The sequence below is a fragment of the Myotis nattereri genome, assembly GCF_964212035.1.
Source record: "Myotis nattereri genome assembly, chromosome: 7".
NCBI classification, from domain to species: domain Eukaryota; kingdom Metazoa; phylum Chordata; class Mammalia; order Chiroptera; family Vespertilionidae; genus Myotis; species Myotis nattereri.
Genome location: NC_138082.1, coordinates 51,166,939 through 51,227,886, shown reverse-complemented (window position 1 = coordinate 51,227,886; position 60,948 = coordinate 51,166,939). Strand labels below are relative to the sequence as shown.

The 60,948-nt window shown below is 37.4% G+C and overlaps 1 protein-coding gene across 1 annotated transcript; it reads right to left on the bottom strand.

The window, feature by feature from the left end:
* Positions 1-508: 508 nt before the first annotated feature.
* Positions 509-44,737, bottom strand: SLC38A11 (solute carrier family 38 member 11; the record flags this gene model as incomplete). Its single annotated transcript, XM_081096342.1, has 12 exons — positions 509-802; positions 10,926-11,057; positions 14,232-14,344; positions 17,983-18,144; positions 18,822-18,892; positions 32,395-32,474; positions 35,022-35,128; positions 38,999-39,064; positions 39,934-40,068; positions 42,256-42,330; positions 44,058-44,175; positions 44,699-44,737. 12 exons carry the CDS (start codon positions 44,735-44,737, stop codon positions 509-511), a joined length of 1,392 nt encoding a protein of 463 aa, XP_080952468.1.
* Between the last annotated feature and the right edge of the window lie 16,211 nt (positions 44,738-60,948).

The window sequence follows — 60,948 nt, the reverse complement described above, 5'->3', positions numbered from 1 at the left end:
CTCTGAACGAGGGATGCTGCTGAAATTATAATGAGAGCTTCCCTTTGCTTTCAGAATATTTACTCTCTAACAGTTTCCCTTCTCTTCCCTTCGATACCATAGACGAAAATTGTGGGGGTTTTTTTGTTTGTTTTTCATAAAGGACACACATAAAAAAATTATACCAACAATCACCCACTTATTTGAAAGCAGAGTATGTTGGCTCACATATTAAATAACAGAATAATGCTTTGAGAGGATGACAGCAAATGTCAAAGGCTTCACTTTCCTTCTGAAATTAAGATGAGAGCAGCGGTTGGTAAAACAAGACATTTATTTTGTCCCAGCTTAAGAAAAAGTGGATTTGATTCTTCTTTTTACATTTCCTATTGAGCTAAAGAATAAGGAAAGCCAAGTCTTAATAAATGCCAAGGTAATAATTTTATAATATAGATACTAAAACATGTGTGAATGCCATGATGTGGTTAAGAAGTCTATGAAAATATACATATTTTTTAAAGCAGTCAACTCATTGAAAGGTACTGATGTTTAAAACTGAAAGTTGAGTTGTCAGTTGAAAATGAGAAACTGAGATGTTTGTGAGAGAGAAATTGTCAGGAAAGCAGTAGAACATTTCCTGGCCGTGCGTGCAGTCCTGCAGATTTGTCACGGCCATGACGAACCCCACGACCATCACCACAGCACCAATGGGGAGCATGACACAGGACATAATCTTGTCGGAGTGTGTCCTCGGTTCCTCAGACAGTTTCAGATAACATGCTGATGGAATGATAAAAATTAGGGGAGCTGCACAAAGCACACCCTGCGCATTGAAAATGAGAAACGAGATAATGTTATCGGATGGAACATTCCTTGGACAGTTTTTAAAAACGTTTACAAAATGCATTTGTCACTGCACATGTTAAAAGTTAGGTAGGTTTGGTAAACTCAAACAAAGGAAAGAAAAAAAAAATCCCCAAATAAATTGAGAAATAGGGTTTTTCTTTTTTGGTGGCATATTTACAAATGAGAGAGTGAAATAAGAGTAAAAAAATATACATACAGTAGATTAAAATATAAATCAGTAACATAAAATTATATTAAATAAGATTAAATAAAAATTTTAAGACTAGAAAAATAATCAGAAAATAAAAATGATGGTAAAACTGACTTCTGGAAAACTTGAAATTTTTCATATTTTCATTATATCATCATAATACCTTATACAAATTATTTCGTATCTACTGTGCCATTTAAATCTAAGAGATCTATTTGTCATTGTGTTCGAGAGGGAACTATTGAGATTCATGTTGGGCATATCATCTTTCCTTTTTTACTTGAGTTTGTATAAAAGTAAGTGCCTATTTGAGAAAGAATAACTATAGCCCTAAGGGCACTCAACATGAAATTGTATTTCTAAATCATCTTTCAAGTAAAGTGAAACACATTAATTACCCTAGAAAATTGACAGTAGAACCTAAATGACTGTGACTCATTTGCCCTCCCCCACACTAGCTTATGGATAAGTCTAACCGGAGGGGAAATGTCGGTTTGAAAATTATGAGTAGTGTTTGTCTAGCATACAAATACCAAGAGTGTTTGACTTCAAAGGAAAAGAGACTTTCCCCTGGAGGAGGCCAAATTTGCACGGGAGACAGATTAATAGCAGGCAGACAGCTCTGGTTTAGGGGAGGGGTATTGGGATGGTGGAGGGATTAAGCAAAAAAGAAAAGAAGTGAGAGAACTCATGGACAAGGGCGGGGGGGGGGGGAAGGGAAGAGGGAGGGTGGAAGGGAGGTGCAAGAATGCATAGAGGGGATAAATGGTGATGGGGAAAAAATAAAACAAAAAATATAATGTTGCCCAGCTGCGGTGGCTCAGTGGTTGAGCATCAACCTATGAACCAGGAGGTCACTAGTTCCATTCCTGGTTAAGGCACATGCCCAGATTGCAGGCTTGATCCCCAGTGGTGGAGGTGCAGGAGGCAGCTGAGCAATGATTCTTTCTCAACATTGATGTTTCTATCTCTCTCTCCCTTTTCCGTCCTCTCTGAAATCAATAAAATATATTTAAAAATAAAATAAAAATATGTTAAACTTTAAGTCATTTTAATAGATTTACTAATTCTATTAAATGTTAATTACTATATATTAAACAAAATATGATACATATTAATTAAATATAATTATATAACAAACAATATTCTCTTAAGCCATAAAACACAAGTTGTTCTTTTATAACATATACTCAATAGCAAATATGACATTGGTTTAAGATTAAAATCAAGTTTCCATAAAATTCATGTTTTGCTATATTTGAAAAAGTTATGAAATTTGTAAATGTACAGAAACATAGAAAGATGAATACTAGTATAATGAAACCTTATACACCTATAACCTATGATCTAAAAGCTTTTTGACGACACAGTATTTGGGTAATTTTAAGTTTAAATATTTTTCTAAAAAATTTTGAGCCCTAGACAGTTTGGCTCAGTGGATAGAGTGACAGCCTGTGGACTAAAGGGTCCCATATTCAATTCAGGTGAAGGGCACATGCCAGGGTTGCAGGCTCGATCCCCGGTAGGGGGTGTGCAGGAGGCAGCCATTCAATGGTTCTCTGTCATCATTGATGTTTCTAATTCTCTCTCCCTCTCCCTTCCTTTCTGAAATCAATAAAAATATATTTTAAAAAAAGATTTGAAAGCTTTTTGACACAACTGTAGTTATTTGGTACAATCATAGAAAACTGATTTTGAAGTTGGATTATGTAAAACAACATTTTATACCCTAAAAATAGGTTTAAAGAAAATATTTTCTTCATATCACCATTTACTAAAATTACTGGGTTTTATAATAAGTACCATCCGCATACCAGAAATATTACAACTATGATTCCCAAAATATATTTAATTTTTTAACAAAAACAAAAAATGTACAGAAGAATGAAAATTAAGGAGGACAGGTTATAAAATCAGACTAGCCAGGCAGCATCTAAAAATCTGCGGATGAACAGGATTGACCACATTTCATGGAAAATATTTCTACAGTCAGAGATATAAGAATGACAAACTACTAAGAGGTACCAAATTGTATTCTAATTTAAAATATATGGACAATATAATTTTGCCATACAAATGGATACCTATAAAGGTACACACTATACACATGATTAGTTTTCATACAGAACTGAACGAATTATGGATTTCTTGAGCTCTATAGTGACATTTGAAACTGACATTGTGTTTTAAATTATGGGAAATCCTGGATGACTTAGTCTGTGTTAATAATAACTATTTCTCAATATCTTGGAAATAATTTTTGAAAACAACAAGAAGACAATTAACACACACACACACACACACACACACATATATATATGTATGTATCTGGAGAAAGTCTTTTCTCTTTATAGGAACAAGCTATAATTCATCTGGAATTGGGACTGTGGAAGTGCCATCAGGGTGAACACTGCCACCAACTGCTGCTAAGAAGCTGTTGTCAGTTAGCATTCTGGGACTGTTCCAAATCTAACTTGCTGGGCAGTGAAAAGCATAGGTGTTCTGTTTATATTATAATTCTTAAGCACTGAAAAAGTAGCAATCCTATCTAATAAAAGACAAAAAGGGTACTTGACCGTACCTTCACTACGCTTCCCATTGGCTAATCAGCACCATATGCAAATTAACTGTCATCAAAAGATGGCGGCTAATTTGCATACTGAAGGCCGGTCTGGCCAGTGCCAGATGCCATCCGGCCCCGTGTGCTGCCCTGGGCGGCCAGGTTTAGGCGGTGCGATCGCGTCACCTAAGCCTTGCTCCAGCCAGGACCCCACTGTGCTGCCTAAGCCCTGTGCGCCTAAGCCCCGCCCCCAGCCAGGACCCCCGTGTGCTGCCTAAGCCCTGCTGCCAGCTGGGACCCCACGGCAATCCCAGAGCAGGCAAATGCAGGGGGGGGGGGGGGCAGGTGGGCCTGCTCCTGGGATCCCAGAGCAGGAAAGTTCCCTTACAGGCAGCACCCAGCAGGGTCTGCCCCCAGTCTCTGCAGTTATCCGGTGATCCATGAGCAGGAAAGCGCAGCCTGTAGGCAGCACCCCAACCTGGCCAGAGCTCAAGGGAGAGAAAAACACGCAGTGGAGGCCAGGAGCCTGAGAGATCAACACAGAGGGGTGCCTACTCCAAGCCTTCACGGTGTGGCTGGGGGCAGGCCCCCAGCAGACACACATACACACACACAGCGCCTGCTCTGAGCCTCCAATGCGGCTGGGGGAAGGCCCCAGCAGACACATACACACACACACACAGGACGCCTGCTCCGAGCCTCTGCTGCCAGACTGTGGCCGTCAGTAGGACATCCACTGAGGGCTCCCGGACTGTGAGAGGGACAGGCTGGGCTGAGGGAACCCCACCCCCCAGTGCACGAATTTCGTGCACCGGGCCTCTAGTTAGACTATATAGCTGATGTTTGTACTGGAAGAAGTCCAGTTGGGCATCTTGTCTAGGCAGCTGTTACTTTATTAACATATGAAAGCCCAGTTTTGCTACAGGTCGTTGTGAGGACCCAAGATCAAGTGTAAAATGATCGAGCAGTCCCAGCTGCTGTACTTCTCATAAAGAAGTGCAACTTATTTAATCTATTTAATATGGCCAAGATTCAGAATACACCACTGGGTTTGGAATAATTTTTTGAAATTGCTTGATAGGACATAAAAATACCATAATTGTTTCTTTTCTTTTCTTTTTTAAAAAATATATTTTATTGATTTTTTACAGAGAGGAAGGGAGAGAGATAGAGAGTTAGAAACATCGATGAGAAAGAAACATCGATCAGCTGCCTCCTGCACATCCCCCACTGGGGAAGTGCCTGCAACCCAGGTACATGCCCTTGACCGGAATCGAACCTGGGACCTTTCAGTCCGCAGGCCGACGCTCTATCCACTGAGCCAAACCGGTTTCGGCCATAATTGTTTCTTAAAGAGATAATAAAATATAGCCTTATTTATAAAGCCAGGACAGAATTTCCTTTGATAATAACAGTGTTGATGCCAGGGCATTTTGCAGTCTGCTGTAGGGAAACAACAGAAGGTGTTAAAGATTTTTATTGGCAGTACAGATGGGAAAAGTATCTGAATTCTACTACCTGAATAGAAACCTCTCAAATGATGAAATGAAGCTGAAAACTAAATAAAAGAATGCTTTTAAATTTATACTTTCAACTCATGAAATGCATTCCTATATCTTAAGAACAAACTCTGGCTGGGGAGGGCTTTGATAGCTTGGACCATGTCCTGCTCACCCTCGTGACTGGCGCTCTACATCTGGGCACTGGCTTACTTTTTCCCTCCCACTGTAAGCTGCACACAATGCTTCTTGAGCTGGTTACTCTGGCCACAGGCACCAGCTGCTTCATCTTTTCTGTTTGTGCTGCTGCTGCAAGTGGGAACCCCTAGGGCCCAATTAACACAGATGCCTCTTTTCTCCAATGGCAGCATCAGTGTGAGATGCTACCAACAATGGGACTTATATTTATTTTATTTGCTTCTAAAATGAATCCTTTAAAACCAAGGATGAGTTTGCTTTGGAAAAACTTGTCATTGTTGTCTATTGCCATGAAAACTATGAAATTACAGGGAAGCTAAGTTCTAGATGAGGTTTTGCTTTTTATTAAACAAATAATATAACACTGAATAATTTATCCAATTTTTTATTATCCTGAGTAACAGCATTTCAATAACTTTACAAATTGAAGGTCTGATTCTATTATACATCTCATCTGTGAAGATCATCATTCTACTTAGTGATGATTCAGAAGCCAAAATAGAAAATAATTCCTAAAGTATTACAATTATTAACTAAGATAAAGTCTATTAGTTAAAAATTATTAGTTTAGATGAAAAGCTTTTAGTAGCATTTTATTTCATCTCATGGTATTCATTTTAAACCATTATTAAAATCTATCCTATATATTATGAATTACTCTTACTGGTAAACTCAATGAATCGATTTTTAACTTTAAAAATGAATAGAGAAATGAACATATTTATTTTACATAATTTAGAGCCCATACTTTGGAAACCTCAGACTAGCATAATGATTAAAAATGTGGGCTTTAGGTCTGGAAACCTGTGTTCAAGTGTTGTAAACACAGTGACTTATTTAATCACTTTGCGCCTCAGTTTCTTCATCTGTAACATTAATGCAGATGAAGGAAAATAGTGCATGCAAAATGCATGGTACAGAGTAAGTATACAATACATATTAGCTCACATTGTTGTTCTGAAGTGGAACACAGATGCTTTCATTACGTTTAGTGATATATGATCCAGCCTGCATTAGTTACTGACCGAAATGATGCCTGATGTGACTCTATTAAACATGACAAATTTCCACGCCAAAGGGAGTTGAGTGAAGGCCTAAATATGTCATTGTGTGTACCAAAAGACTTTTCATTGTCCAGAAATGCTTATGGACAGTCTAAAATATGCTCAGGTGGTCTGGAAGAGAAAGGAGATCTTAGATTTTATTAACATACCAAGTGCTTTAAAACGAGTATAACGGTTTATTGGATAATAACAGAAAATTTAGCACTCTTCTTTAGTTGTTGTTGTTGTTGTTGTTGTTTTTTAATGAATGTCTATATAACCAAGTTTTTAAAAATCTAAGGAACTACAAGCATGTTTTAAATTTTTTAAAAAAGTAGTCCCCTACAGCCAGCTCAGATCTTGACTTTATAACGGATACTCACTGAATATTTTTCTCTGATTACAAAACCAGAATTCTGTCTGAACCACAAAATAATTTCAACATAAGTACAATAGAGAATATTTAATGGATTGAATACTTACTATTTGTTGTGCAAGTGTCAGGGAGATTAGCAATTAATAGAAAGTAATGGTCAAATTTACAAAAATAAATCATTCCTGAAGAGTAAATAATATGTGTATGGCTTGGTGAACTTAAAGGGTATAAAAAATTGTTAGGCTATCAAGATGTGGTGAGTGGTCAGGCAGTTGATAAACATATTTTCTCTCATATCAAAATCCTACTATATTAAAAAAAGGGAACTCAAAACAGGTCATGAAATAAGAAATAACAGAGCTGGTAATTATTATGTTGATCCTCTCCTCAGCCTAGTTGAGTGATTACTATTACTGTCATCACCAACAATTTTTCAAAAATTGTTATTTATTGATTAATTTTAGAGAGAGAGAAACATCAATTTATTGTTCCACTTATTTACGCATTCACTGGTTGATTCTTGTATGTGCCCTGACCAGGGATTAAACCCACAATGCCGGTATATCAGAGAAGGATGCTCTAAACAACTGAGCTTCTTGGCTAGGGCACCAAAATTTTTTTGTAACACTTAATTTCCTGGTGTTACACTCATCAATGTCCCTTATTTCCAGGAGCACTTTTAGAAATAGTTCCTAAACTGTGGTCCCCAAGGAGCAATTACTCATGTAGTAATTTGAGCACTGTGATCTTAGCACTGTGCCAGACACGTGGAGGATGGAGAAGGCAGCTAAATTCATTCTTGTCTTCAAAGAGCTTATAATTTGATAGGGAAGAAATGCTTATGGACAGTCTAAACAGTACATGATAAAAGGTAACATACAAGTTAGTACATTAAGATAGCAGTTATCCATTTACATAAATCAAGATTGGAACATAAAATGATTTGGGGTGCTAGGAAATTTGGTTGGTCAGATACATGCAAAAAAAATGAAACTAGATCACCAATTTACACCATACACACACAAAAATCTCAAAATGGCTAAAGGACTTAAATGTAAGTCGGGAAACCATAAAAATCCTACAAGACTACATAGACAGCAAAATAGCAGACATATGTCGTAGCAATATCTTTACTAACACAGTTCCTAGAGCAATGGAGACTAAGGAGAAAATAAACAAAGGGGACTACATCAAAATAAAAAGCTTCTGCACAGCAAAAGAAATCATCAACAAAACAACAAGAAAGCCCACTGCATGGGAGAACATATTTGCCAATGCCATTTCAGATAAGAGTTTAATCTTCAAAATTTTCAGAGAACTCATACAACTTAACAAAAGAAAGATAAATGATCCAATCAAAAAATGGGCAAAGGACCTAAGTAGACACTTTTCGAAAGAGGACATACAGAAGGCCGAGAGACATATAAAAACATGCTCAAAGTCACTAATCATCCGAGAGATGCAAGTCAAAACGACAATGAGATACCATCTCACACCTGTCACAATGGCTATCATCAACAAATCAACAAGTGCTGGCAAGGATGTGGAGAAAAAGGAACCCTCGTGCACTGCTGGTGGGAATGCAGACTGGTGTAGCCACTGTGGAGAACAGTGTGAGTTTCCTCAAAAAACTAAAAATGGAACTCCCATTTGACCCAGTGATCCCACTTCTAGGACTATATCCCAAGTAACCAGAAACACCAATCAGAAAGGATATATGCACGCCTATGTTCATAGCAGCACACTTTACAATAGCTAAGATTTGGAAACAGCCTAAGTGCCCATCAGCAGATGAGTGGATTAAAAAACTATGGTACATCTACACAATGTAATATTACACCGCTATAAAAAAGAAGGAACTTTTACCATTTGCAACAGCATGGTTGGAACTGGAGAGCATTATGTTAAGTGAAATAAGCCAGTTGGAGATATAAATATCACATGATCTCACTCATATGTGGGATATAATGATCAACATAATTTGGTGAACATGAATAGATCCAGAGACAAATGGTAGGGGAGGGGGTCGGTTAGAGAGCAACCAAAGGACTTGTATGCATGCATATTAGCATAACCAATGGACACAGACACTGGGGCAGTGGGGGCTTGCCCAGGGTGGGAATGGTTGTGGTGGGGATCAATTGGGGAAAAAGGAGACATATGTAAAACTTAAAACACAATAAAAAATAAAATAAAATAAAGAAAATAAAATAAATGATTTGGGGTGAACCTACTAGGCTTTGGCCTATACAAAATGAGGAAGTAGGTACAGGTTACTTCGAATTTTGCCCATTTCTCCCATGAGATTTCTTTCTATTGCTGGTCAAATAGATGGCTCCCCAGTCCTCTGTGGTTTGGGAAGCTATTTACTCCCTACTTTCCACATACTCTGCTACAAGAAATTCATATAGTATGTTCCTGACTGAATCTCCCACTGCCTTTGTCTGGAACTTCAAATGCAAATGGCATCTGGAAGGAACAGTGTCTTGGACACGGACAATAATACCTTCACCTATCCCTCAACTCTCAATGGAGTGAGTAAATAATGACTTGGGATCCCACCTGTAAAAGTCAGCCCTCCATAATTAATGACTAATAAATATTAAGTGCTGTGATTCTGAGGCATTATTCATGTGTCACCAAATGACATCATTATCCTAGTTCCACAATGTAGAACCAAGGAGTCATTCTACCTCTTTGTCCCCCTAACTGAATTGAATCCATCACCAAATCCTGTCAATTTTTTTCTCAAAAACGTCATTGGGAGTTCATCTACTTCCCTCTGTCTTCTTTATTGCCTATATAGCAACTGAACTTTCATGTTTATCTGTGAGGTTGTAAGCTCCATGAAAGCATAAATCTTTCCTGATTTCCTCCCATTGTTATATTATTATTGTGTGGCACACAATGATTGTTCAATATATACCTGTTTAATGAATAAATGAGAAGCTACACTAAACCTTAAATCTGTGTACAGATTTGTACAGAAATGAAAGGGAAATAATAATTATAAGAAAGAATAAACATAAGCTAAAGAATAAAATAACTAATATGACTTGTAGGCCAAAAATAAGATGGACTAGAAATGAGGATAGATTTTGTGTAAATGGTAAATAACTTTCCATGGAAGGCATAGGAAACAGAGTTTATGGGAAAGTGGAGATATTTTAAGCAGGATGGTGATAAATTGGAAGGAAAAGTTAAATATGTAGTAGTTGAAGCAAAAAAGCCAGTATTAATTCAGATGTGATATGATGAGGACCCAGATTTGGAAGGTAGCAATAGGTTTTACAAGAGAAAGTTTCAGAGAGAGAAAAAATGTTTTAAAGAAAAAGAACTTGGGTCATTGTCAGTGAATGTGGGGCATGGATATCACTTTCTTCATGTATTTTAATGAATTTCTCTAGACTTATTTTTACTTGGCAATGAAATTCCAGATACATTAATTTATAGTTATTTTTAGTAATATCTATGTATTATAGGAAATAAAATATGAAAAAGTGCTCTAAACCTGGGTTTTTAAACTTCAACCACTTTGACATTTTGGATTGGACAGTTCTTTGACATGGGGGCTGTCCTGTGCATTGTGGGATGTTTGGCAGCATCATGGCCTCTAGCCCTTAGATGCCAGTAGCATCTGCCTACCCAGCTGTGACATCAAATATGTCTCTAGCCCTAGTCAGTTTGGCTCAGTGGATAGAGCGTTGGCCTGCAGACAGAAGGGTCCTGGGTTTGATTCTGATCAAGGGCACATGCCCAGGTTGCAGGCTCCATTCCCGGGAGGCAGCCTACCAATGATTCTCATCACTGATGTTTCTATCTCTCTCTCCCTCTCCCTTCCTCTCTGAAATCAATAAAAATATATTGTAAAAATACATCTAGACAATGCTAAATGTCCCATGGGGAAGGAAGGGAAAAATTTCCTCTGTTGGAGAACCACTATTCTAAAAGTAGAGTCCTATGAAGTGCATAATATCATCATTATAGGAAGAGATTAATGGGGGTCAAGGGGAAGGAGGATCTATGTAATTCTTTCAACAATAAAGGTTTTTAAAAATATCATCATTATAAATAGTTACTATTAAAAAACAAACACATTTTAAATTTACTTCAGAAAGTAAATTTTTAAGGAAAACACATCTTATGTTAAATGTAAACATCATTTTTAAAGGGATGTTTAGAATGGAAGGAGTAAACCTTTAAATGTACTTACATTGAGTTCTAAAACGATTCCAAGGCAATCAATCAGCAATGACACGAACGTGGCTATCGTGATGATAACCACTGTTACGATTATGTGGAACACTGATGAAAGATTCCCACCAAAAAATATATTGGCAATTACCTGCCAAATAAACAGATCATTTAGAAAGGGATTCACAGACACAGGCAAGATTTATTAAGAGAGTATTTCATATTATGGCACTTAGGACTATATAAAATACTGCCAATCTAAATTTAAGCCATATGAATGTTGTACCTTTTCCCAAATACTTACACATAGACATACACAGATCAATAACAAGGATTTTTTGTTGAACTATTATACAGGCAGTACATAGTATACTAATGTGTGAATAAATATATTTCTCAAGTGTAAGAAAGACTTTTGAAAGTTGCCTATCATTCTTCCTTGAGTCCAACAAGGTTGCCACTAAGACAATCCACAGATGCTACTGAGATTATTTGAATGATTTCTAAGAAAGGAGTTACCATAATTTTCTTTAATAATAATGGATGTGTAATATCCTTTACTGACAGGAAATTAGTTTTATGAAATCTAAATCCTATTTGATACAAGTTAAATCTATTTTATCTTGCCTTTCCTCAACATAAATGGAGAAAAGTTGATCATCATTTTCCACTGATATTTAGATTAGGAAATCAATCAACAGTTAACTATTTAATATGTCCTATACTGTGATATGTTGGCAAAGAGAAAATGTCTAGGAGCTTTATTTATCTAGCTCTGTCTGTCTTAAAGTAATTGGCTTTACAGCATTACTGAAATGTGCTTTCCCTACCTTGTCTTGAGGTGGGGCTGGAAACATGGATAGGATTTAGAGCAGAATTATAAACTGATGCAACAGCGTAAAAAAGAACAATGAGGTAAGAACAGGAATGAAACCTATGAAGGACAAAGAGGAGACAGTCTCAACAGGATGGTGACTGCGCCACAAAAAAACATGAGGCAAGAATTGGAAATGGTAGGAGATCGCCAGAGGGTGGGGGACCTTCACAAAGCCAACTCTCTAAGCTGTGATAAGTAAACGTCCTAAATAAGTAACATTCCCCATAGAGGGATACCACTGTAACCTCGGCAATAATGTAATGGGGATACTAATAACTTTTACTCATTTATGGTTTTACAATTGGTATTGTCTTTCCAAATATTAACTTGCTTAAGATTCGTTTTTATAGAGGCCTCTATGATAGAATTGTAATTGTGGAAAGTCACTAGTGAGGCAGGATAGTGAGACACGCGTTTGGACACCCTTGTATGCGGCTGGCTGCTTTACCTATAACCAGAAATGGCTGTTATTATGTTTTTACCAACTGTATATTTGTGTGTGTGTGCACGTGTAGAAAAAGAAAAAGAAAAAGAGAAAGAAAAAGAAAAAGAGAAAGAAAAAGGAAAAGAAAAAGAGAAAGAAAAAGAAAAAGAGAAAGGAAGTGAATGGGTGAGGTATATGCAAGGTTCCTCTGCCTAGTAATTGTTCTGATGGCAGAGATCTTGATTTAGTTCTGTCTTCCTGTCGTGGCAGCTAGAAAGGAAATACAAGTTCCAAGTATTGAAGACATAGCTGTGCAGGTGGAATGACTCACACTGTCCACAGACAGTTCACCAAGAAACCATATGAGGATGACCATCTGTTATTGCTCATCTAGAGATCAGATCTGAACCTAAAGTACTGGGCAGAAGCTAATATAAAACCATTTCCTGCCTCCAACTTTAGTCGGCAAAATTCTAAAGGCTCTTAGATTTAAAAAATCAACATAAATTCAGTCTAGGTAAGCGGTTCTCAACCTGTGGGTCGCGACCCCCTTGGGGGTCGAACAACCCTTTCATAGGGTTAGCCTAAGACCATCGGAAAACACATATATAATTACATATTGTTTTTGTGATTAATCACTATGCTTTAATTATGTTCAATTTGTAACAATGGAATTGGGGGTCACCACAGTATGAGGAACTATATTAGGAAGGTTGAGAACCACTGGTCTAGGTCTTTATTATATTCAAAGTGGAGAACTGACCAGTGAGTTACACATTTGCAGGTGAAGGCAAGTGCTGACTGTAAAGGACCTACATAGTGCTGAACATTCCCCTTATTCCGTGTCCCTGTGCTGTCCCTCGTCCCCAGCATTGGCAGAAGGTAAACACAGCTCTGCCTCTAGAAGCCTGCCATTAGTGTAGTTAAAGCCCTGTAGGAGTTTCACTTCACACATTGGAGCCATTCACATGGTGCACTGTGTAAACAGTCTAGGAACAGATCCTAAGACTAATCCCTTTTCAGTGTGATTCCTGAAAGAACCACTGTGAAGCAGGATCATGTTTTTTTGCTAACTGGTACAGTGGATTTTTAGCTAATTTGCATAAAGGACTCCAGACAAGCCATGTTCTCTAAATTTTATACAAAGAGGATTAGTTCTCTTTCACCTAATCTTCCTCCACAAACCCAGGTGGACTAGATAACATAACTTGGAGTTGACTTAAAAGTGAAATATATATATAACTATTTATATTCTTTTATATGGTATATAAATACAAATAAATTTATATAAACATATAAAATATATCCATAAAATGAATGGTTTAAATGGAATTTTGGTTTTCCATGGAAGTAAGATATTTTTGTTTTTAAAATATATGAAAACTGATCAGAATCTGCCCTATGGTGCCTTTAATACATGTTGACTAATAAAATATCTTAGCAAAAAGATAATTTTGTAAAACATGTTTTAAACTTTAGTACTTAATTTCTTTGTAAGAATGTTTTTTCGTTTGTTTTTAAAAACTTAGTTTGGCTCTATTAAAGACTGGCATTCATTTTGGAATGCAGTTGTGTAAATATTTACACTTATGCTAATATAAACGAAACCAAATCTAACTTTAAAAAATATATCTTGTAAACACTGAATATAAGTTTAGCTTTAAACTGATTGAAAAGAACATTTTGGGAATTTTCAGATTCAGATTATTTACAAATCTTTCTAAATTAAATGTGGTAGAGAGATCCCCTAGACCAGTGATGGCGAACCTATGACACGCGTGTCAGAGGTGACAGGCGAACTCATTTTTTTTGGTTGATTTTTCTTTGTTAAATGGCATTTAAATATATAAAATAAATATCAAAAATACATGTCTTTGTTTTACTATGGTTGCAAATATCAAAAAATTTCTATATGTGACACGGCACCAGAGTTAAGTTAGGGTTTTTCAAAATGCTGACACGCCAAGCTCAAAAGGTACGCCATCACTGCCCTAGACAAAGTGTTGGAAAGGAATTGGGCTTACCTCTCTGGTCACAAAGCATTCAATTGGGTACGTCAAAATGACCGTGACTCCATAACAAAACCTTCCAAAGGTTACCAGGTCATCATTTCTGCAATAATTTTCAAATAAGTCTCCTAGAGAATGATATAAAATAGATTTACTTAATAAATATTATACATTGATATAAATATCTAATAAAGTAGATGGTGGATATTTATTATATCAATGAAGCTACATAAACTTCACTGTTTAATCCATAGAATAAATTGCCAAATCTAAATATGTTTTTGAATTCAATAACTATATAATTATTGTCTGATATGAAAACTAGTATATATTCCACCTGAAGATTAATTAATCACTAATAGTTTTCCTCTTATTCTCATTTTTTTTCTTTGGTAGATTTGCTTAAATTTGTATCAGCTTCTGTAAAGTATTTTTATCCATTGTCTTCGTACACCAGAATCAACTCCCTAAATTCTTGTGCATTGGTTTTATAAACTTGCTTCTGGTCTTTGTTTCTGGTAAGTAAGTGACTTCATTATTTTTTTAAAGGGTCTTTTAAAATAAACAAATTTCCTTTTGAAATGCTATTCATAGATCAAGGACAATCTTGAAAGGAAGAGTGGACCATTGTGTCTGGGGAGATGAATTTCCTGTGTATCACACCACAGGGTCTAATCACAAACTCAGGCCACAGCAAGAAATTCCAAACATACATTATCTTTCATGGTATCCAATGAACTTCACTGTATATGCACTGATTAAAAAGTGAAAATATGGCATGAGCGGGGGTGGGGTGGGGGGGGTAGAGGGTAACGTGGGGATAAGGACACATATGTAATATTTTAATCAATAAAAAATATATTTTAAAAAAGTGAAAATATGGAAGTGTAGTATATTTCATTAGTGCCAAACTCAATGAGGGACTATATATCCCTTGAACCAGTTCTTACATAGAGACTGTATTTTCTCAGATACCTCTGTAATCTGATGAGGGCACAAAAGACAGGTCAGCAAAAAAAGTTTCCCAATACTGAAACCAAAAAAAAAGCTGTGGTCTGTTTATTTCCTAAATATAACATACTTACGTCTTAAAATTTTGGTCAGGGTTCATTAGACTGATTAGGAAATTAGTTCAAAGTCACACACTACTCCATTGTTTAAAAAGAAAACAATACTTTTGTACTTTCATTAAAAAGCAAAATGACCTGCCTCTTCGTAAGACTTATTTCAAGTGACTCTTCTCTCCTCCCACCATCAGCTAGAACAAATGTATGTTACTTCCTAGTGTTTCTTTGGGGCCGAAGGGGATTAACCACAGAGCAGTAGTGGCAGCGACCTGTTTTAAGGTTGATGGAAAAGGTTCCAGCACTTTAAGAAAACAGGACAGGTGCTCCCCTTCACTAACCTCCACTAAAAAATGAGCCTGACACCGATTCAAAAGTCACTGGGAATGTCAAGAACAATCTAGAGTTCTGACTGCCTCCTCACAGGCTGAAATTAATCTACTTAAAGGGAAAAGAAAAGGAGCACACAGTTTGCACAAACAAGACCAGATCTGCCTTAGGTGAAGTGGCCTGAAGAAACAATGTCAGCTTTCTCTAGCTTAAGACTAAGTGTATTTTAGGGAATTATAGCTAGGGAAACACACACACACACACACACACACACACACACACACACACACACACCAACCCTACCAAACCTGTCAGCTTTGTTATATAAAGCTTTAATTGTATCTGAGCAATTACCACTGTTAAATACACCAATGAGGTGTGACCAATAAAAAGGGTTTGTGTGTTACCGAGAAGACATTTAAAAACCAAGGCTTTGTATAGATTGGAGCCTATGGACCATTCATCTTGGCAAAAATAGTGACACGTGACAATATTTTGAGAAGATTCTTAACAAGACTCTCAAGGGACTTCATTACTGCTCCTTGATGGCGCACACATGTATTATATTTTTACTGCATTGGCCTTACGTTAATCACTCTCTTTTGAAACCATCTTTATTTCTCAAGTAATATCTGTCTTTAATCATAGTCACCTGTAACCTCTGTTTGAAAACTCACCTAAGGGGAGCAGGCGTCTAAGAGACAGCTTTTAATGGGTCACACTTGACCAAAATGTGGTAAGCAACACAAAAAATGAAAATAAAATTGTACTGGAAGTCTGGAGACTTGTTTTCTACTTTGTCACCAGCCAGCTTGGGCAAGTCACTTCTGTTTGTGTTTTAAAAGGGGGTAAAGCTGGTTTTTCCACTTACCTTCATGGAGTTGTTTAAAGGTCAAATGAGCTAACAGACCTGCAAAAGCTGTGCGGTTCATGAATCACAGCATTTAGCAGGCTGTCACACTGAATATCATACGACATAGCTAAGCGAGTGTGAGGGTCAAAGGAAGAGAACGGTGACCGCTCAGTTGCTGGGCCTGGCTGCATAGAAGACCAGAGGAGAAAGTTCGGTGGGGTGCTGTGAGGTGAGGTTTGGGGAAGGGAAGAGGCTGGCTTTGAGAATAATGATGTTTTGTGTTGAAGGCAAGAATGGAACAACTAAGTAGAAATGTCCTGCAGGCAAGAGGCTGAAGATGGCTATAAACAGTTCTGGACTAGTTAAGATAGTGAAAGTCTGAAGAGAATTTGTTAAGAGGAAAAAAGGCAACTTGCCTGAACCAATTAATGGGAAGTGAGGGTATAGAGGGGGAGGGATGAGAAAGCAAAGATGAATTACTTGGAGAGAAAAAAATTATTAACAGAGCAAATGAGGGCATGGTAGTGCTCCTTTCTCTTCAGGAGGAAAGGATGTTCAATACTAATGAGTGATTCAGAGAAGTCTATGAGAAGCAGAACCCAGAAGAAGATTCTTAGCTTTGATTAGCTTTGAAGCGTGGGAGGATATTGCTGTTTTCGAAAATAAAGTTGCAGTGGAGTAGCAAAGAAGGAAACTAGAATTCAGGTACTCTGAAGGGAAAGCATGAAGGAGGGAGAATGGGCTACAGAATTTTAGCAGTTTTGCCGGGCCATTGTTGCTCAGTGGTTGGGAGTCAGGTTGCAGGCTTGACCCCCAACAGGGTGCGTGCAGAAGGTATCGGATTGATAATTCTCTGTCATCATTGATGTTACTATTTCGCTCTCCCTCTCTCTTGATTTCAGAGAGGAAGGGAGAGGGAGAGAGAGATAGAAACATCAGTGATGCGAGATAATCATTGATTGGCTTCCTCCTGTATGCCTCCTACTGGGGATTTAGCTAGGGCTATATATTTTTTGTTATAGCCCTAGCTGGTTTGGCTCAGTGGATAGAGCATTGACCTGTGGACTGAAGGGTCTCAGGTTTGATTCTGGTCAAGGGCATATGCCCGGCTTTCAGGCTCAATACCCAGTAGGGGGCGTACAGGAGGAAGCCAATCAATGATTATCTCTCATCACCAAAGAACTTGTGTGCATGCATATAAGCATAACCAATGGACACAGACACCAGGGGAGTGAGGGCATGAGCGGGGAGGGGGCGGGCAATAAAGACACATATGTACTACCTTAATCAATAAAGAAAATAAAATTAAAAATATATTTAAAAAAATAAGTTTAGCAGTTTTAAAATGAGAAAATTAGGAAACAGAAGCAGCAGAGAGGTAGGAGGTAGAGGAAAAAATAGATAGAAGAGAGAGCATTTGTCTGAAGTAGAACATGGGGTATAACTGTACCCAAAATGAAAAGTGATAACACCACTCCATGTGAATACCAAATATGGTAAGACCAAACCTCTCATTTACCTTGGGTGAAGCCAGTAAATGTCAAGTATCCACATGTAGCAAAGAGAATACTGATAAGCACAGAAACCAAGGTGGACACGTGGATGATGTGGGACCACTTAGCTACTGTGCGTTCCTCCAAAGAACCATACACTAAGAAGCAGTTATGGTGGCAAATAAATGCTGCAAACAAACAAGAAAAATCATTATTGAACAAGCATCAGTGTCCTCCGTTTACTTCTGGAAACTCAGAGATGCATGCTACTTTGGAATGAAGATGAACTGAAGTTCAAATATACTAATTTATGAGATATATCAAAAAATAATCTTTCTAACAGCTTTGGGAACGAGAAATTTCATTCACATTAGGCCTGTGTAGTCTCTTCATGTCACTCTTGATATAAACCAGGCCTATTCCATTTTCTCTCCCATTTTCCGTTTTCTAGTGGCCTTTCCAATCTTAAGGGGAATATAAATAACACTATATTTCTGGTCCACAGCTTCTTTCCCAATCTGTGATGTAACAGAGGCACTTTAGACATCCGGCCAATTCCTAATACTTTATGTGCAAGGTTTTAAAGAAATCCATAACATTTGCTAGATTTTCAAGTGAAGAAATAAGATGGCTTTTATGAATGTTCTGCATGAGAAAGAGACTTGTCCAAATGGAAGCAAATTTTAGTGATGAGTGAGAAAAGTTTGGGCCTAATTTTATGTTGGCACAAACTAGATCATATGCTGCTAATAGGATGTCTAGGACATAGAACATCTGTTCACCAGACACAGATCTGAAACACAGCACTTCTTCACTGTACAGAAGACTCCATATTGAGAAAAAGCCTTTGAAACCATATACTCACCAAAAGACATGACACCAACAGCCTGAATGGCATTGGGTTTTGCAAATACCCAGGCATCTTCTGTTTTTGGTCTAAAAGATAGTTAATTTAATGAATAATTAAACAGATACAAGCATAACCATATCTGAGAACAAGGAATGCTGTCACAATATAAATGGAATATCTTTATGTCAGAAATAATAAGGGGCCTCCATTAATTGTAAATAAATTCCTTAGGTATATCAATGCTTTCTGTTAATCCCAGTCCTCTAAAAATGCATGTCAAATACTTGGAAAGGCTATATTACCTATTTTAAATATCCACTGATTACCTAATTTTGTGACTATTTGGTCACTAATTTAACAACAAACATTTGTTATGCACTCATTTGATATAATTGAGAAAGATACAAAATTAATAATGCAGTGCTATTCCTCAATTAATCAATACTGCCCTTTATTCCCCTCCAACTAATTCTTCCAGATTCATCTACACAACAGAAATTCAAAGTTGGCACTACTTTATTGAGGAAGGTGGACATGAACTAATGTCAATCAATGATGAACTTAGCCATGTTCAGGAAACTATCTTATGTTATCTCAATCTTCATAATAACCTAAGTATTAGTATCACCATGTAATATATTAGGAGAGTAAAGTTCTGGGTGGTCACATAATTGGTCAATCTTCTCAGATAGTAAGTGAAGAAGTTGAGATTTCTCCTTGGTCTGTCCATCTCAATATCTCTTCCACACTGAACTCTCAGTCACCTTGTTTCCACCTTTGGACATACTTCTCAAAAAGGTTGAAAATATATACCCTTTAAGTGACTCAGAGAAGCCCCTTTCTTGGTGGAATTAAAATATTTGCTAGCCTCTCTGTTGGCAGGGATTGGTTTCCCTGATTAACACATTCCCCAGTAATGGGGAAGAGCATAGGCCCCAGGAAGGACAGCCTGTTTGCGTTTTCGGGCTCCTTCCACTTATTAGCTGTGTGATCTTAGGGAAGTTACTTAACCTCTCTGTGTTTCAGTTTTGATCTCAACAAAACGAGGATAATGATAGTACCTTATTCATTGAGTTCATATAAAACTCCTGACAGAGAGCCTGGAATATATTAAGTGTTCAGATTATGCACTGAATTGTTGTTATCATCCACTGTCATTAACTAAAAGGTAGCAAAAGTCTAAAAAGTATGGCTAGTTTCCCTGAAAAGAAAACGATTTAGCAAGACCCAAAGAATGCATGACATTAGAAGAGGGGGGTGGGGAAGGAAAGGCTTAAAAAGCACAAAGCCATCTATTTTATGTTTGTTATTAATTCTACAGGTAAAGTAGACACATAAACATACCATTGGTTTTATCAAAGTTAGTGAGATTTATGCATTATGCTATTTCTTTCCACTTTTGAAATGAGCAGATGCAGACACAAAGGAACTAGCTAGCCTCTAAGGGAGGCCTCCAGCTGGTACGAGGCTTGCTCCCCTTCCCTTAGTTTTTTGAGTGGGAGTTGCTGCCACCTGCTGCCTCCACTACTACCTGTCGAATTCCAATGTAAGTGTGAAAAAATACAGATATTGTCCATGATCTTTAAATATTTTTTTAAAGGCAGTACTAACAGTTGCAGAAACTTGACTATTTTTAACTTTCTAATATATTTTAAATGATGTACTTTTCCTGTTAAAGTATTTGCAGGCAAATAAAACTCATTTTTTTCTGTTCAGTACGGATTGTAGTGGTGTCTTTTTAACTATTATATTAGTAATGAAAAGATAGGAGTTTGATATTCATTTTTCTTCTTTAAGTTTTTGAAAATGTTCTTGGCCCATATGGTTCCTTCAGTATATTCCTAGCAAAGATGGAATATGGAACAGTAACTAGAGATCATTTTGGATTTTCTGTGTTCAGCATAATGATGCTGATTTTATAAGATGTAAAGTACCAAAAAAGATGTTATAGCTTGGGAAAAAAATATGTATACAAATCTAGATAAAGTGAAAAAAAAGATATTGAATACGGCTTTGCAATTGTTTATGAAATAGCCTGTGATTGAGTTCTAGATAACCATTTCAAGAGAAAAAAATGAAAAAGTGTCTTTTGATATTTTATGAGATTGCTGAAACCTTGATACCCAATGTGGATGAGAAAATGAACATACAGATTGTTCTGACTTTAGGCTTAGATGCTGAAAGAGAAAATGAAATATCAAATGCAATCAAGAAAATATGTAAGAAAAAATCATGACTTAAAAGAGTTTTTCCAATAAATGCAAGGGTAGTTCAATAACTGAAGAATCTATTAATGTAATTCATCACATTAACAGGTTAATGGAATTAAAAGCTAACACCACTGAAAAATATTTTGAATAGCCTATAATCCAGTATTTATTTTGATAAACAAAATATTAATAAATAGAACTTCCTTAACCTAATAGAAATATGACATACTTAGAAGTGGCAAATTATCAATATCACAGTTAAAGATGGAAACCAGATAAGGATATTCACCATCACTTCTTCCATAATACATGTGTTAATTCTAGGGAAAAAATATGTAAGAAGAGAAATACTGTGTAATTCCACCTATATTTTATTCCAGAAAAGGCAAAACTATGAAGACAGTAAAAAGATCAGTGGTTGCCAGGAGTTGGGGTTTAGGGCATGGGATGAAGAGGCAGAGTGAGAGGAATTTTAGTGCAGTTAAATACTCTGCATGATACTATAATGATGGAGGCATGTCATTATACATTTGCCCAAACCCACAGAATGTACAATACCAAGAGTGAACTCTATTTAAATTATAGACCTTGGTTGATTATGATGTACTAATCTACATGCATCAATTGTAACCAATGCACCACTCTAGTAGGGGATGCTAATAATGGGGGACCTCTGGTGTGTGGTACAAGATATATGGAAAAACTTGCCTTTCAATTTTGCTGTGAATTAAAAACTGCTCTAAAAAAACAAAGTCTTAAAAAAAATATGAACTGGACATCTAGATAAACATGGTTAAAAACAAAGCCAAAAGCAAGTGTTAATTTGAGAAAAACAAGTGTGCAAAAAGAGAGCTATAACTATTTAATTTTGAACACTGTGTTATATATTTGCATATTATGATATAAAAGGAGAGAAATTATCATTTGAGAGAGCTAAATCCTCATTTACTATGTGACAAGAGAACAGTGAGAAACCAGAAATAGTAATTACAAGCATATTATGTAAAGTAAAAAATATAAATGCCAAACGATACATCTGAAATAGGAAAAGATTTGGTAGTAGATCTCTCTGTTTCATTAAAAGCCATCAGTAATATTTGATTTTGGAGAATTATATGAATGTATTCTTTTGAGAAAAAAATAAATCCAAATGGAAGTAATATTGGGGTAAATCAGGATCCTTTAAAATGTCCCACAAAGCTTCAAATAGATCAAGGCAACGTAATGGAGGCTTACTGTAAGGTTAAATGCTTCAAGTATTTTAATATATTTTAATACTAACAAAAATAGAGGCTGGCTTACAGCACTTTGCAGCCTTGGTATGGCAAATACTTTCAAAAGAATAATGGCTTGCTTCCCTTACTCTAAAAAATCCAGTCATATACGTAGTTACATTTTTTAAGAGCCTTTTTGTGTGGGAGTGGAGAGGTTTGGGGGAGTTCTTCATTTTGCAAAATTATCTCAGCTTGTATTCTTGGATTCAGGCATTTCATCCTATTTTGAAAGACAAATTCCACGTTGACAACAGTTGGGTGGAAGTAATAAGGCAAAGCAATAGGAAGCAAGCCCTAACAAATATGCCTTCAGTCTTCACAGACTTATGAAAACAAGCTTCAGGGGGATTGCTTCTGATCCCCAGAACATAAGACTTCCGATCCAAAAGATCAAACATCACACCTCTCTGTGGTACCTGCCCAGATTCTTTTCCGCTAAACACAGGCACTGCCTCTTCCAAATCAGATGGTCTCGGCAGGGTCTGCATTTTTGTTAAGAGAGCCTTACATATTAACCTCTTCAACCAGATTCATCGGAGAGTGAAGGGCTCTGTCTGGCAGGCAAACAAAAGCTCCACGTTTCCTGTCAGGCCACCAGCTATTAATGAGGGAGGCAGATCTGCCCACTTCCCCAGCGGGGCCTTGGCTGACAGCTGTCTGCCGCTTCCTGGCTCCCAGCTCACGTTTCTTCTGATTCTGTTCTCTACACAATTGTGATTTACATGAATATATAAAGCTATTCATGAAAATTCTTCTTGGGAATCACTCTAAACATCGAAACTGATTCTTTTTTTTTTTTTTTTTTAAAGAAAAACACATTTTACATAAAGCTAATCTTGAGTAAGACATTATGCTGAATTTTTTTTTGCCAAAATATCTTCTTTTTTATGTGAATCATATAAAAAGCTTGCACAGCTTGGCACCACAAATATCACAAATACTTCTCTTTTCTCATTTGGGACACTAACCACTTTTGATTTTTATTGTCACTTCTTTTCTCTCTCTCTCTCTCTCTCTCTCTCTCTCTCTCTCTCTCTTTCGTTCTTTCTTCCTCCACTATTGGCTCTAATTCCTCTGTTAACTCTTTACAAACTGGTGTTAACTATTTTGTCAGTTTGGGTTGAAAAAGCAGAGAGTGGATCAGAGGGGGCAGGATTTCCCTTTTCATTTTCTATTTATATAATTTTTAAGTTAAATTTAGTTTTTAAATTGATTTGAGAGAGAGAGAGGTGAGAAAGATTGATTCAACTCATTGTTCCACTTATTCATTCATTGGTTGCTCTTTGCATGTGGGCTGACTGGAGATGGAACACTCACTTTGGCGCCTCAGTACAATGCTTTAATCAATTGAGCTACTCGGCCAGGGCCTCACTTCTTCATATAATAAAAATTTGTTAGATTTATGAGTGTTGTTTGATTCTCAACTGTGTTTTATGCAGAACAGAATTACATTAAAATATTTTACATTACATTATTTTAATTACATTATTTTAATTACATTAAAATAATGTAATGCAGTTAATTATTTTCTATTAGGGGTCTACTTGGATTTACCTCTCTTCACCTTATACACTGCCTCTGTACAATCTTGTGCATAGCAGACTGTCCCTAAACTCCAGACTTGCATTTCCAAAATGCTGGGTGACTTCTTCTTCTTCCGCTCTCTGAACACCAGGTGTTACTCAAAATAAAGATATTAAAATATTAAAAACTCATTATTTTTTCCCCAGACTGCTTCCTCTCCTATCCTGGTTAGTACCTTAGAAAAATATGGGGCCCTTCCTCTACATTTCAATACACCTGCTCATAACTCTATTAAGTAGTCTGCTGAGGTCACCTTCTATGTGTTTGTCCACCCCACCTTACCCCCAATAAGTTTTAAGAGTCCTGCAAAAAGGGTTTGTTGCTTTATTGATCTTCCCAGTCCCAGTACCTGAAAAGTGACTAAAGCAAGGAAGCATTTAGTAAATGCTAATTGACTGAACAGACTCTTCCATTTCCTCGTTTTGGTGGTGAGCTCTGGACCATCTACCGGTCTGGTTATCCAAACAGAAAACTTTGGCATCACCCTCCTCTTTACTTCCTCTTCCCTTGTATCATGTCTTTCTACCCCCAATCTGTGCTCACCTCTGATGCAACATAAAAGCAAGATAGAGTTTTTGAGGACATTCTTAAGGGAGAAACCTTTATTTTTATTTGATAGTCCCCTAATCAATGGCAAAGTGTCCGTCCTCTCCATGTCCCTCTCCTAATGTGATCATCTTGAACTGATTCTGTCATTATATGCATCGTACCTCGCGGCTTCACACACTTCTGCCAACGATAGCTTCCAACCTCCTCCCACTCTCCTTTTCATCCAATTAATGCCAGCACATTTTAAGCAGCAGAGCACATATTGCATTATCTTGAAATTCTATTAAATAGTCTATGGAGATTACCTTCTATGTGCTTGTCCACCCCACCTGCCTGCCTGCCCAGCTTGTGTTAAGGACTCTTCCTCTGTTACCATGGCACTTTCCTATAATTCTATTAAGTATTTTTTTCAGATTATCTCTCCGGTGTCTATTCTCCCCATCTACACACTACAGGTGTCTAAGGCCATGGATTTTTTTTTTCCTTCATCTTCACAGTCCCAATACCTATAAATCTATACCAGAAACCAGTATGTATTCTAACTGGCAATAACAAACAGGTTGTCAACCTCACTAAGGCAGCCATTTATAATCATATTAATGATGGACCCTGGCCAAGTGTTGTGAGGTGGTTAGAGCATCAGCCCATGCACCAAAAGGTCTCAGGTTTGATTCCCAGTCAAGGGCACATTCTATTTGTTGCTTCATGTAGGCAAACTGGTAAAACTTTCCAGTAGCTCTAACAGTGCTGCAAAACTTGGAGTCAAATGATATTTTAGCAATGAGTCAGCAAATTTTTCTAGTATGAAAATAACCTTAGGAAAATTTTCTTTGACAAGAGAATATTTTTGTATGAATTTTTTTTTATTGATTAAGGTATTACATATGTGTCCTTATCCCCCATTGCCCACCCCCACCCCCTTGTATGAAATTTTTATTGTCCCAAGGTAATTTTTATTTTTTCATTACTTCAAAAATTTGGTCAGTCAATCCTCAAGTTGAATCAACTAAAATCAGAAAAAAACAGATTCATTCACTTATTCAACTGATCAACAGTTCTTTGCTGAATTCTAACTGTTAAGCCCTATGCTGAGTTAGGGATTCGGTGTGAAGTAAAACAAATGTGACCTCTGTTCTCACGGAGTTCACAATATGGTGAGAAATACATAAAATACACAACAAAACATACAAAAGATGAATAAAGATAATTTTACAAATAGCATTATTATTGTATTCCTATGTGTAAGTCCCTTCTCACGTCCTATGGTAAAATTCCAAATTTAACCAATCAAAGTATTCAAGTTCAGAACCTACTCCTGTCTACCACACTCTCAGATAATCCCATTTCAGAAAAAAATAGAGGGTGCTGCACATGGACATGCAAATTCCCTTTACTGGTCTTCAGAATGAAACCATATTTACCCTCCATACTCTTACTGTTTCAACAGGAAGAAGTATCCCAACTCCTCTCCAAAGATTACTCTATATTGTAAATTCCAACTTTTCAAGATCTCCTGGCTTGATCTATAACAAGTTCAATATCTTCTATGGTAAAAAAGATATTCTTTAGAGTTCTTACTCCCTCAAACCACTGTTTTGTCATGTCATTTGCATTTACTTATGCTCTTCACACACAAATAAAAAGGAGGAGGGAGAGGATCTGCAAAATGTACTTTCTTATCATTTTGCTTTCATCTTAATTCTCTCTCATCTGCCTTCTACTCATATTATTTGATTGAATCTCTGGAAGGTTACCAGTAGCTTCCTGTCACCTGCAGTAGAAACCTGTGGTTTGCATCAGGCAGGGTCTGCTCCTGGCATCATTGCCTTGCTTTCCTTTGGGATCGTCCTCCCCCCACTCTGAGTCCATGTGGTTTAGTTTGGTTGATCTTATCCTTAGCATGGAGGGTAACCAAGTAATCTAAACACGAGCCACTCAAAGAGGCCATGATGACAGGGTTTGTGAGTGTCACAGGTCCTCAGAGAGCCAAGCAGGCGATAATTTATAAAACAAAGCTCTTTCTTTTTATATGGACTTAAACTTGAATGGATGTAGGCTGAGACTGCTGCTGCCATCTTGTTACAATAAAGAGAAAGCCTGTCAGAAACTAGAGACATAACAGGAAGTGAAGCCAAGAGATTAAAAAAAAGAGATTAAATTATGCCTGATTTCATTGACTGAGCTCCTAAATTCCACCAAATCTCATAGCAGAACTACCCTTGAACTTTACAGTAATGTGAGCAATAAATTCCCTTTTCTTCATTCAGTTAGGGTCTGTGGTTGTTGTCACTGGCAACAAAAAGAGCAATAATGTATACATTATCAAAACATTCCATTTAACAAAACGAATTATTCCATTTTTTCAAATATGCACTGTTCCTCTATCTTAACACATTTTTTTCTGATCCTTTCTTTAATTCCCTTAATTCCTTCTTATGTATAGGATTATATTGTAGAATTTCAGGATTAGAATGGATAAGGGGTAGAGGAACTAATAATATGTGTTGAGGTCCTTGGGGAAGGCACATTTTATGAGTATAAATTCCTGGGGAAAGTGTAGCTGCATTTTTGGAATTATATTTGGGACACCAATCACACACACAATTGTTTAAAATGCTGTAAAAGAGATGCCACATGAAGAGAAAATAGCTGTAAATATGGACTGCATACTATCATTTCTATTTTAAATATAAAGAATTGAATATTAACAAAGCACAGAATGAAGGTTTTCATAGCAGTGATGTCTCTGATCCTAGTTTACAAAACAATGGGAGGACTTTGCTATGGCATTTTCATACTAGCACACTTTCTGGAAAGCAATTAAATTGCTTTGCTGCCTCAGTTCTTCGAAAACAAAAGGTTTGAAAATACAATAAACTGACCATTATTTCCAAAAAGAACTGAAAGTCATTGGACTGGGAGCTATTTGACATCATATCAAAAAGCAGAACTTATGGCCCTCTGAGTTATGAAAAAGGAAATTGAACTGTGTTTTATTTTTAAAACACAACCACTAAAAAGGCGTTTCCATAGTAACAAGGTCAATACCAGTAGCCATTACAGACCTTCCTCTTTTCTGATAGTGGGTTTAAAAATCTTTCAAATATCAATTTAAAAGCCCTACGAAAAAATCTAGTTTTTCTGATCATTCATCTGAACCAAGAATGAGGAAAAACACACATCGGAGTACTGAATTTCTCATGTTTTATGGATTATGAGCATTTGTGGCTGTCATATTTTCAGAAAGAAGCCTGCCTGGCTAGCTGCTATGCCAGCCCCTGAACATGGGAGTTGATTAGCCTGATTGTAAAACTGGACAAATAGAAGTTGTTTGCAGTAGTATTCAAACAGAAATAAAAGGCGGCACAGTATTAGGAAACACACTTCTTTAACATCTAAATATTGAAAGAGTGAAGTAAATAACCACTGTTATTAGGAAAATTTCAAAGGCCCAGATAAAATAAGACATCACCACTAGAGGAAGCTTAGAAAGATGCAGGCCTCATTGTGGTTACGACAGAAATAAATAGCTCTGTGGCCATAAAATCAATTCATTAAGCCCAACCAGAAAGTGTCTTCTCCTTTCTCTTCCTTTGTATCGAGATAATGCTGCCTTTATGATGATCATTTGTGATATATTTTACTGCTCTTCGTATTCAAAATAGTATCTCACATAACATTTTGTATATAAAAGATACTAAGAAAAAAGTAAGTGGAAAATGAATCCTGAAAAATAATGACAGAAGAGTAACTAAAATAACATAAAATCTCCTGTCTATTTTTAGAAATGATGCATCAGTTGAAAGTGTACTCATAATTTTAATCTCTTTAAACCAAGGGGCTCTAGATCCTTGTTCACAGATTCATAACTGTTAAATAATGAACCTAATCGCCTGGTCACTGCGCAGATCCCTCAGAATCTCTGCAGGTAGGGATCTGACATCAGTATTTTGAAAAGCTGCTCAGCTCAGGTAATTCTAATGAGTAGCCAGAGTTGAAAAATCATTGCTTTAAATGGTTTTCCTGAAGGTCAATTAATGAATAATTTATTTTCCTTCAATTTTTAAGGACTTGTTTTTTCTCCTCAATATTGTAACATAGTGCTATACCAAATCGATAAGACCTTTTATTATATCCTACTGATTTATTCTTTAGAATCATTTTTCATAATAAAACCTTCAATGAAAATAGCTGGCTTATACAATTGAAAAATTAAGCCAAAAATTATTACTTGAATTTTGTGTTCAATATATTTCTTCGCTCTTTGTTGTTGTGCAATCAATTTTTGAAAATCAGAACTGAATACAGACCAACATAATAGATGCTAAGTAAATATCAGTAGAATTTAATATATGCTTTTGGGTTTTTATGCTTTCCTTTCCTGGGCCTGTATTGCCTTTTACAGCCTTATCTATCTGGAAAAGTTCAGATTCATCTTTCAAAACATGCAGATCATGCTTCTCTTCCTCCAGGAAGCCCTCCCTGATTCAGACAGACTATTAAGCACTCTCTTCTGTGGCACTGCCACTACCCCTCGTTTATGCTTCTATTTTGCACTCCTACTATACTGTCATTTCTTTTTCTTTTTAAAAATATGTCCCTTCTCTATAACTGATTGTGAACAACTTGCAGCAGGTGCTGACTTATGCCTCTCTGCTTTTTTTCTCTCAGGGCACACACACCAAAATAGCCAGGAACAACAGGCATTCTGAGTTTACGATATGAAAGAATAAGTGGCCACATTGAAGTGAACCAGGTGCATTTCAAAAACTCTATTGTGATGGACTGAACTGTCTCCCCCAACAATGTTCAAGTGCTAACCTCCAGTGAGATGGTGTCTGGAGAGGGGTACTTTGGGAGATAATTAGGTTTAGATGAGGTCATGAGGGCTGGGCACTCTTGATGGGATCAGTGGTCTTATAAGGGGAGACACCAGAGAGCTTGCTTTCTGCACATGAAAACACAGCAAGAAGACCAGGAAGAGATTTCTCACCAGAATCCGACCACACTGGCAGACTCCAGACTATCCTATCTAATAATAGACAAGCATGGTAATTAACCGTAACTTCGCTACCCTTCCCATTGGCTAACCAGGGTGATATGCAAATTAACTACCAACAAAGATGGCGGTTAATTTGCATACATAGGTGCAATGACGGGAGGCCATAGGGGAAGGATGGTGATTGGAAACAGGCGGCAGGCAAGAGCCGGGAGGCACTGCCCCTGACCCTGGATCGGAGAACCAGCCGCCTTTGTCCGCCCCCCTGCTGGTGATCGGAGAAGCTGAGGGGGGCAGGGAAGAGGCGAGTGCTTGGAGATCCTACAGCAGGAAAGGGCAGCCTGCAGCCAGCCCCCCTGTGCACCTGCCTGCCCATGGGATCGCCGATGCGATCCCACAGCAGAAAAGGGGGGCCTGCAGCCAGCCTCCATGTGCGACTGCCCATGGGATCGCCGCGGCGATCACAGAGCAGGAAAGGGCATAGCAGGAAAGAGCAGCCTGTAGCCAGCCCCAGTGTGTGCCTGTCCCTGGGTCGCCACGGCGATCCTACATCAGGAAAGGGGGCCTGCAGCCATCCCCTGTGTGTGCCTGCCCCTGGGTTGCCGCTGAGATCCCTGAGCAGGAAAGAGCAGCCTCTAGCTAGCCTTTGTGTGTGCCTGCCCATGGGATCAACCCGGAGATCATGGAGCAGGAAAGGGCAGCCTGCAGCCAGCCCCTGTGTGCACCTGCCTGCCCATGGGCTCGCCGATGCGATCCCACAGCAGGAAAGGGGAGCCTGAAGCCAGCCCCTTTGTGTGCCTGCCCCTGGGTTGCTGCTGTGATCCCTGAGCAGGAAAGAGCAGCTTCTAGCCAGCCCCTCTGTGCGCCTGCCCATGGGATCGCCCCGGAGATCATGGAGCAGGAAAGGGTGGCCTGCAGCCAGCCCCCGTGTGCACCTGCCCCTGGGTTGCCACTGCGATCCCAGAGCAGGATAGGGTGGCCTGCAGCCTATTTGGGATAGTGAAAATATTTAACATCATGGAAACTCCTGTGTGCCTGTCTCTGGGTTGTCCTGGCAATCCCACAGCAGGAAAGGGCGCCCCACCCTGGCCACAGCTCAAGGGAGAGTACAACATGCAGTGGAGGCCAGGAGCCTGAGAGATCAACAGAGAGGGGCGCCTGCTCCAAGCCTCCAGGCACACACACACACACACACGCACACACACACACACACACACACACGGGACGCCTGCACCGAGCCTCTACTGCCAGACTGTGGCCATCAGTAGGACATCCACTGAGGGCTTCCGGTCTGAGGGGCAGGCTTGGCTGAGGGAACCCCATCCCCCAGTGCACGAATTTCGTGCACCAGGCCTCTAGTCCTATATAATAAAAGGCTAATATGAAAACTGACCAAACGGTGGAATGACTGGTCACTATGATGTGCACTGATCACCAGGGGGCAGATGCTCAATGCAGGAGCTGCCTCTGATGGTCAGCATGCTCCCACAGGGGGAGCACTGCTCATCCATAAGCCCTGAGCTGGGCTCATGACTGGTGAGTGCAGCGGCAGTGGCAGGAACCTCTCCCACCTCTGCAGCATCCACCCAATGCTCCCGGACTGCTAGAGGGCACAGGCAGGGCTGAGGGACCTCCTCCACCCCTTGGGGGAATGAATTTTGTGCACAGGGCATTTAGTGAGAAAATAAATGTCTGTTGTTTAAGCCACCCACCTATAGTATTTTGTTCCAGCAACCCAAGCTGACTAATACAATTATGAGCTGAGATTAAGTTGTTTGAAGAGAACATTAATATAAACATCATAGATAATTACACATTTCCCTTTTATTTAAGTCTTTAAAAATTTAAATGTTTGTTTTTACAAAGGAAAGGCCATATCAAATGCAGTTAGACGAGATAATTCATATTTTCTTCCCAATAAATGTGAGGCATCATTTTTGGTATTTACCTGACAGCATCGAGTAACAAATGAAGCGATTTTTGCATAAGAACAGTTAATCAATAGAAAAAAAGTAAGCTATCTTGGGGACCACATTATTAATTGTAGCTATTCACCAGGCTTTCTTTTGTTCCCTCTCTCACAGGTCACATTCTTTGAAGATCCAGCCTGTCATTATGTCTTAAATTAATTTCATTTTGTCTTATTTGGGATAGTGAAAATATTTAACAACATGGAAACTCCATAATGTATTATTTATTTATTCAACAAATACTTATTGTGCATTATGGGAATCTAATTTTGCATTTAAAGCCAATTTAGTTAGTTTCATTCCAGCATTCTCTTGGGACTATGGATATGAACTACTCAGTCCTTATCTGGTGAATCTATTCTACAACCAAATAATAAAACTGTGCCGTTTAGATCAGCAGTACCCACACTTTGAATTTCATGGATGAGTAAATAAAATTTGGGAAACTGACACCAAGTTGCCAACATTTATTGGGCCAACTATTAACATTAAAAACAAATACTACTAAAAAAAACAAAAACAAATACTACTATCATCTCTCACTATTAGTTCACAAATGACAAAGCATTTTAACATAACATAATTAAAGAATATAATCTTAGTAGAGAGTAAAGGGTGGCTTTCAATGTGACTACATTTTGTTTAGTGGCCAAAAGCATCCACAATATTCTTTATTCCTCTCATTTCAACCTAGATTGATGAAATTTGTTAAGAACAAGTCTATCTCTGAGGTATATATAGAAATTTCTATCATCTACCACTTTTCCTCCTGAGTGCTCTATCTAGATCCTATTTTTCACCATTCTCATCAGCCATGCAGAGTCCAAGGTAAACATGCATGCCTACCTACATGTAATTATTTTCTCTTATTTTTGCAAATAATAAAGAAAGAAAAATGATGCTTCTGGTACCACTATTACTTTACATTCAGGATTTATGCCAAATAAATATCTATGTGAAGGTCATAAATCAAAGACCAATCAATATAGCAACAAAACTTACATGTGTGGACTCAATGAAATTACCCTGGCCATTGCAATTCCAAGAATCACAGTTGTTAAAACTGTGGAAATAAGGGAGATCTGTAAAAGAAAATGTAAAGATACCATTAGTTGTTTCATAGAGCAGTGTGTGTGCCACGATAATATTTAAAAATGCAATACCCGACTATTTAGTCAGGGGCAATCTTTTCCCCTAGATTGTCAAATAAAAAAATGACAACAGCCAACACAACAATAGCCATATGGTGTGAATGCATCAATATGCCTATTTCTTTTGTCATATCAGAAAAAAATATATAAGATTTTTTTGGTGTGCCACAGAATTTTAGTAATTAGGCTATGTGTGCCATGAGATTAAAAAAGTTGAAAATCACTGGTATAGGAATTATTTTATTGAAAGTAATAGGTATTTCTCTTTTTACTTGAGTAAATATATGCCCAGTTTCAAATACAATAATTTAATGGTTTATTCTTATAGATTGGGTTGATAATTTCAAGTACATAACTTTTTATCAGATCATAGTCTGTTTTTTTTCCACTTAAGTAGGAGAGCAAGTATCATATATGACTGTTGTAATCTTGCAAGATGGCTTTACATGATTTTAGTGGCTTCCTGTGTAGAATACAAAATTGATGATTTTCTTTTTTGAAAGTGAAAGTATGTTTATTTTTCTTCAGGCCCTATTTTGGTGTTGACTTATGCTTTTTTCCTATCTATAGTTGCTCCTTCTGCTTGTCTTTATCTTACCCTCACCCTTCCAACCCAGCAATCCCCTCCCACATTTTTGGGGTGCCTTTGATGTTTCCTTTTTGTTCTCTAGTTTTAGTTGTTTGCCTTTGTGATCTTGCCATTTGGTCTGTATTTCTAAGTCTTCTTTGCTTCTTCCTTTCTCTTTGGTCACTATTTCAACTGGTTAAAATATAAACTGATCTGTGTATGTATATGTTCTACACACTCATTACATTAGATCTATATTTAATCTCTTAGTTTTTATGGATAAACACATTTTTAGACTTCCTTCTCTGATAAGATAAATATAAGACAAACTTTATTTCATTTCATTTAATGGTTGTTAACCTTGTTTTCTGTGTTGTTAGTTTTTAACTAGAAGGAAAGTTCTATTATGAGCCCTCTGATCTACTGAGGAACAGAAATATTAAGTAACATTCCCAAGGTCACACAGCAAGAAAGTGGCAAAGGAGAAACTCAAATGCAAGAATCCTGACTCCAGATCATGGCTTCTAACTACCCTGATTTACTCACTAGGAAATTTATTTAGATATTCCAATATGACACTTTGAAGGGGCATTTAGGAGAAAATGTTTAGGTAATAATATGATAGAGTATTTGCAGCCTTCTGTTCATGAATTCCTTATCTTCTGCTCTGTGAAGGCAACATTTATGTTTACATAGAACATGTGAATGGAAAATAGTTCAGCCATTTCAGATATTTTACCATAAAAAGCCCACTTTGATATACCCTTGTTTATCTCCAGATGACTGTTAGGGAAGGCAGGCAGAATAGTCAGAATACTCAGGTATCATTTCCATTCTCAACTCTACCTGAAAAGAGGGACTTCTTAACTGTGGACACACATCAAACATCACAGTAAAAAGTAAAATTCAATCAGCTGTTGGATTTTTCAAAGCAGAATACAAAAACATATGTATAATTCTTTTTAAAAATGTTTCATTGCAATGCTTGGCATCATGTAGGTACAGCATCAATAATATTTTGGGTAAAATACAAACATCCTTGACAGTAAGGAAATAAAATATAACCAGATAAAGGCTACTCTATGTTGATGGGCATATGCAGAAAATTGAATAATTATGTGATTGGTCTCATTAGAAAGAAATCAGCATTTGTCTTCAGCAATACAAATCATAAATATTGACTAAATTCTCAACAATTAATCAATCAACACATTGACATGCAATGAATGAAAAAATAGGCACAACAGACATTGTAATTTATAAACAAAATTTTAAGCCAATAAAGTGATTCATCCCTATTTCTAAATTGTTTACTTTTAAATTAACTTACTGTCTATAAAAACAATAAAACTTTTTTGGAAATTAAACTTGGTTTAAGTATAGCTCTTTGTATTTTCTAAATGTAAAGGGTGGCTGCCTGGCATCAGTTAGAGTATCTACCTCACAAAGGAAAAAGGGCCTGACGGGCGTGGCTCAGGGTTTGAATGTCAACCTATGAACCAGGAGGTCACGGTTTGATTCCCAGTCAGGGCACATGCCTCGGTTGCAGGCTTGATCCCCATTGGGGGGGAGTGCAGGAGGCAGCCAAACAATGATTAGCTCTCAGCATTGATGTTCCTATCTCTCTCTCTCCCTTTCCCTTCCTCTCTGAAATCAATAAAAATATATTATTAAAAATAAAATAAAAAGGAAAGGCATATTTAGTTCACACTCATCAACTATTTAACCTCCCATTCCCCAAAGTAAGCTAAAGACTCAACCATAGTTTACTCTAGCACAATTATAATTAAACTAAAAGAAACTGAAGATAAATACTGTAAATAAGAACTTAGCCATACAGAGAGCAGTTGGACAAAATTAATGCAAATTAGGAAGTACATTTCTGTGCTAACTTAAAATGTAAAAATTACCTTTCCAAGCTTTGCTATGTCTCGGTACAAGGACAAAGGCAGAGTAAAGACAATCGTGGAAAGCACAATAATGAAGTGGCGACCAATAAGCAAGTTTTCAGGATCAACTAAAACACAAATTTTATGAAGTGTTTATAGGTCTGCATAACATACCGGTGACACAGTAAATATTGAATTATCAAATGACTTTAATATTAAATAATATCTAAAAGAGAAAGTTTTGAGAATAAATATGCTCCATAAAACCATGTAAAACTAGAAATAATACATGAAAGTATAAATACAAAATAAATTAAGGATAAACCTATAGTTCAAATAATGTTAAATTGTTTTACATTTAAATATTTTCATAGCCTCTTAGTCAGTTTCCTTGTTTCTACCTTTTTTTGTCTCCTTAGAGTACAGTGTAGTCTTAACCTGGACACTATAGAGATCTTTTCCAAAAGCAAAAAAACATTATGTCACTCCTTGTCCAAAGCCCTCTAATGGCCAAACTGTTCATTCAGAAAATAAGCTACACAGGGACAAGGCATATTCTGAGGCTTTTGGTTTTTAATCCTCAAAGATATATATTTACTGATTTTTTAGTGAGAGAGAGAGACAGACAGAGACATTGATGTGAGAAACATTGATCAGCTGCCTCCCATATATACCTAGACCAGGGATTGAACCCAAAATCTAGGTATGTGCCCTGACCAGGGATCGAACCCCGGGACAATGCTCCAACCAACTGTCCAACTCAGCCAGAGCTATTCTGAAGCTTTAAAAAATATTTTTCTGTATTTCAAAGAAACTTGAACAGTAAAACTTTAACAAAGTTTTAGAAATAAATATTTAGATAAAAATATTCACTAGATACTTTTTCCTTTTGTTGAGAAAGAAGTATTTTCCTTGAAGGAAAACAGAGAGAAGCAACCTGAATAGAGAAGTAAGTCAGAGGGAAACTGCTGAAACCTAGTATACAATGTCTTAGACTCTAGAGCAGCGGTTCTCAACCTGTGGGCCGCGACCCCTTTGGGGGTCGAACGATCCTTTCACAGGAGTCACCTAAGACCATCGGAAAACACATATATAATTACATATTGTTTTTGTGATTAATCACTATGCTTTAATTATGTTCAATTTGTAACAATGAAAATACATCCTGCATATCAGATATTTGCATTACGATTCATAACAGTAGCAACATTACAGTTATGAAGTAGCAACGAAAATAATTTTATGGTTGGGGGTCACCACAACATGAGGAACTGTATCAAAGGGTCACAGCATTAGGAAAGTTGAGAACCACTGTGAGAGAGAGAGAGAGAGAGAGAGAGAGAGAGAGAGAGAGAGAGATATTGAGAGAGAGGATGTGTGTGTTTGTGTGTGTGTGTCTATCATCAAATACCCCAAAAATTGTAAACATAAATTAAAACATACTTACAAGGATTTATATATATTTTAAAGCTGTGCTAATCACAGTACTGTATTTGCTTCAGGAGCTCTATATCTATTCCAATGAAGACACCATTGTTTTAATTTTTTAACTCATATTGAATTCCTTCAGAGATCATGTAGTTATATTTTTTAAATATCCTTAGTGATACCAAGTCTTTGTGTGTTTAATTCTGTGAAGTTTAAAGTCTGTAGAAGCCAAATCTGTCAAATAAGTGTGTGTGATTTTAAAAAAAATAAAAAAGAAGCTATTAGTCTGAAAAGTGGGACTAATTTTCTAATATGGCTAATTAACTAAAAGAAAGTTCCAAGATAGGAATTTCAAAATGGCATAAGTTTCACACAAACACACACACACTCACACATGAATGGAAAAATTAATCATGAGTATTTAACTCAGCCACAGCTAACAATCATCATAAAGTTGTGAATTAAAACAATAAAAGTTTAAGTCCCCAAAACCCTGAATGTAAATATTTACTTATTTCTGGTGAACATAATTTGAATTAAATTATTTGTATATCTGTTTCTATTTACCCCTTTAAACTGCTCCCCCTATGATATATTTAGTAGAAGATATATTTTCTTTACTGGGAAAATTCTAAGGCCTAGAAAAACACTAAAATAGACTGCTATGAACAGCCTGAAGGAGCTTAGTAACAGGATCTCTATTCATGTAAAGGACATTTTTCACTAATGATCCAATGATGAGATCTATTACCTCTAATGATCTTTTAACAAAAATGCACCCAAATACGCATTCTAAATGTTTTAACAATAGTAGGGAGTACTGAACATTGTAATATTTCAAAAATTTCAAAATCAAAGACATACTACTTCTTACAGCAATGTTTCTCATTGTATCATGATCCAAGAATTTAGTTATCTGGAAAAGGTATAAGCAATTGCCCACTTGTCAGTCTAAGACATTGGTGATCTATTTCAGGAGAAAAAAATACTAAGGATTTTATCTACTTCTAAAAATACTTTGGCATCATATTAATCTTTATAAAATAATCATACATTACAAAACAACATTCAATGATGTAAAGAAACTGTGACAAGAATAAAAGTGTGTTCTTTGCTATGTAACCTATGTTTTAAAAGTAATTTTTAATGTTTTATAAAATTAATAACCAGGAATGGATTTCAAAGGGAACTTTAGCTTGTCTATGATGTTTTATTTATTTATTTTAAAAATATATTTTTATTGATTTCAGAGAGGAACTGAGAGGGAGAGAGAGATAGAAACATCAATGATGAGAGAGAATCATTGATTGGCTGCCTCCTGCATGCCCCCTACTGGAGATCAAGCCTGCAACCCAGGCATGTGCCCTTGACTAGAATCAAACTCAGGACCCTTCAGTTTGCAGGCTGAGACTCCATCCACTGAGCCAAACTGGTGAGGGCTGGGTTTTGTTTTGTATGTCTTTTAGAATGAGTGTCTCAAGTACTAAGAGGACAGGCACTATGGCATCAATCTCAGCTACAATAACAACTATAGAGTTAGGTCACAATAAAATGGGGATTATGTGGCTTGGATGAGAAGCTCTTCAAAGCACAAAGACTCTGAATTATGCAAATAGCCATAATAGAATGAAAGGTTGAACAGGGAGGGGGCTGTGTCACATGGCAAAAAGGTCCACTTGATATTCATAGCTGCTTTTTCATAATCACCCCAAATTGGAAACAACCCAAATGTCCCTCAATTATGGGACAAACTGTTATTCATTCATACAATGGAATACTCCCCAGCATTTTTTTTAAAGAGCAAACTACTATATACCAAAAGTCATGGCTGAAATTCAAATGCACTATGCTAAGTGAAAGAAGCTAGTCTCAAAAGGCTACATACTATATGATGCCATTGGTTTGGCCTTCTGGGAAAAACAAAACTAGACAGAGAAATCAGATTTCAGTGGTTGCCAGGGGCTAGAGATGAGGGAAGGTTTGACTAAGCATAGAAATAAAGAAAATTTGGATATTATGGAATTGTTCTGTATTTACATTGTGGCTATTGCTATATGACTACATGTATTTGTCAAAACTAACAAGACTATCCAATAAAAAGGGTTAATTTTACTATATTAAGTTACATATTAATAGAAGTCATGGGGGAAAAGATCGTTTGCTTATCTAAGAAATGATGTAGTAAAAATAGTACATGAGAAAATATTACTAACAGATGGTGATTTGTAGCATAAGATATTTCAAATATACAGTATTCTAAATATAGTAATAATATTTATTATCATAATATTTACTATTAGCTATAATACATATTACTGTTAATTCTTACTATTATGCTAGGTATAGTTTAATAATGATAATATTTCTGAATACAGCAATAATAGAAATAATATTTTTAAATAGCTAAGTAAGAAGTACACTGTATGTAAAGGTAGATTAATACTTTAGGATCAGGATGGATCATAAATATTGCCAGATATTTGAGGTCATCCAGCTCTTGAACTTGCAAATATTTTACTTATAAGCTATTATGAACCACATTAACTATATATAATAAATATATTACTTACCTCCTGGGATTCTTTGGAAAACTTTGCTCAAAGTGTCTCCAGTTATTATGTTGTAACTTATCATGGCTAAATACATAATTAAAATAATACAGTCACCAACAATTTTCATATTGAATATTTTGAAAATAATCAGTTACTACTTCACAAGTATTGGTATAATCCTACTACTTTCAAATATCAATTTTGATTACCAAAATGTACAACTTAAAAATAACTAGACAATAGATTTTTGGGAGATTATCAATTTGTACTAAAAATGTTTTCACTTAAGCATTTTTAAATAATGGTGAGTCATTTAAAATGTGACTTACTTGTCATTAAAATTCAGTTTCCAAATCATTTTTCAGGAACACATGCATTGCTCAAAGTGAGTATTAATAACAGAAAATTGTAAAGGCTCCAAAATATCTCCTCATTTAAAAAGTAAGATTTTTGAGAAATATGTTCTTAGTTTTTGGTGGAGACTTAAGAAACTAATGGTTTAAATGATAGCTTCTGTATAACTATTACAATTTGGCCATTGTTGAATGTTAACATTTTACTTAAGAAGTGCTAGGTGACATTTTCACCATTATGGTACATGACTTCCATAAATCCTTAGGTTTTCAAATTGTATTTCAGCCTTAGAAGAAATCTATTGTTCCTCTCACTCACTTTTAATCCCAGATCATTCTATTTTTCACAAAACTAGGGAAGCACAAGCACTAACCTAATGAAAATTACTCTCCTTTTTTGTCAATAAAATACTCAGAAAACCAACCAAAAGGACCAGGAAATAAGTAGAAATGGCTAAAGAAGTAAATGCTTAATTTGGAATATATTTCAATGACTGGTACTCTTTAATGACTAAGCAATGACTATTAAAACTATTTTACTCAGAAATAGAAGTATGTTTATGCAAATAAGTAGAATATGTGTCTTCACATTCATCTTACCTATAAAAGGATACAAAAACTGTAGAAGAGAGAGGAGGAGATACCCTGGAAAGCCAAAGGATTTATTGACCAAAGACTGGTAAGTGTCTGTTCCAGAGAGAGTCCCTCCTTTTATCAACAAAACAAGGGAAAAGTCTGTGGCAAAAATAACAAACAAATGTCAGATTATATTTAATACAAAGGTTTTTTATGTTTTTGACTTAAATTAAAAGAGATTTTTAAAAAGTTTAATTTCATGCTACAGTAAATTAGTAGAGCAAGCCTTACTTTCTTTTCATTATATATTACTTTTCATGAAATGGTACTGTTTCCAGTTATGTATTTTTCAATCAAGATACCAGTATACTTAACACATCTATGCAATGAACTGGACAGACTAGAGTCAAGCATTAGTTTTTCATTTTACTTCCTAATTAACCAATGCAAAGACTATTATGATGTGGCTCAATCATCTATGCAATAGAATGTAGGTAATCAAATATTTCATAGGCATTCAACATCTGAAGACTGAGAATGAAAAATGCTGTGAGCATACATAAAAAATAGATTATGAGACTTAGATCATTTGTTTTATAATAAAGTACAACTAGTAACTCTATTTTATAGTTATTATGGTTGAGAGCACTCTAAGAATTTTTGAAATTTATAATTTAAAGATTTAAGTTTCAATGTTAGAGTTGAATATTATATAAATAAAAGTTAATTTTTTCCCCATTTTACTCAATGAACTGTTCCTTCTCCTTAAGTATTGAGTTCTTAGGTGATCTATATATTTTAATTTATTTAATGTGTGTAAATATTTACAGTGCACTTAAATAGACCATGGTTATTATGCCTGGGTGAAAATTAATTATTTGTCAGTGCTGATTGACTGGGAAGCAGGAAATTAGAAATGATAAGGGTAAATCCTTAAATGAGGTATTTTTTTATTGTGTGATAAATGCTTGTATGAATAGGTTGCAATTTTTAAACACCAGCAACTCTGAATGTTATGGATCCCATTACTACGTTACAAATTAAGCTACAAATTAAGAACTATCTAAGCTAAAAGCAGCTCAGGTTTTGGGTGGTGAGGAGACGGCAGGAGGAAGGAGGCCAGTGCCTTCGCAGCCCTGACCATGGTGTCTACTACTTCATGCTTTACTCTCTCTTTTTCAGCCTGAGAAAATGAGCAGTTACAGGCTGGGCTTGGAAGCCTGAGAGTTTATGGTAGATAATATCTTGGTAGGGTCTCCGGAGCAGAGCTGAGATAGAGATTCTTGGGCAATTGAGGGAGTGCTCCCAGGAGAAGGTGAGTGAGAGGACAGGGCAAGGGAAAGGGCTAAGCAAGGATGAGGTCCCAGGTGGAGACCAGCTATGCGCTGGAGCTCCAAGTGCACCACACATCGGTTCCTTCCTGGAGGCAAGTTCCTATATCATCAGTCAGTCATTGGCTGGAGGCTGTGGGGACATGGCAGCTGGGGGTCGGAACCTCATAAGGAAGGCGGTGCCACTGAGGCTCGGGTCACCACTCTGGAGAAGGGAACACTGAGATGATTTGCATTATCTGGTAAAAAAGCATCAGGGTGGCTACACATAGCGGCCACCATAGCAGCAACCACAGCAGACGGTTTCTGTGATGGCTGCCTCTTGCACAGTGATCCTAAGGAAGAGGAACGACCTGTATTTGTCATGATGTGAGCTGATGGTATGACAAGGCAGAGAGGAGGACAACAGGAAGAGGAGCTGATTACAAGTGTATAGTCTGCACTTAGAGGGGGGAGTGGCAAAACGTGGGTGTGAATGAACATGGTACGTGAAAAGGGGGAAGCAGAAGAGAAGTAGTGAAAAGCACCCCGTTGCTGCACTTAAAGACAGGGGCTGGTGGGGAGCCTGAGCAGGCGTGGGGAAGGTGGGAATACCAGGGCTTTCAGTTCCACCTGCACAGACGTAGCTGGAAAAGGCCGCTCGTTCTTGTGCACCTGCCCATGGTCACTGTGGGAAAGGAGGTCCTGATGAGGACACTTTCAGGGCATGGCTGACTTGGCTTTAATCAGCCTTTAAAATGACTTTCCCACCTACCACTTTCTGCATAAAGTGAAAGGCACATGAAAAGGATTTAGGCTTGGTAATATATAATGCTTTTCTAATCTGTTCAGAGGATTAGCAAGAAAAGTAAATCTCCTCAGACGTAATGTTTAAATTCTTTAGGATTCTTTGATCCAGTAAAATCAATTACTGTACAGTGTGTGTGTGTGTGTGTGTGTGTGTGTGTGTGTGTGTGTGTAAAATAGTCCTTGTGCAATTTAAGTTGCAGGAACTAGCAACTATACAGTATTTTACCTGTAATATATGAAACCCAGAATAAAAGCAATATTCCCAGAGGAAAGCCAGCTTGCTTCATTGAATATGGCAATCCTGAAAAAACACACAAAATGCCCCATCCATCATATTAATAAAACATATAGAAATACAGAAGTTTTCTCCAATTCCTGTATATAATAGGCTAAGAAAAATGACATAGTTATAGGACATAATTATAAACAATGCATATGACTACTAAATTTAAACATTAATATATTAATACTTATTTCAGAATAAAATCTTTTAAATTAAGGACATGTCAAGAGAACAAGTTTATAAGGTGATGACATAAGAATAAAAAAGAAGCAAATGAAAAATAGATGTCAGTTCACACAAATAATGTTCACCTCAGAGTGAAGGAATCATATGATCTAGAATACGGAGAGTAAAGACCCAAAGCTTTCTTACCTGGGAAAACAGAGAGGATAAAAAGAGCACAGAAGGGTGATGGGATTTAAGGAGTCAAAATGGGCAACCATGTAAGAAAAGGAGAGAAAAATGAGAAGGCCAAAATATTTTAATAAAGCTGAAGGGGGCAATACGAAATATTTTCTTATGAATTGCTTGGGAAATGAACAATAAAGTATTTAAAGTAAAATATATTCAAAATATGCCCACCCAGAAATTTTACTTTCTGAAATATTTTTCTTTTAAAAAGTCTGCTGAACAGATTAAGAGGCATTTTAAATGTTGCTGACATGGATCAGCATAAAATGTTCACATCAGGAATTAAGTCTGGAATTCTGCCAAGTAGAGCTGCCCACTGTGGTACATGGAGGCAAAATTTCAAAGAAGTCTTTAACTCTGTGTCACTACTCTGCTTCAGCTTTCTCCACTTGATGTACCATTTGAAAAGGAAATTATCTATATATTGGGACAATATAGATAAAATTAAAACATTAAATTATGAAGGGTAACTATTCAATGATGACTGTGATTAAAATGTCAAAACTTTACAGGAGAAAAGAATATTCTCAATGAGTAGTGCAGGGTTTAATTTTGTCCCAACTTTTTCTTAAATTGGATATTTTCAAATAACAAAAAGAATAGCAAGTATGAAAAAAATAACTACTTTATTAATATAATACCATGAACTTAATTTTGTCATAACTTTCCCCTTGCTTCAAATTGAGAAAATATGAGCTGATCATTTCTTTCCATTATGATTTGGCTCCTTTGTTTAAAAAATCATATGCACTTTTGTTTAACCAATTTCTATTTATTTAGTAAATGATATTTAACATTGATATAAATTCATAAGTTTGTGCTTTAAATTTAACACTATGTAGATGGGTAAGAAAATATTGTCTGGATTTAATTTTTCACAAGATTGTTATGTTTTCACATTAAATTTTTGTACCTCCAATATTTCCAAATATTGAGGTCTTACACCTCAAGAAGGTCATAGAAAGGTGATTCAAGTAATGATGGACACTTCAGGAAGAGGGAAAAAATAAATTAGGTCACATTATCAATAACCAGGCCGCCTATGAAAAATTTTCAGCATCTCTCATACGATGCTCCCCCTAACCTAACCCATGTGGAGGATGTTCTCAAACTTAGAAAGAGTGTGGATCACCACCCAACCTTCAGGGAAAAGGGAACTTATGTAATGCCCATTGTTACACTGGAAAAAAAATGGAAGACTTTTATGAAAGAAAATTACCAACTTATTTAAGATCTTTACTTTAAAAATTCAATATACACCAGCAATATAATAAGAGTCTTAAATTTGACCTTTTCACATAAAACTAAAAAGACAATAACAAAGCAACACTTACCTATTATACCAGATCCTATAATAGAGTTGACAACATTAAAAACAGCAGCAGACTGACGGCAAGTTTTCCCTTTGTGCTCATGTTCAGAAACGAGGGTTTCTTTGTCAGCTAGATCTCTCTATTTAAACATATAAAATGGCCAATAATTATAAAATTAAACAAACATTTACTAGTTCAAAAGACAGAAACGTGTCAGACAAATATGCAATGTAGGAAACTAACGATATCAGTAATGATGATAACATCAACCATGATGAGGAAATAATGAAGATAATTATAAATAGTAATAATAATGGCTAGTAGCTCAACAGAGCTTTGTAAATAAACTCCATCCTAAAATGTCCTGATTACAGCTTCACCAAGTTCAAGGACTGCTACATGGGACCCCATAAAGGATCTGTTAGGGAGCCAATGATGTGATTTTATGAAACTAAAGGGGTTACATTAAAAGTGCCTGCGAAGAAAAAGAAAAAAAAGAAAAAGAAAGAAAACAAACAAGTCAAATCAAGGCAAAACTTTTTCTCCTGGAGAACTTCCCCTGGTGCTAACGCCGGACCCAATGCAGTAAGCGGACCTCCGTTGCCGGTGAATGAATCTTGCGGGGACTTGGCTTCAGAACCTGCCCCAGCCTCCAGCGTTACCTGTGGCGGGATGGTGGGCTGCTGCCCCTGGTAGCCCATGGCAGCAGCGGGTCCTTAGCAGGTGGAAGGTGAGTGGTCCTGGGTGCCCCACTCTAGCCGCACCTGCCTCCTCCGAGACCTCTCGCATCCGGGGTCCGCGGCGGGAAACCTCCGCCAGGCCCGCGGTTCCTCTGGGCCCACCCCCGCCCCTCCCGCCGCCGCTGGCTGCAGCCCGCAGCTCACCCGCCTGGCTCAGCCCCGGGGTGATTTCCCTGAGGGACTAGTGCAGTTAAAAGCACCTTCCTCCTCCTGCAGAGAAGCCAGCAGATGTTTCTGATCTGGGCAGCCCTCTTTCCTCCCTCTCCCACCCCAGCTCCAGCTGCAAAGTATAGTTGGTTCTGCCCCCGGTGCCTGTCCAGCGTGTACAGTTACGGTGGCCTCATTTTAGTCCACCCCCAAGTTAGCAGCTCCTTAGCTGGACTGAAGCCCAGGTAAGGCCACAGTAGCTCCCTCACCCTCCGTATCTTTTCCATTACCTCCTCCTCCCCATACCACTTCTATGGCAAATGTGACGGATGAAAACGCAGGCTTTTTCATTTAAGTGGAAAACAAACAACTTTCCTAGAGTTTTAGCGAACTCGATTACTGACCATGCTTTGGTTAAATATCTCCTGTGACTTTTTTCAGGAAAGGAGACTTGAAGAGGGGAAAGGAAGATGGATTGGTAGCATTCCAGGAGTGAACTTTAAAGGGGGTGGTTTGTAAGGTGATGGGAAAAGGAAGACACCCGAGCTAGAAAAAAGTCTTAAAAATGTCCATTTATTCACCCTTTTATGTTACAGATGAGGAAAAGGCCCAGCAAATATTCAATCACACCGAGGATACATAGAGAGCAGTTTCAGGGACAGTAAAAGTGGTAATGTAATATGAGTACTTATCAAAGAATTAAGGAGGTTCTTGTTCCTAGACATTTATTTATAATTATGAGGCATTTTAAAAACATGGAAAATCTAAGAGAATTCTAAAGCATCCTATACTCTCTGCCATCAAATTAACAATCACTAACATCTCATCATATTTTTTTTCAAATTGCAAAAATAAACATTTAATGTCACAATAGAAACCCCACTTATTCTGCTTCACTCCTAGAGGCATCCAATTCGGGAAATTGGTGTGTATCTTTTCTACCCATGCTTTATATTTTAATTCATTCATTTGTAGCCATAAGTGATACATAACATTGAGTTTGTTCAGCTTTTTACTTGTTTTGGTTGGAGTGGAGCATTCCAGCTTCTGGTCCCAGCTTTTTGTATATTGGACCAGAAATTGGAAGTTCATTAGACATATTTCAACAATTTATCTTAAAGTGTTTTTTTTTTTTTATAATTTCAAAAGTATTATTTGTTTAATATAATTTCAAAAGTACTATAGTGTTAATGACAAAACATGAAGAAGAAAGAATTGGATACATAGAATCACTGGCAATTCACCCATGCAGAGGTAAGCATAGTTAATGTTTTAGAAGCCTATAGTTTACTCAGTTATTACAGTGTTTGAGGTAGAGGATAAATGCATATACATGCACATAAAGCAGTTTTATTAAATCTGTCTTTGCCCCAGGTAAAGGCCATGGGAGCCAGACTTTCAGGAATGTAGAAAGCCTTAATCTGAACTTTTTATCAGATGGTATAATTATGTAGGTAGCATATTATGCTCACGTAGGATTATCACTTTTCTTCATTATTTGGTTACAGTGAAGGCTATGTGACTTCTAAGGGCATCTAGCTCTTTTAGAAGTAACCAGAGAAAGATCTCTCTTGGCAGAAGTCTAAATTTATAAAGCTCTTCCTGATGGCTAACCTGACTCCTTTCTGACATTGTTAAGATTCAAATTTGCATAAGAATAGAGATAAAAACTTTCAACCCACATCCTTAGGGAAGTTACATTTTCCTCAGCCTTGGAAAAGAGTCTGAAGAGTGGTATAATTTTGTCCTTTTGAAAAATGGCTGCTTGATATTCTCTATAATATTAGGTCATTGGCTTAGCTGCTGGAACAAGTAGAGCCTTAGTATTAATATGCAGTGTCTCAAGTAAGATCTCTCTCTCTCTCTCTCTCTCTCTCTCTCTCTCTCTCTCTCTCTCTGTCTCTCTCCCCCCTCCCACCCCTTTCCAGAGGTAGGGCCCCGAATCTGCCAAGGGTCATTTGGATATGTACAACATCCGTTCACGGGCTATACAAAATTATCAACTTAAAAATTAGCCTGCTATATTTGGTCAAATATTTAATTGACTCACCCCGAATGCCTTGGCCAGGCCAGACATTCTCCACACCCTGGACTAAATAATCAAAACATACTCTTTTGGGGGAGGGGAGCATTGATTATCTTACAAAATCATTCTTGTAACTATTTTCTATGATCTATGTTACTCATTATCAAGGGATGTCTTATTCTTGTGGTACCATGTTATTATTATTTTATAGTTTAGGTATTTTTGTTGTTTTCTAAATGTAATTATTAGAATTGTGTAAAGCCATTATTATGCCATTTTTGGTTAGAAGTCGGGGGGAGTGGGGCCCTGAGGAATAAGTATAAATTGTGTGACTGTAAACATTGGTTTGTCCAAGACAGTCCTGGTTTAGGCTTCTTGTCCCAGTGTAATTATGAATAGCATCTTTTTTATTCTCAAAAGTGTCCCAGTTTGAATGACAGGTTACAATATTATGCGACAAAGGCACATTGGGGATAAGAGTATAATGTAGAGGGAGTTTTGGCAACTGTCTGCTATTGGCTCTAACTGTTCTCCTTTCTTCTGGCATTATAGAGCCCCTCATTTTTGTCTAACCCACAGCCGCCTGAAAGGAGGAATAAAATTCACATCTTCACTTGCTGCTGCTGTGGTTAAGTTCTGACCAAGAGGATGCGGGTAGAATGTACATCATTAAGGAGAAGGTTAATACCTGTACCTCCTTTTTGCTCCTTCCTACTAGCTGGAATGAAGAGACATGAAGGCTGAAGCTGGAGCTTTATCCTGGACCAACCACCTGTTGGGAACTTCAGTTTGAAGATGACGGAGTAACGAGATAGAAGGTGCCTGGGTCCTGGTGGATATTCTAGATCTGGATTGTTCAGGTAATATGAGAAGGAAATAATCTTTCATCTAGTTTAAACTACGCTGTTTGGGATTTTCTGTCATTTACAGACAAATAGAACCCTTCATAACACCTCCTATGGGTACCAAGACTGTGATTCTAATAGTCAAAAGGATTCATGCAATCCAGATATTTTTAAATAACAGCACCTAAAGTTCTTTAACTGAGCTCCTTGTGGGAACAATAAAAATGTTTGTTGCACTTAATTAAACTCTGTATTAAAAACATACACAGTTTACTAGTAAATGAATATATAATCAACTATAAGTCAATTGATTTTGAGATTCTTAGTTTTTCCTCATTAATGAACTGGTAAAAACCTTGGCTAATGTGGCCGGGGGAGGTTCTCTCTGTTGACATGGTGTGGGTTCCCTTTTGTGTGTGCCATGTTGGTCATATTCTTAGATCGTTGGGTCAGCACTGGTTGTGCATGTCTTGCGTCAGGGTCTGCGTTGCTTATCACAGAGAATCATTACTAGATTTGGATCACTAACCTGAGGACTGACCCGGAAAAACTGGGCTGTGACTCTGCCTTGCGTTCACTCTCAGCACCTTCTGCACTGCTGCCTGTGTTTTCTGCACATGTGATAGAGAGTGCATTTAAAGTCTCTCTGCAAAGGTTTCTATTGGGGATCGAACTCCAATTTGACCTACATCTGTACAGCTCACAGTATTTACTTTGTAAATCTCAGAGCCGTTCCCCAAGCTCCAGAAGCTGGAGGTGAGCAGCTATTATGCATTAGCCACTCCACACCTACTATAATATGAAGAGCATAATGTAACACAATAGGTGAGCAAGCTGTGATTGGTCCTCAAATGGTACCAGTTTTTATCACTCAATAAATAAGCTCAAGCACCTGGAAAGTGACAATGTTGAAGAAATGAAATTGGGTGCTACCTGCCCTTTCATACCTTTTATGTAACCTTCATTTATCCTATGAAGGTTACACTAGGATAAATAAAAGCTGATTTACCTATTTTGATCTTTTTTCTTTTGTTTTAATAAACTTTCATTTGCAATATTTCAATCCTGTATCAGTTGAACTAAACTGGGAGAAATGAAATTCTGTGCCCTCAGTTGATCCGGTAGGAAGATCAGAGTTTCTCCCAGATAGTGCTCTAGAGACTATACTGTCTCTAGGACTTGCAGAACTGGAGTAGAGAGTGAGGTGGGACCCTGGCAGCGGAAGTGTGAATGACACCTATGGGTGTGTACTAGTATTCTCTCCTAGCTGGAATGCTGCCTTCTCATGAATGATGTGTGACAGAAATACTCTTCATCACAAAGACTAGCAAGTGGCCCTAGCTAGTTTTGCTCAGTGGATAGAGCATCAGTCTGCAGACTGAAGGGTCAAGGGCATGTACCTTGGTTGCAGGCTTGATCCCTGGCTCTGGTAGGGGTGTGTGCAGGAGGCAACCAATTGATGTGTCTCTCTCACATCTATGGATTCTTTCTCTGTCTCTTGTCCTCCATTCAACTCTCTCTAAAAATCAATGGAAAAATATCCAGGGGTGAGGATTGACAACAAAAACAACAATAACAACAAAAAACAATGGCAAGTGGGCTTAAGATCAGGAAGTGGGATTAAAGGGACCAAAATAACTTTGTGACTAGAGCCTGGATTGCCAATAATATAGAACTATGGGGCTGGCAAACTTCTTCTAAACCTCCTAATCTGACTGTGTCTCTTTCTTTCTGGTTTCAGGTATTTTTGTTTATTCCTAAAATATAATACCCAGTCATTTACTTAGTGCTCTATGTAATTGTGGAATGTCTGTGGGAATGGAATGGATCACATCTATATTGTTCTTGTTGATGATGATGATTTTATTTCTTCGCTGAACCCAGTATAGTTACTGCTGCTCATTAAAAATGTACCAAGTAGAAGAAACAATCTCAAGAGAAATCAGTTAGTAAAAAGTCTCGTTAAGAGAGAATGAGTTTAATGTGGCCAGAAATCAGGGCCATCAGGAGAACATTTCAGTAATGAGATCATGATGCTCATTTGCCTCTAGGGCATCTGAGAAACTGAGAAAGGCCTGGATCATCTCCATCTATTAATACAACCAGAATATTGAAAAAATAAGGAAAATATAGGAAAAGATGACACACAGTTGTTACACAGTTTTAAATGTTTTTATTTAACAAATTAATCCTCTGCTGTTAACTCCAAAATACGATGTAATATCACTGTTATTCATCTATATATGTAAAAGCCTAAGTGACCTAATGACTGAACAATCAGTTGACTGGTTGCTATGATGCACACTGAGCATAGGGGGCAGACAATCAGCGCAGGAGCTGCCCCTGGTGGTCAGTGCACTCCCACAGCGGGAGCACTGCTCAGCTGACCTATGGGCACCAGACACGGGGCTCACAGCTGGCGAGCACCGCTATGGTGGTGCGAGCCTCTCCTGGATCGGGACTGAGTCAGCAGCATGACCCTGCTGCAGGCACAGTGGGGCCAGGATGAGCGGGAGTGGCAGGCAGAAGCAGCAGGTGGCATTGGATTGTCAGTTTTGGCCCAATCCCCACAGACAATGCCAAGGGACCCCACTGGTGCTCGAATCCGTGTACCAGGCCTCTAGTATGACAATAATAGGATATATTAAAATATATTTATTTATAATGCATAACAGTGTGATGGTGTTTTAATGTTTAAAATTGATTATGGAGGACAAAGTTTAATCTCTTTAATGCATCTCTGAAACTATATGTATAACTTCATGTAGTATTAAGGTCTAAATTTGAGATTCATCAAGCATTAAAGACTCAAGTCAAATAAATGACCCTTTCAACCACCTGTGACAGACACTGTCTGTCTTACAAATGTTTAGTAGACATGCCCCAAATACTAGCAATTGAAGGTAACAATTATCCACTCATGTTTTAAGAGGATTATCTACTCGTCCTCTATAAGGAAGGGGAAAATTTACTATGCTCCATTTCATAGTCCCATACTAGCCGCATATCTAGAAGTGCATAGATTCTGACTAGAAAAGTAGTGTATGATCCACCAGGTATGCTCACATTTTTTTTTCATTTTTTGAACATTATTACTATGGGTAAAATTTTTGTGTATAGCACTCTATAGTTTCTGAAAATAAGACATATTAGCTCTGTAATTGGGAGCCAACCTTCATTAAAAGATGAATAACTTGATTAGGTAATTAGTGCAAGTAATGTACCAAATGAGTAAAATAGATATATTTGCTAGAATAATTCAAAGGATCAAGTTATCTTAAAAGGCTGGGTGGTTGGTCAGTGACATTTGATGGAAGACTGGAAACTGATAAAATTTAGCCTAGCAAAGTTGAAATTTAATTTGTAAACTTAACATCCTAACCTTGGATCTAAAAAACAAACTATATAGGTACAAGGTGGGAACATATGGGTTATCTGAAACTCATTTCAAAATGAGTTAGTGCTTTTAATTAACAATAAGTTTTAAATGACTCAACAATGTCATTGAAAAAAACTCTACTGCAGTCTTAGGCAACAGGACTTGAAACATATGACACAGAACAAGAAAAGTAGTAGCCCAGGCCATCTGTCTTGGTTACATCACACATGCGTAGATTATTTTCAGCTATGGAAGCCACAATTTGGAAAATTTACAGATAAATTAGGCCATTTTCAGAAGAGAGGAATCAGAATGATGAAAGGTCTCCTGACTCTTTAAATAACTGAAGAATATAAGACTCAGAGGATTAAGGGGTTACTCAATGTAAGAAATGGCTTCATAATCTAATTACCTAGAGATATACTGGGATAATTTGGGAGGTAAATTCCTACTGGATATATTTAAACAAAGGCATGACCACTGGGCAGGGATGTTGTATTATAGTGTTCTTGGGGGTGATGAAGGATAAGAAGTGGGCTACGTGTATTTTGCTTGCAAGTAAGAGGAACTTACTTGAGCTCCTTAGAAATGAGGAGGGGTAGCTGTTAGAAGTATTTATATACTAGATCTAGGACTAGAAAACTTGGCAGGGCTCCTGATAGCTCTAGATGTTTGCTCTCTCTGCCTGTCATGGCCAGCTTATCTTTATCTTAATTTTGGCTCCTCATTTCTCCTAGCTATTAATCTCTCCTAGGCAAAATCTAGGAAGTGAGTTTGACATGCTCAGCTAACTATAGTCACCTCCCTCTGCTGAGCACAGCCTTTTGAACCACACATCCTCTTGGGTGGCTGCCCGCCTAGGAATGAGCTCTCCTTGGGTTGGATTCCATTCCCTTAGCCAGACAATGGCCACGCTGTAGGCCAGCTACTATGGCTTACCTGCCAAGCACTGGGGAATGGATTGGGAAAAACAGTTTGAAGTAAACGTGGGCTCGGGCAGTGACCTGAAGCATAACCAGTATCAGTGAAAACTAAGTAATTCTAAGTTTCCTCTGGAATTGGTAACTCTTCAATCCCATGTTGCTAGGTAGGGTCTGAGTTGGACCTTGATCATTGAAAGTAAGATAAGGAGAGGTTATGGCAATGTCTAACATGGGGAATAAGCCAGACACATGTATTATTGGGTTAAGGGAAACCAGAAAGAGGAAAAGGTATTTGGAAATTGATAAAGGTAGATTCCAATTAATTGTATTATTAATTCTGAGTATTTTTCAGTTTGTAATATTGCCTTGTATTATATACTTTCCTCCTGTTAACTGGAGAGGTATCATGGGTATATTAGGCAAAATAAAAGGTGCTTGATTTGCAAAGATGTAAATGTGTTGTTGTTGTTTTTAATATAAAGTACTGTTAGTGTTTCATGAAATTAAAAATAATATGTTGTAATAAGTGGCTTTATTCTTATTAGTGGCTGATTTCTGAATATAGAAAGCCATGTGGGGAAATGAAATAAAAGCAAGAATGAAGCAAGGCATTTTTTTTTACTCCATCTTTTTTTAAAAAGCCATTTGTTTTTCATTTCAGTTCCTTTTGCTTTAATTTTTCCTTTCTCAGCTGTGTTCCTTTCTCCCAGCTCTTCCAACCTATTTGCTTAATATGAGACTCTATATCTAAGATGTTTTCTAGAAAAATGCCAATGTAAACAAAGTGGCCCCTTGCCAAATAGAAAGGACTCAGTCTGATTGTAAGAAGAAGTTTTAAAATAGTATGGGCAAGAATAATGAGAATTCATGCACTAAATACTACTACCTTCTTCAACATGATGTCCAAAAGGGCCTCCCTGAGGGCTGGAGAAGGAGCAGTGCAGGCAAGCAGCTGCATTCTCACGACCTTGCTTCCCAGGGTCTGACCCGAGGTGGTGGGAAACAGAGGACAGCAAAGCCCTTATGTTGGCCTGGCCTTAAATGTCCCCACTACACAGGCAGAAAAAAATGGTAACTAAAGAATGTAAAACATACTGCTAGGAAAATGTAAATTATCTAAAGAGAAGGAACCATGAGCTTAGAGATTAGAAATGTAGAACAGTAGCAACAACGAGAGTAAGTAAACTGTAAGAAGACTGTGTGTGCTTTTAAGTTTAATTTTAAAAACCAGAGAACTTTTTGGTGTGTAGTATGTCCTACTTAAAACCCTGTAAAATTTCCCCTTGGGGCAAAAATAAGAGTAATCTAATAAGTTTAATGCATATCTCATCTCAAACACCGCCCCCCCACCCTCCCCCACATCAAACTAAATGGGGGAGGGGAGTAGTGAAAATAAATCATGTACACAGCCTTCCCTTTAATTTTTTAAAATATATATTTATTGATTTTTTACAGAGAGGAAGGGAGTGGGATAGAAAGTTAGAAACATCAGTGATAGAGAAACATCAATCAGCTGCCTCCTGCACATTCCCCACTGGGGATGTGCCCGCAACCAAGGTACATGCCCTTGACCGGAATCAAACCTGGGACCCTTCAGTCCACAGGCCGATGCTCTATCCACTGAGCCAAATCAGTTAGGGCCCCTTTAATTTTAATAGCAAGTTCTTATCAGGGAGCTATAACTCTTTATTGATTCAGCTAGAGGGAAAGCAATAACATTTTAAAATACATTTTTTTATTGTCCAGCTGGTATGGCTCAGTGGTTAAGAGTCCAGGAGGTCACAGTTTGATTCCCAGTTAGGGTACATGCCTGGGTTGTGGGCTGTATCCCAGTAGAGGGCATGCAGGAGGCAGCTGGTCAATGATTCTCTCTCATCATTGATTTTTCTCTCTCTCCCTCTCCCTTTCTTTCTGAAATCAATAAAATATATCTTTAAAAATTCATTTTTATTTATTCTAATAAGAAGAAATATTTCCCTTTTAGAAATTCCTTTTGAAATAATTTTGTAAGTATCATACATACTTGTGTTATATAATTCTCCTTTGTTATCTATTCCCCAAATACTTATGGGAAAAGGTTGGATGAAAAGTAATGTTAAAGAATGAAATGGAAAACACAACAAAATCTGAAATTGCTATTATCCCATAATCCATTTGTAATGGTTTCTGTGTTAGCTCAAATGATCTCCAGTCACTTTTCTGATAAGCTACTAACTGACATCTTTTTGTGTGTGATGTGTCCTCCAATAAGATTCAAGGAAGGCAACAGAACTCCTTCAGTGATTTCAGTGATGATAAAAATATTTACAGTCAGGGAGACATGGTCTTTAGTAGTTAAATGATTCATACTTATTTGTATTAGTTTCAGGTGTACAGCATACTGGTTAGAAAAATCATAGACTTCGCAAAGTGATACCCCCAATAATTCCAGGACCCACTTGGCACCATGCATAGTTATTACAATACTAGAGGCCCGTTGCACGAAGAGATTCCTGCAACAGGCTTTCCCTTCCCCTGGCTGCCAGCACCAGTTTTCCTCCGGCAGCCGGGACCCAGGCCTTCACTCTGGCCACCGCCTTCCATCTTCGCTCTGGACACAGTCTTCACTGTGGCTGGAGCCTTCAGTCTTTGCTCCTCACTCCAGCGGGAGTCTTCAGTCTCAGGCCAGAGCTGCTCCTGTAGCTCCTTCCACCCCTCACCCTCCTCCTCATAGCTTGATCGCTGCTTCACCTTCAGACCTCGCCAATGGGCTCCTGGGTTCCAGGGGGCCGATCAAGATCACCGCCGCAGGCAAGGTGGCTCCTGGGTCCCAGGGGTGCCGCGATCCCGATCACCAGCTGGGGGGCAGGCAAAGGCAGCCCCAGTTCTCAGATCCAGGGCCTGGAGGCAGGAACGGAACATTGGCAAATAAGCCCATGGTTCCTTCTCTTTGCCCTGCCACCCGCTCTTGCCTGCCGCCTGGGTTTCTGATCACCATTCTTCCATCCTTCCCCTTTCGCCTCCCATCATTGGGCCTATGTATGCAAATTAACTGCCATCTTTGTTGGCAGTTAATTTGCATACCACCCTGATTAGACAATGGGAAGGTAGCGAAGGTAGGTCAATTACCCTGTTTGTCTTTTATTAGATAGGATTATTGACTATATTTTCTTTTTTTAAATTTTGTTTTATTGCTTAAAGTATTATAAAGAGTATTACATATGTCTCCCTTTTTTTCTCTCCCCTTGATCTTCCCCTGGCCTCTCCTACCCCCCAGTGTCTTGTGTCCATTGGTTATGTTTATATGCATGCATACAAGTCCTTCGGTTGATCTCTTACCCCCCTCCCCACCCTCCCCGGCCTTCCCACCGTAGTTTGACAGTCTGTTCGATGTTGCTCTGCCTCTGTATCTATTTTTGTTTATCAGTTTATAATGCTCTTAATTATCCATAAATGAGTGAGATCATGTGGTACTTTTCTTTCATTGACTGGCTTATTTCACTTAGCATAATGCTCTCCAGTTCCATCCATGCTGTTGCAAATGGTAAGAATTCTTTCTTTTTTACAGCAGCATAGTATTCCATCATGTAGATGTACCACAGTTTTCTAATCCATTCATGTGCTGATGGGCACTTACGCTGTTTCCAGATCTTAGCTATGGTGAATTGTGCTGCTATAAACATAGGGGTGCATATATTTTCTGATTGGTGTTTCTGTTTTCTTGGGATATATTTCTAGAAGTGGGATCACTAGGTCAAATGGAAGTTCCATTTTTAACTTTTTGAGGAAGCTCCATACTGTCTTCCATAGTGGCTGCACCAGTCTGCATTCCCACCAGCAGTGCACGAGTGTTCCTTTTTCTCCACATCCTCTCTAGCACTTGTCATTTGTTGATTTGTTGATGATAGCCATTCTGACAGGTGTGAGATGGTACCTCATTGTTGTTTTGATTTGCATCTCTCAGATGATTAGTGACTTTGCGCATGTTTTCATATGTCTCTTGGCTTTCTGAATGTCCTCTTTTGAAAAGTGTCTATTTAGGTCCTTTGCCCATTTTTTTATTGGATTGTTTATCTTCCTTTTGTTAAGTTGTATGAGTTCCCTATAAATGTTGGAGATTAAACCTTTATGGGTGATAACATTGGCAAATATGTTTTCCCATGCAGTGGGCTTTCTTGTTGTTTTGTTGATGGTTTCTTTTGCTGTGTAGAAGCTTTTTATTTTAATGTAGTCCCATTTGTTTATTTTCTCTTTAGTTTCAAGTGCCCTAGGAGCTGTATCAATGAAGCAATTGCTTCAGCATATGTCTGAGATTTTGTTGCCTTTGGATTCCTCTAGTACTTTTATGGTTTCCCATCTTACATTTAAGTCCTTTATCCATTTTGAGTTTATTTTTGTGTATGGTGTAAGTTGGTGGTCTAGTTTCATTTTTTTTTTTTTTGCATGTATCTGTCCAATTTTCCCAACACCATTTATTGAAGAGACTATCTTGACTCCATTGTATGTTCTTGCCTCCTTTGTCAAATATTAATTGAGCATATTGGTTCGGGTCAATTTCTGGGTTCTTTTTTCTATTCCACTGATCTTTATGTTTGTTCTTGTGCCAGTACCAGGCAGTTTTGAGAACAGTGGCTTTGTAATACAGCTTGATATGTGGTATTGAGATCCCACCTACTTTGTTCTTCTTTCTCAGGATCGCTACAGCTATTTGGGGTCTTTTTTTTGTTCCAGATGAATTTTTGGAGAGTTTGTTCTAGGTCTGTGAAATATGCCATTGGTAATTTAATGGAGAGTGCATTGAATTTATAGATGGCTTTGGGTAGTATGAACATTTTGATGATATTGATTCTACCAATCCAAGAACAGGGTATGTTCTTCCATCTGTTTATGTCTTCCTCTATCTCTTTTTTCAATGTCCTGTAGTTTTGTGAGTAGAGGCCTTTTACCTCTTTAGTTAAGCTTATTTCTAGGTATCTTATTTTTTTTGGTGTGATGGTAAATGGGATTGCTTTTTTAATCTTTCTTTCTGTAAGCTCACTATTGGTTTATAGAAATGCCATAGAATTCTTGGCTTTAATTTTGTATCCTGCTACATTGCCAAATTTATTTATTAAGTCTAATAGTTTTTTGATGGAGTCTTTAGGGTTTTTTTATGTAAAATATCATGTCATCTGTGAATAAGGACAGTTTTACTTCTTTTCCAATTTGGAGGCCATTTATTTCTTCTTCTTGTCTAATTGCAATGGCTAATACTTCCAGTACTATGTCGAATAGGAGTGGTGAGTGTGGGCATCCCTGTCTTGTTCCTGTTCTTAGGGGAAATGGTTTTAGTTTTTGCCCCTTGAGTATGATGTTGGCTGTGGGTTTGTCATATATGGCTTTTATTATGTTGAGGTATGATCCTTCTATTCCCACCTTGCTGAGAGTTTTTATCAAAAATGGGTGTTGGATTTTGTCAAATGCTTTTTCTGCATCAATTGATATGACTATGTGTTTTTTTTCTCTCAATTTGTTTATGTGATGTATCATGTTTATTGATTTGCAGATATTGTACCATCCTTGCATCCCTGGGATAAATCCTACTTGGTCATGGTGTATGATCTTTCTGATGTACTGCTGGATCCGATTTGCTAAGATTTTGTTGAGGATTTTGGCATCTATGTTCATAAGGGATATTGGCCTGTAATTCTCTTTCATTGTGTTGTCTTTACCTGGTTTTGGTATTAGGGTGATGCTGGCTTCATAGAATGAGCTTGGAAGTGTTCCTTCCTCTTGAATTTTTTGGAATAGTCTGAGGAAGATAGGTTTTAGTTCTTCCTTGAATGTTTGGTAAAACTACCCTGTGAGCTCTCTGGCCCTGGGCTTTTGTTTGCTGGAAGCTTTTTGATTACTACTTCAATTTCTTCCATAGTTATTGGCCTATTGAGATTTTTAGATTCTCAAAATTGAGTTTTGGAATGTTGTATTTTTCTAGGAATATGTCCATTTCCTTTAGGTTGTCTAGTTTTTTGGAGTAGAGTTGTTCATAGTATTTTTTAACAATCATTTGTATTTCTGTGGGATCTGTTGTTATTTTGCCTCTATCATTTCTGATTTTGTTTTTTTGGGGTCCTCTCTCTTTGCTTTTTGGTGAGCCTGGCTAGAGGATCATCAATCTTGTTTATCCTTTCAAAGAACCAGTTCTTGGTTTCATTGATCTTTTGTATTTTTTTTTTTTTGGTCTCTATATCATTTATTTCTGCTCTGATCTTTATTATCTCCTTCCTTCTGCTCACTCGAGGCTTTTCTTGTTCCTCTCTTTCTAATTCTTTGAGTTGTAGAGGTTAGATGATTAACTACCATTTTTTCTTGTGTTTTGAGGTAGGCCTATAGATCTATAAACTTCTCTCTCAGGACTGCTTTCATTGTGTCCCATAGGTTTTGGATTGTTGTGTTTTCATTGTCATTAGTTTCCAGGATGTTCTTAATTTCTTCTTTGATCTCATTGGTATCCCAATCAATATTTAATAACATGCTATTCAGCTTTCAAGTGTTTGAGTGTTTTGGATTGTTTTTATTGTAGTTTATTTCTAATATTATGCCATGTGGTCTGAGAAGATGCTTGGTATGATTTCAATCTTCTTGAATTTGGGGAGACTTTGCTTGTGACCCAATATGTGGTGTATTTTTGAAAATGTCCCATGTGCACTTGAGAAGAACGTATATTCCTCGGCTTCGGAGTGAAATGTCCTGAAGATGTCAATTAAGACCATCTGATCTAGTGAGTCATTTAGGATTGCTGTTTCTTTGCTGATTTTTTGTCTAGAAGATTTATCCAGTGATGTCAGTGGTGTATTAAAATCCCCTAATATGATTGCATTGTTGTCAATCTCTCCCTTGATATCTTCTAGGAGTTTTTTTATATAGTTGGGTGCTCCTGCATTGGGTGCATATATGTTTATCAGGGTTCTATCCTCTTGTTGTATCAATCCTTTTAGTATTATGACATGGCCTTCCTTATCTCTTGTTATGGCCTTCACTTGGAGATCTATTTTGTCAGATATAAGTATTGCTACCCCAGCTTTTTTTCATTTCCAATTGCCTGAAAGATATTTTTCCATCCCTTCACTTCCAGTCTGTGTGAGTCCCTTGTTCTGAGGTGGGTTTCTTGTAGACAGCATATATATGGGTCATGTCTTTTTATCCATTCAGCCACTCCAGGCTTCTTTTTGCTGCATAAAATGGAATAAAACTGAAAGACTGAGTTATAACTACCTGTACAAACACTGTATGTATGTTAAAGTACTGGATAATAACCAGATATCTAAGGAGTATAACTGCATTTATGAGCCAATGGGGGAAACATACTCTCTAGCTAATAATTAAATTACATATGTTGTGTAACAGCTAGGCTATCAAAGCAAAATAAAACCACTTCTGAACCATTAATGTTATCTGGGAAACTAAAGAAAAGACATATTCTCGAGGCAGGCAGGACCAGTCAGCTCCCACTTGATGCAAATATGTGACACTGGGTATGACGCACAGAAGAAAAATCAACGCTACCATCCACTAGCAAAAAAAGAGATTTTTGTGTAAACTCTTAGGACATAGTAACCTAAAGATGGCCTAAGTCTAGATTCAATTTTTATCTATAAAAATAGCCCTTTAAACAGCCTCTCTTCCTTTTTGTGGGTCCTAAAATAGGCTCCTCTTCCAACTACTAAAGCCCTATGTTTTACCAATGAATGGGTAGATGTCTTTTGATTGGAGCATTTAGTCCATTTACATTTAAAGTTATTATTGAAAGGTACTTGTTTGTAGCCATTTTTATTTTTTGTGCCTGTGTTCTTTCTTACCTTTTTAATTCTTCTTTTTACACCAGTCCCTTTAGCATTTCTTGCATTGCTGGTTTAGTAGTGATAAACTCCCTTAGTCTTTTTTTGTCTGTGAAGCTTCTTATTTACCCTTCAATTTTGAATGATAGCCTTGCTGGATAGAGTATTCTTGGATTCAGTCCCTTGCTTTGCATCACTTTGTAAATTTCCTTCCATTCTTTTCTGGCCTGATGTGTGTTCTGTTGAGAAATCTTTTGATAATCTAATGGGAGATCCCTTGTACATAACTTTCTGTGTCTCTCTTGCAGCCTGTAAGATTCTCTCTTTTTCCTGAACATTTGCCATTGTAATTATGATGTGTCTTGGTGTGGGTCTTTTCGGGTTCGTCTTGTTTGGGACTCTCTGGGCTTGTGTGACTTTTTTCTTCCCCACATCAGGAAACTTTTCAGACAATATTTCTTCAAATAGGTTTTCTAAGCCTTGTTCTTCTTCCTGTTGTTCTGGCATCCCTATTATTCGTACGTTGCTTCGTTTCATGTTGTCCCATAGCTCCCTTAGGCTCACCTCCTGTCTTTTAATTTTTTTCTCCAGTTTGTGTGTGCTTTGATTCCCTGTCTTCTAATTCGCTAATTAGGTCCTCCGCTTCTCCTAGTCTACCTTTGAAACTTTCCATAGTATTTTTTATTGCAGCTATATAACTCTTCATTTCTTCTTGATTCTTACATAAGTTGTTGATTTTTTCATCAATTTCTTCTTGATTCTTGCATAAGTTGATTTTTTCCTCCATCCGGTTTATGCACTCTAGGACCCTTATTCTGAATTCTTTTTCTGTCATGTTGCATGCCTCTGTATCACTTAGCTGCTTTTCTGGCTAGTCCTCCTTTTCTTTCCTTTGGGGGTTTCTTTGTCTACCCATGTTTGATCTCACCAACAGATCTAGATGTTGAGTCATTCAGGGGCTGCTCCTTGGGTAGCAGTGGCTCCTCTGGCTGCAGTTGCTCCTCGGGCGGTTGCGGTAGCAGCTGCTCCTAAGTTGGCAGCAGCTCCTCTGATGGG